This window comes from Coenobita brevimanus, chromosome 38 (assembly GCF_032717465.1).
Source record: "Coenobita brevimanus isolate Jiangsu-jjx chromosome 38, ASM3271746v2, whole genome shotgun sequence".
Taxonomy (NCBI): domain Eukaryota; kingdom Metazoa; phylum Arthropoda; class Malacostraca; order Decapoda; family Coenobitidae; genus Coenobita; species Coenobita brevimanus.
The window spans coordinates 50,177,196-50,248,693 of NC_136991.1; the positions used below are offsets into that span (position 1 = coordinate 50,177,196).

General features: G+C 42.2%; 3 protein-coding genes and 1 non-coding gene across 4 annotated transcripts; all 4 read right to left on the bottom strand.

Moving 5' to 3' along the window:
• Positions 1-19,403: 19,403 nt before the first annotated feature.
• Positions 19,404-26,275, bottom strand: Pdxk (pyridoxal kinase). The gene is made up of 7 exons (XM_080269839.1): positions 26,174-26,275; positions 25,176-25,275; positions 22,993-23,136; positions 22,216-22,336; positions 21,795-21,943; positions 20,084-20,205; positions 19,404-19,598 (listed from the first exon to the last, which is right to left on the bottom strand). The coding sequence occupies exons 1-7, from the start codon at positions 26,264-26,266 to the stop codon at positions 19,404-19,406; spliced, it is 924 nt and encodes a 307-aa protein (XP_080125965.1). The 5' UTR covers positions 26,267-26,275.
• Positions 26,276-27,026: 751 nt separating this feature from the next.
• On the bottom strand, positions 27,027-27,145 carry LOC145396662 (5S ribosomal RNA). Its single transcript, XR_013896821.1, has one exon. It is a non-coding gene; the product is annotated as a 5S ribosomal RNA (ribosomal RNA).
• Positions 27,146-33,079: 5,934 nt separating this feature from the next.
• Mpc1 (mitochondrial pyruvate carrier) lies at positions 33,080-44,935 on the bottom strand. Its single transcript, XM_080269903.1, has 4 exons — positions 44,761-44,935; positions 40,345-40,445; positions 36,814-36,923; positions 33,080-35,199 (listed from the first exon to the last, which is right to left on the bottom strand). Exons 1-4 carry the CDS (start codon positions 44,829-44,831, stop codon positions 35,113-35,115), a joined length of 369 nt encoding a protein of 122 aa, XP_080126029.1. The 5' UTR covers positions 44,832-44,935; the 3' UTR covers positions 33,080-35,112.
• A 10,092-nt stretch (positions 44,936-55,027) lies between these two features.
• Positions 55,028-60,096, bottom strand: LOC145396588 (uncharacterized). The gene is made up of 2 exons (XM_080269961.1): positions 60,036-60,096; positions 55,028-56,104 (listed from the first exon to the last, which is right to left on the bottom strand). Exons 1-2 carry the CDS (start codon positions 60,042-60,044, stop codon positions 55,028-55,030), a joined length of 1,086 nt encoding a protein of 361 aa, XP_080126087.1. The 5' UTR covers positions 60,045-60,096.
• Positions 60,097-71,498: the final 11,402 nt, after the last annotated feature.

Below are 71,498 nucleotides of genomic sequence, written 5' to 3' on the forward strand. Positions count from 1 at the left end.
ACCCACAACTGACTAAGGACTCTAGTAAAATGTTGTTCTCTAAGTATAGCCAGACGTCACAGTCCCGTAAGTGGTGGCCGTTTGTCTTTTAACTGTTTTAGGGGGAGGGGCACTAACCGTCCGCCAACCCACTTGCTGACACACAGGGAGCACGAATGGGTTGGTTAGCGCCAAGCGTTGTAAAATGGTTTCCAGGCTTACAAAAAACCATATGGTTTGACACTCAGTGTAAGGCCACCAGAAAGGGAATGAAGAGTAATAAAGATGACAGGAATGATAGGAGGGCAGTCACAGAAAAAATTAAAGGTGAAGGATGAAGTAGCAGCACTACGGTACTGTACATCGTGAGCAGATGATCGTCGCCACCACCTACCACGTACTGAGGTAATATCCAGCTCTGTATATATATATATATATATATATATATATATATATATATATATATATATATATATATATATATATATATAAATAAATCCATCTTTTACTGATTACTAACGGTATGTCTATTTCCCCACACAAACCATTCTCCCTGCCTATACTTAGTTGACTGAGAATGGGACTGCGACCCAGTACTTTGGAATATGTGGGAAACAACTCTAAAACATTTCTTTATCTGCACCTGCTTCTTATGGCAAGGAGGAAGGAAATATGTGGGGGTTTGGTTCCTGGGTGGGCGATGCAACTGATCAAGCCAGATACAGTGCCATGGCACCATGTATAGGCTTCCCATTACCCCCCTATTTCCTTGGTAAAATGCATGAGGTGTTTGAGTTGGACAAGAGGATGCCTGCCTTATCATCATCCACCACCACCACCAAAACCACAACTACTATCATCACCAAATATAGGGACCATAGCAATGTCGTCACCACCACCACTACTACTAGCATTTATTATCGCCATTATTGCCATCATCATCACTATCAATCAACCAACACTTTGATATCGGTAAGTCTCTACGTTTTTGCTAATTTGAACCTGGATGAAAGAAAACAGTTCCCATATTACAGGGGACTGAGCATGGCAGAGAATACTTTTGTTTTGCAGGAGACCCACTGAGCAAATAAACAGAAAAGATATATCACTTGGCACTTTCATTTTTGCATGGGTTATACATTCAATACATTACCACTATGCCTGTGTAAAGTACAGGTTTCTCTTTTCATGGGTTATACATGTTTGTGTAATATTAATACGGGTAACTTCAGCCTGCAGTCCACAGGGTTTATGCCACTGTGGAGGGATTGGCTGGATAAGTGGCCAATCCGAGTGAAGACACGTCACTCAGAACCTTCACGCTCACAGATGACTTCTATGAGAAGGCCTCTTCTCTAGGCCTGTGGCACCAGTTCTTCACTATTTAACTGGTTCATTTTGACTGTTTGGCTATGTTAAGTTTGAGTTATTCCTAAACATAAAACCAACTTCAGTCCACCGGGTTCTATATTTCCTAGTACCTATGACTTCCAATCTTTCAACTATATTGTGTCCAGGCATCTCAAATTAAACGGCTTATTAATTTGGCTCCCCGCCGGTTCTACTTTTTTCTTGGACCGGACTCTGGCCCATAGTACCTTCTTCCTCAAAAAAATAAAAATAAATAAATGAAAAACATTACCTATGATCCACATCAACAACCTTATACTGTTAGGTCAAGGTCAGGTCCACCAAATGCCAAAGGTTAAGACCAATAAATGTCAAAAGTTAGGACCAACAAATGTTGGGGCAAACAAATGCCTGTTAGGTTTGAATATCAAATTATGATTAAATGTCCAGGGAGTCAGAGCCAAAAATGTCACAGGGCAAGATACAAAAATGCCAGTTTAGCATCCACAAATATCCAGGGTCAAATAGAAATGTGACCTGGGTTTTTGTAGGGGTCCAAAAACGTCAAAATTTTAGTGACCTAGAAGCCAAGAATTTTGGACCCCAATTTGAACAACGACATATGCCAAAGTAAGGACCAAAAGATAATGCCAAAGAAAGATGTTAAAATGACAAAGATCAAAAACTCAAAATGACAAAAAAAAATAAAAAATGCCGAAGATCAATATGAAGGTGTTTTGATCAGTAACGGATGGAAAAGGTTTTGGGAAGAAACGGCAATTTCAGTGCAATAATCTCAGGAAATTCGGCGACCAGACCCATCACGTTCTGAACTACACCAATTTCATCATAGGATTGTGGATCTTCCATGTATGCCTTGCTAATCTCGGGACACCGCCAGCCCACTCTGCTACATATATACATGGCTACATTAAGACTATGGAATAAACAGGTGCCATAGCGGTTACTTTGCAGCTAAATGGCATTATAAACCACCTGATCTGGGGGGCAGGAGTAGTTGGTCTGAAGATACTGTTTGACAGGTTCAGGGACTGGGTTGGCCAAGCTATCGAAGTAGAAGTAACCGTCACACCCGTCCCGGTACAGTACCACGGCGTGACGCATCTTGTTCTGCACATTGACAATCACGATAAACCCTGTACAACGATCCAAAGCCCAATCCTGCAGCTCAGCCACATCAACTATGGAGAACCGGCCATCAAGCTGAGTGGAGTTACTGAGTATCCATGTTACTTCTTCCTGGCGCATATACCGCACTTCATCCAATTCTGGTATATGGCTATTCAAATCCCTCACCACCCCTCCTGGACCCCGTACAGACATTTTGCACACTTAGATTGGCGTAAGATACGAATATACTAATAACACTGGAACTACTAAATACAAAGAAAGTCGAAGAGGATCAGGGAAAACTCACCAGCCAACAACCTCCCTCCCACAATCACGATTCCTCAACGACTGATGACGCTCTCTTCCGCCAGCTCTTTTCATTTCACATGATACGATATTTACAGCCCGTCATACCTAAACGTTTTCTTCATTAAAATTATCCTTGGCTGATTATATTTCATACGCGACTAAAGACAAAAAAAAGTATCTTAATAAAGATGATTTCAAATTTTAAGTAATCACTTGTAACCCACATACTAATTTACCCATAATATATAGTCCAAAGATAACATTAAACTAAATTAGGTACTACTACTGACTACTAAATAATAAAAATAAATAATAATAAATAATAATAATAATAATAATAATATTGTGCACTCGATCTATATAATTGTGCACTCGATCAACACATCTTCACTATTTTCCTCCAATGTTTGATGTGCAGGTCACGACCAAAAAAAAATATTGCAAATGGTTTCCAAGATTACAGCACATCACTTGGCTTAACACTAACTGTATAGTCACAAGAAAAGAACAGCACATCCACTGAGTTTTCTGCCTTTCAAAATTCAAATCCTTCAAGCTAGGCATCATCTCTAACATCGCCTATTTTTTGCACTTTTTCAGTGTTAATATGAGATCGAAACGAGTGCAAAAATATAACTGATGTTGAAATATCTGCTACGTATGTGGGGTATTTGACAGATTCAACATACGAGGAGTATATCACTGTGTTAAGGGATGAATGAGGAAATTTTAGGACTTGGAGATGTGTAAAAACTGCGCAACAGGACTGATAGTGAAGATAGCATGTGATTAAGGACTTTGACTAAATGGAGCTCCCTAACACCTCTTCCTTACCAATTTGTTCTTGGATACGGCTGGTTAATATCTTGTTGTACGTTATTTATGCAGAGTATGGCGATTGCAACGATTTAAGTAACACAGAAGAGGACGGTAAGGTGTAATAAGCAAAATTATTAGCTTAGGTAACATGCAAGAGGTCCTCACTGAAAAAATTAATATTCACACCAAAATCTGCATAGTAACCAATGCATCTCTTCCTATACAAAATGCTACGACCCTATTCATGTTAATGCAAACAGTATGTGAACTACCTAGGGACAATTTTTAATTTTCCTTAATCCCGATCGTTTCCATCTAATGATGGGGTGAGGCAGGGTGCAGAAAGCAGGAATGGACAAAACTCAGTAAGGGGAATACTTATATCTGGATCATCTCAGCCTGTTTACCCACCTACAGATAAGATGAGGCACGGTTCAGAAAAGGAGAATTAGGTAACACTTCATTCGTTCATTTATAAAGGCCCTAAGATGTGTGCCTAGGTCACCTAATGGCAGCTCTAAATGCTGGCAAATCTCCATTTAACCCCTTATCCCTGAGGTCACACTGGCTTCATCCCAGGTCTTCTTCAGTCTGCCTCTCAACTCTACTCTCAACGTTCACACCTCACCCTCTGCACCCTAATCCTCCATCCTTTCCACATTCCCAAATCATCTCAATCTACCACTTCTTCTCAACTCTACCCTCAACATTCACACCTCTCTCTCTCTCCATTATTATCCTCCATTTTCTTCACATGCCCAGTGAAATGGACCGCATTAAATTTCTCTGACTGCACCTACAGATATAATAACTAACTTTGCTCTCACCCACACTGGATACAACTTAGGTCTCAACGTTTAAATCACAATTTTTCTCTAATATTTCTTGAGTGGTCTACTGTATGCTCCAACTTGCTCTAATATCAGTATTCAAATTAGGTTAAAATACTACTAAAAGAAGTTCTGTGGCAGAAGACAGGTAATGTCATTCTGTCATTCAACTACAAAAAGGCAAAAATCTATAAATTAAAGCTAAAAAGCTTTCCTCTAGTTTTCTTAACCGTGAGAAAAATTATCTTACCAGTCTTCCACTTGATATAAGGCTGATCGAGGGCACAAAAGAGCTTTAAAAACAAGTTAAGACATTCTTGTTCTCAGTGTTACGACCTGGAGGACTCAACAATCAGGGAAGGATACGCACTGTGATTTTTGTATTGAGTTTGATCAAAATCATACGTGAAGGTCCTGTAAAGCGCCTTTGGCGGAGTGGGACCAGATTAACAACTTCAACTACCACAGGAAAATTCTAACTGCTCAGCTATAGGCCTACTGTAGTCAGTTCTTCACCTGACTGAACTGGCCCACTTCCAACTTCAGTATGGTACTTGAGTGACTATACAGGACTTCATTAACTTTATGGAGGTATGAACGTGTCTCCTTGGTTACTGTAAGCTTGTTCACTGGGCAGAACTAACAATCTCATATCAATACTGTGTGGCCGCTTAAAATTATGCTACCTAGCTATCTAATCTATCTATTGTCAGAGACCTTAGGGAGTGGCCACAAACTGCCTCCACGCTGCCCTGCCCTGTCATTTGGCTGCCCTACCTCCAACTCACACCTCTCTCTCATTTCTCTCCACTCCATCCCTCCATCCCATCCTTATTTATTACATAGATGTAAGTGTCCTTGGTCAATTCAACCTTCCAAAATTACGTGACTACACTAACAGCTGAAAATGCTTAGGGAAGTTATCAGGGTAAAACAAATGCATTACAATATTGGACTTATCTGAACAGACTTATGCACCTCTCCACCATGCAGACAAAGCCCCTCCGCTATTTTTTATAGCTGAGTTTTCCAGTGAGTCTTCCATCATTCCTTGAACCAGAAACACGCTGCCCTCTCTCAGGAACTACGCTATCTTGATACTTCGTTCACACCCACACGAACCCAAGGCCATCATTGGAACACCACTGCAATGATTGTAGAAATATTGTACAAATTATTTACATTTAGACATTTATACAGTAGATAACACTACTTCTACCTTCTAGCTGCCCTAAATTTTCCCTTACGCAGTCCATTTCACAGTTCAGTGACAGAAAGATATAATGCAATGGTAAGTTACCCTTTGCACAGCGCTTTATCAAGACTAGCAACATTCTAGTGTCCATCTACTGTTAAAACAAAAAACTGGAAATGCTGAGATATTTTAAACTACAAAGCAGAGCACAGCACCCTACTTTAACAGGCATTTGTTATAACTCAATTTTCAAAATGGGGAGTTGGCACTTATATTAAAATGATAGGAGGATAGTTTTCTAGTGTTTATTTTCTTGTACATTTATTAGGCCAAGTTCAAAAGCATGGCTGCTTGGTGTGATAAACTGGCCTAAATTTGTACTTTTGCTGATTATTTCATGTAGCTCAAAGGCAAAAAGACAATACGACAAACCTAAATCCTATTCACAGCAATTCATGACTAGCTTTATATATACGTGTATCTTGTTACACCTCAATAAAAATGGCGCAATTTTAGTTCAGGCTGGGGTGAAGCATATAATGCCAATTAGACTACGCTTCATCATGACCAATAGCTCAGCAAACATTTTAGTCTCTTGATTCTAGGATTCCAGAGGCTTGAATGGTGGGAATGGCAGTGTAGCTCATTCAACTGGACAAATACACTGCTCATTCAACTGGACAAACTGTGGTTATCTCATTCTATCAAGTCCTTTCTGGCTCTCTGGACCCTACCTTGGGGTGAAAAAGGTCTGGATGATGAAATGTTGCGGCTGATTCCATTAACACATTACCTATATTCTCGCTCCTACAGCCCACAACTCAAAATATGAAGGTGTGGTTCATGTCTTTTAACGAACCTTAGTTAGGAGTCTCCATGGTTACTATACTGCTTTTACTCTAACTTGGCCTAAATTTATCTCTCCACCTTGAATGCCTATTGCTGTAATGCTTTATTAATACTAGAATACGAAGCTAGTCATGAAGTGCTATGGGATGAACGTAGAGCCATACCATTGTCTTTCTTCCCATGAGCTATGTGATATAATTAACAAAACTGAAAATCTTGGCCATGTTATTAAGAATGTGTTTCCTTGGTTAATAGTCAAAATTACCCACCCCCATCTGACTACACCTGGCCATAAACGAACCGAAAAATGGCTGTGGATCTTGAATATGTTGCATGGAGTTTGACAAGCCTTTGTTAAGTAATGTCTCCTTGGTTACTAGTCAAAATTACCATCTCAATCTGACTACACTTGGGCATCAACTAACTGAAAACGGCCTAGGGATCTTTATGAGGTTATTGCACTGAATTTCATTGGCCTCAGTTGTCTCCTTGGTTATTAGTCAAATTTACCTTTCTAATCTAACAACACTTGGTCATCAAGTAACCGAAAAAAAGGCTTATTGGAATCTTTGTTGGGCGAGAAACTAGTTGTAACAAAGGATTTTTATAATTACTTGTGCAAATATACCTAACACTTCCAGAAAAAAGCCATGTGGAAGCAGCAATTAAATAAATAAATATAACTGAAATGCCTTTAGCATACTCACCAAATTAGAATCCAATTAAAAGCCCCCTCCAAGTAATGTTTGTGGTTACGGTAGTCCTGAACAGCTAAATGCCTTGAAACCGAAAAGAGCAGCCACTAATTCAAGTCCATGTCATGATGTCCCCTCAGATTCACCCTCCTGAAAAAGAAAATCCTTATAAACAATCACAATACAACCATGAACAAAAAATAAACCATAAGTTATCCATAAACATACTGAAAACCAAAATTCCACACCCATAACCGCAGCTGCACACCAACCCCAAAGTCCACACACACACTACCAGACTCTCCATACACACACACCATCTCCAAAGTCCACACACAGCTGTTATCATTCTATTTTCTGCGATTATGATTCCAATTACTTGTATAAGCCTCAGAAATACTCGAGTGTTTACTGTACAAACCAATATCAATATCATAAAACCAATTATTTAGAGGAAAAGGGGAAAAAATGGCTTACCAGAAGCAGACAACCTTCACCAGCCACAGTTCCAGCAAATCTAAGTAACCAAAAGCCAGCAGGTTCTCCCTCCCCCCACATTCCTTCCTTGCACTTGTTCCCTCCCCTTCCCCCCACTAATTTCCATCCCCTCTACTAACTTTCCTCTTTCCACCACCTCCCTCGTCACACCCCTTCTCTCACTCCTTTCTTACATTTACTTTTCTTTTCCCGTCTTGTCTTTCATTATATCCTTCTTCCCCCCACCTCTTCCCTGAAAAGCACTCTTCCTCCATCCCCCCTCCCTTCTCTCATCCCCTCCATCCCCCCCTCACCTCCTCCTACCCCTCCCCCCTTCCTCTCTTACTTCCATCCACTCCCTCCCGCCTTACCCCCTTACCTACTCTATCCCCCTCCCTCCCCTCTCTCCTTCTGCCTCCCCCATCCCCTCCTCGCTCGTCCATACTCTGAGGCATTATAAAACATTCGATATTTTGCACACACACACACACACACACACAATTTTGTACAGGAAAATGATTATTACACCAATATTAATGGCTGTATGATCTCAAGCAGGATTATCACCCCCGCAATTATTACTACTAACCACCACTATTGACCACCAACTACCACAATTACCTCCACCACCACCAGCTACCACGATTACCATCACCAACAACTATCACCGTTACTTTCACCACCACCAATTACCACCATAACAACCCCATCACCAACAACTACCACCGTTACTTCCAACCACCACCATTAGCACCATCTCCAACTACCAACACCACCATTACCATCACCACCACCAACTACCACCATTACCGCCACCACCACTACCACCATCACAACCAAATATCTCCACCACCACCACCAACAACAACTACCACCGTTACTTCCAACCACCACCATTTACTACCATTACCACAACCACCCCCAACTACCACATTAGCATCACCACCCCCAACTACCACCATTAGCATCACCACTCCCAACTACCACCATCACCACCACCAACTACCACCATCACCATCACCAACTACCACCATCACCATCACCAACTATCACCATTATCACCACCACCAACTGTCATCATTGCCACTCCCACCATTATCACCACCACCACCAACTATCACCATTACCACCAACTAAAATATCAAGAAGAGAGGTAGGACAGAATAGGACTGTAAGGAAAGTCGCCTCTTACAAGCTGGGATACTGGGGAAGTATTCTCCCCCCCACCATGAATATGAAAGAAATGTTTTCCTATTTTCAATGGGCACTAGCCCTCCAGCTACCAGAAATATCACCCAGCCCCGAACCCCAGGGGACCCCACACTCAGCGCGTTCAGTACAGCAGAAGTCTCAACGAACCCTCCTCCCCCCACCCAAGATTTTCCCCTTTCTCCTACGCAGCTCAATCCTTCATCCCTGCTTCCATTGTCCACAACACTACCCCATCTGCTTCCCATGACCATATTTCTCTTACAGTAGCGCCCATTCCATCATCATCTATCTCAGTCTTACCCAACCTACATTCTCATTTTCCCTACCACTTGGTTCTACCGTTGGTCACCACCCCAGTTCAACCATCACCTCACGTAACTACCAGTGGGTCACCACAATATGGACATCTCCACTGCCTAATGCCACATGGCCTGTAACTCTCCCAACTTGAATTATTTTTACAAGTACCCCTTGCTACTAGTATTACCTGAAGATCATTAAGTATTCAGATACCTACTCTCTCACCCCAACTGTCTCCTCAACTGTAAAAGACAATAAACTTTAGGGATTAAAGCTGTCCAATCTTGTCTGATGACCTATTTAAATTTTCAAATAATTCCGTCTCATGGCTCCCTCCCTCTGACTCACAATGCTGCTGGAGACGTCTCCATTACAGTACTCAAAGACATTCACCTCCTCCCAATCTACTGTCAAGGAACAAAATTTAGAATCATTGTATTTCACGCTAGAAACATGATTTCTGAAGCCAAAACTTGAGCAACTTTCCCAAAGTTCTCGATTTTTCAAAGTGTAAATTATGTAAGGCTGTTTCATGTGACTAGAGGAAAAAAGGTAGCAATTAGGCAATTGTTTAAGACAATGACACAGTTAAAAGGAGGTCTCGGGTGTCCTCAGTTCGTGAATCTTATCCATCAAACATATGAGAACTTAAGTCATCATACAAACCTAAGCTTATAAGGTCAAGTAATCAAAGCTTAGATCAACATTTTACTGAAATATAGTTCATGAGCATGTCTACTATTGTAGCTGTACACATATATCAGGCTGGTTGTATGGAATGATAAAACTGACACGTGTATCATGTACTAATGAAACTCACAAACACTTAATGATAAACAACTTGTTGGAAGACGACATAAGGCTCGTACAGTTATATGTCTTATATTTTCTCATGACTGATGCACATTTGAAATCTCATATATATGTACCCATCCATAATGACTTTAAAGTATACCTTTGGAAAATCTTCACAAAACATATTTCAGCATGGGCAACAACTGACATAATAAAGGCTACGTACTGGTTTATAATAGTCACAGTACAGGAATCAGACCTTCTGTCTGGCATCACAAAACCTATGGACCTCAGTACCAGGTAAGTGAAGCTGTTGTCATCACTCATACTTTGACTCTGTATAGCACCTGTTATATTAGTTTGCTAAGCCCCATGTATTATCACATTTTTCAGTGGTGCATCTGCTTTCTAACACCTGATTTTACGACAATGTGAAGTATAAATGTCAGCGGTAGGGTTGCGAGAGGCAGACCAAAAGACCTGGGACGAGGTAGTAATGTGTGACCTCGGGAACAGGGAGTATACAAGGAGGCTGCCAGAGATCAAGCAGCGTGGTGGGCAGCCATTAAGTGACTGAGACCGACGCACGCAAGCATGCTGAAGCCTTTATAAACGATAAGTTACAAATGACTCAGGCCTCAAGCTGGCTGGTTAATAGATCTGGCACCTGCACTGCTTCAGTAACAGGGACAGATCTAGGAATATTTCTCATAGTGTTGCTCACACCTATTTCTAAAGTAATTAGGGTTTGACATTCTCTTTCTTTCAGCCACCTAATTAACATGTAGCAACCAAGGGTGGTTTGTGCAATGTCTGTGCAAAACTTACGGTAACGTCAGTATAAGATGAAATCTATATATGTAAAGTACTGCATACTAAAACTGTACACTAATCTCTATTCTGACAATCTATTCTCCAAATGACAAACTAGGGGTAATGCCTGGGCAGCAAGGGCAACACCAGTGGATCTGCCCAAGTACAGCCAATCAAAAAAGTATTGAGCAGGATGGGTACAAAGATATCCTAACTGATCGAAACAGTTTGTGATGTTCTGAGGTAATTCATATACAGTATTGCCATCTAAATGTGAATATGAAAACAGTACTGACTATGATAAGTCAAGCATGCAATACAGTAATCCCTCAATTATCCAAAGTAACAGAGCCAAAGGCATGTCCAGTTATTGGCTCCGTCGGGATACTGGACTTCTCTCCTGGCCCCCCCTCGTACATAAGCGAACTTTGAAAGCCTGTGTAAAAATCCACTACAGTACATCATACAACACTTGTTCCTGTTGTTTAACACTATTCTATCTGGTCAAGCAGACATACAAAACATAGCCAAGCAATTACGATGGTCAAGCAGACCCATCAACCACAGACAATCACCACTGCCCTGCAGTGACATAAAAACATGAAAAAACTGGCTACACAAGAAAAATGCAGTTGGCACACAAAACATAATGGTAGAATGGAATAAAATCATGGTAAAATAAAATAAAATCATCATACAGTACAGTATGCTAGAATAAAACCAAAGTCAACACTCATGATTTGACCATCCCGCATCAATTTTACCCACAATCTCCCGCTTCTCGAGTGTCATCACTACCCTCTTCCTTTTCCCTGGTGAAGGGGCTATCATCACACACCCTAGGAAAGGCATGCAAGGAATAGCAAAGCCTGAAGCAGGTAGGAAACAACCACAAAAGTCACCAAGTGCTCTGCCATAACAACTGTCCAAGAGATGTTTACAACACTGTCGCTGTGTGGGAAATAAGAATGACTGAGGGGGTCTCTAGCGGCTGCTGGGTGAACTACCCAGCCAGACAGGGTGGCACAACTAGGCTATTCCTGCCCGGCGGTGCGAAAATGTTCATGCGGCCATTATTTCCGCCTGGACACAAGCATTTTATACAGATATTATGAAAAAATGTACATAATGGTTTCGAACAGCCAGACCACAGCATCCGGGCAATGGCCGTCCAGGTAATCAAGAGATTACCATATACAATATATATGGCATTCATATGAAATCAAATTTACTAACATGAGGTTATTTCATCTGAGATATTGTAACTGCCATCATCTGTTGAGTCAGACTGTTTCAAGTGAAGTGTGCACTGATACTTTTTTCACTGACTGTACATAATTCAGAAGTACAGTATCTTTTCCACGTCCCTATTGTCAACAAACTAAGAAGGCATTTGTTCCTATACACATTCATAAGATACCAATGACTGTTACTCTGGCTAAGGTAGACATAATGTGCATACCCTAACACCCTACCTCTCTAGACATAAAAATTACAATAAAAGTACTTCACATCAATGCCACTAGAAATGCTGTCTTTATTATCTGGAAACAATTATGCTGGGCCCTACTCAAAAAGGCCTATGAGATAGTGAAATATTCAAGCAATCAGTGGTAAAGACACGTCTCTATTAAACCTTTCAGTACAAAGGTGTTTTAATATTCTTGCTCCTGCCAAATGATTTTTTTTTTACCTAAGATCCCTCATAGGAAGGGAATAAAAGTCTCCATCAACCCTTCTGTATGATGCCTTGCTTCTTGCTTTGCCAGATGTTAATATTTAGTCATAGTATTCTGGACATACAGTGTTCCCTTGGCTATCATGAACTTGGTTATTGCAGATTTTAATATCACTGCAAGATGAAAATCTGCACTCTTGCCACTGCCGTGCATTTTTTGGCTAACAACATTGTTGTTGCATACCCACACTGGTTTCCGCCAAAAATGATGGTGCAGTATCCGTGGTTTCTGATGGCTTTAAGGGATTTAAAGATGAGGCCCTACTCGAGGAGTTAATCCCAGGTGGTGGAAATCACTATTTCTCCACCTCCTAGCCTCAGAACACCTTACCTCAAGTCTATCTCAGGTCCATATATGGTATGTGTTTCTTCCTTACTGTGCCCTATTCACCACTTCTATTAACATAACCAATCTCATGCATGTTTCTGATATTTAACATAAAAGTACATATTTAGTGAGTATAAACTGCTGTAAATGGAAAATTTGGGTTTACAAGTGGGGTACTCAGTACCAATAAGGATAAATTCCAAAGGTTCTGTGCTTTTGTTATTGCACAGTATCGTTATCATGCACTAGGGTCAGTGCCAATGATGCGCAAAAAGCAAGAGATCACAGTACTGTACTGATAACAGTGCATTTATCAGTATAACAACAATGCATTTATCAGTATAACTTTCGGTCAACACAACATTATTACCCTACCAAGTATTCTGCCACCGCACTTAATATTAGACATCTTGTACAGCACAATGTATTCATCTCTACAATTTTCAGTCTACACAACAACATGGTACCATATCAACTGTTTCATTTATGGTGCTCTATTAACTGCATTGTCACCTCACTTAATACTAATAATACACATCTTGTAAAATAAATGTCTATATGAAATTCAACCAGTACATAAAATACAACAGCCTAAAAGCTACATAAATCCCTCACTATGCCCAAGCAGATATGAGTGTACAATAAAGGGTGCAGCACTAAATTGTTAATGTGTGATTTGTCATTCAAAACATGCTCAGTGAAGTAAGACACAAAATCACTTATACAGTGTTTAAGTTTTTGGAATCTTGACTCCAACTCAAAAACATAACTGTCTGCTTACTTTTAATTTTCCCCAAACTCTAATTATGTGTAAAATGCAGGTGTTAGTCATTCCACTGCCTAACACATTAAAAAAGGAGTGCTAAACCTTTCTCACGTACAGTCAATAAAAATAACATTGCAAAGGAGGGTCTGATGAAATCCTTAATGTGATGTTCCAAGGTGATTAATCTGTTATCACCAGAATATGCATATGATAACAGCACTGTGTAGAAAATGTCAAGCATGTGATAATTATGGCATCCTCATAATGGCAGGTTTATTAACATGGGGTACAGTTAACTCGAGCTTTGCAGAGACCATCGTTCATGGGGTCTGATTGTTTTGCGCCACTGAAAATATTTTGATTGACTATACATACTTTGTCCTTTTATCCCACTCCAATAGCTCCTTCAATTTCCACACCTGTCTTACACACTCATCTACCATAGCCATCCATCATCACCACTGCCTACCACATACATCCTTTTCACAATTCCAGTTACATCAAGTCTCACTAGTATGATTAGCCTATACTATTTAACTGCACTCACCTTTACCCTATATCAATACACCTCTTCATTCCATATCTTTTACAAAGCTTGTGTGTTTCTTATCCCATCCACTTTCTATGCAAAACACACACACACACTGTGTCTGTCTGTCTGTCTGCCTGCCTGCCTGCCTGTCTGTCTGTCTCTCTTTCTCTCTCTTTCTAGCATCAAAAATAAAATAAGAAAGATGTCAATGTGCTGAAGGGTTACAATTATAAAGATATGGTTCACCTACTTGGGTTGCGATTCTGGAAATGACAGCATCTTCCCTATGGACCAAAGGAAAGCTGACTGGTACATAACTGCTTCAAGCACAAAATCAAACATTACCCATTTTACATTTCTTTACATCATCATCATACAACTCCTCCACTATACTATACTATAACCTGAAATACCACACGGCTTACAAATCTAAATTAACACTAAAAATATAGAATACCTGACGACCTATTATGTGAAAAAAAATAATAATAATAATAATAGTAAAATAAAATAAAAGATGTCTAACCAGTGCAACAGCTGGCCAAATTATTCTAATGACATAGGACACTGAGCAGCCGCACCAAAACATATCATTCTACTGACCAGATCTTGAGCATCAAAATACAGTATATACAATTTTATAATGCACTGTGTATGATTATTATTCACAAATGAACTGCATACAAACATAACAATATAACACCTTCATGAACAAATGCATATGCTGTGTAGCAAAGTACTTTAAAGTCTTTATAAAATGATAACAGATGGTTTATTTCTACATCATGAAGAATACACTAACATTTATCATAAAAAATATAAACTAAATAAAATCGTGCAGTGCAGTACCAGGTTTCAAAAATATCCTAAATTACTGGGCTGGTGTGAAGATGGTAATAACATGGTGAATGAGCAGTAACATATTCATCTGGAATGTTAAAATATTGGCTGGAAGTGTAGTCCATTTCAGGGGATACACTGATGAGATATTCACTTTCCCTGTACGCTATATATTTCTCCGTTTCTGGGGTCTACCTCACCACTTTCACTAGGAATTAGGGTTGGGATGATGATTATATTGATAATGAAAAAATTCCCCCCAAATGAGCAGCTCTTTCATTCACAAGAGGTATAATTAACCTCAGATAATTTTATTCTTTACTCCTTAAATGGTTAAATCTATCTTGATTAATCCACTCTGCTGTTGCACTCAAGGTTTATCTAGTTCTTGCCAGATAATTTAGGCAATATATGAAAATTTCTGCTTAATCTTGTCCTCTTAAAACTTTCCTGTATCTATGACACATTCTGTACCAGCACAGCATTATATTCATCCATCCAATCCTACAATGCCCCATGAGCAGCGTAGAAGCCCAGGGCTAGGCAAGTTGGTCCTGATTTTTAAGATGAGAGTGACCAGCCTCACTTATCCCTGAATGGCATAACGTGAGCAATAAACCCCAACCATCCCTTGGATATAAACCTCCACAGGCTCAATGCCTGCCATGTAATTCAACTCATATACAATGCAGTATATAATGGTTTAGCACCAGTAATTAACTTTGGTATACCTCTCTCTCTCTCTCTCTCTCTCTCTACATTTTTCCTTTCCCTTTCACCGACACCTTCCTGCACCAAGTCTTCATTGCACAGTTTACTTCCTTGTCATCAATGTCTAGTACCTCATCATCATCATCACCGAAATCCTGATAACTCTTATGAAACCCCAGATCAGGGCTGGCTGTGACAGAGCCACTATCAAGCAGTTCCTATCCACTACACTCTGCTATCAATCACTCTGCAGTACTGTAAATTTTACTCTCAGTTCATTTACCTATTCCTGGACTAATTTTCTTTCTTCTAAAAATGAATTTTCAATATCACAATTGACAATTTTATCACAGCATTATCATCTCTTTCTCTTTAAGTGTAAAATAACTGATTATCAGTACCAATATATCAAAAATGTTATTATGACAATGAAATGTTTGTAGGTCATAACAAACAAAGCTTTTATATCCACATTATTCTGACATACAAGAGGTGAACAGTCAACCACAAAAGTACCGTCCCTCTTACTGTATATATCATTCTGAAACATGGATAAAGTATTGTCAACTGAGCATTCAGCTCCCAATTCAAGTGACCTGAGACTGAGTATGCTCTGACATACATGCTACTGGTGCTGGGAAGGTGAGCTCTCCTCTGTCGAGTGTGGCTCAGGGCATGCTGTGGTAAAAGATCCACAAGAGTTCAAAACTCATTGGGGTAAAGATTAGGTGGTCTGTCCCCTTGTGCCTACACCCCACACCAGCCTCAATGAGGGTTGATGGCACATTGGCACCCCTTAGGAGCAACTAGGGTCACTCTGTTGACCCCCTTAGGTTAGGATACTAAACTGTGTATATTCAGCCACCGGCTGCAATGACTATATAAACTGAAAATTATTATTATTATTATTACCTTTTTCACTCTCATCTTAAATGTCAGGACCAATTTGCCTAGCCTCAGGCTCCTACGCTCCTCATGGGGCAACATAGGATTGGATGATGGATGGATGGATTATTACTTTTATTATTATTACTGTATCATTATTACTATTACTTAGAGGTAGGTGTGGGTGCTCACCATCTACTCACTCGATGTAGTGCTGCTCTTGGATGAATGCACTTTCCTCTCTTTCTTCCTTCCTCTACTGCTGTTCTTTCTTTCATTCTTTCCTCTTCCTTCTGTCTATGGGTGACTACACTGAGTGACAAGCCGAATGGTTTCCTGTACACCAGGAAACCACTGACCATTGTGGGTGGCAACCACATAAACAAATTATGGGTCCTGGTGGTTTGGTGGGTAATCCAGGTGCTCCAATTGAACTGAGCCCCGGGTTTATATCCAAAGGGTGGTTGGGGTTTATTGCTCACATAATGCCACTCAGGGATGAGTGAGGCTGGTCACTCATCTTAAATGTCAGGACCAACCTGTCCAGCCCTGGACTCCTACACTCCTCATGGAGCAACATAGAATTAGACAATGATGATAATGATGATGATTACTATTACCGTATTAATATATTGGGTGCTATTTTTTTCAGGCACCAGATTATTAGATTCATGTGTGCTTGCAGAAGTGGCTCATTTTCACATCCATCACACCCTAGGGGTACAACACTTTTTAACTGTGTATTAATCATCATCATCATCATCATCCGAACCTCCTTTCCCACCCAGGGGCAGGGTGAGGAACTGTGTATTAAGACACTGATAAATAACAAACTTCAGAATTTGGCCTTTATGGACTATACTCTCTTCACTTTAACCTGGCCTAGATTTTATCCTTTTGCAGGTTATTTCACGCAGATAAATGATGGAAAAAGACAATACTATGGTTCAGCATCTTTTCCACAGTGCTCCTTTGTGAGAGGCAACATATTCTAGTGTTCATCTTTTGTTACAACTCAGCATTCAAAGTAGGGATAGCAATTTTGGGTCATTAGAGTAGAGAGGGTATAGTGTTATTTATTCTTTTGAAAATTAGGGCCGAGCAACCTGGCAGTTCTCATCTTAAATATCTAGACTAAGTAGCCCAGCCTCGGGCCCCTATGCTCATGATGATGTGACAAAGCACTGCATAGTGGATGAATGGGTAATCAGGAACCACACAAAAAAATAAAATCATCATCATCATCTGGACCTCCTTTCCCACCCTAGGGCAGGGTGAGAAGTAGCTACATTCAGACAGCCCAAGTTTGCCCAATCCAATGGGCTATGCTTCCATTCACTCATCATTTAAGCCCCTTGAATCCTGGCTCTATCAAAAATAAAAGTTATTAAAAACAAAATCAAAGTATATACATCTCTACCAAAGCAAACTGCACCATTCTAAAATAAGTATAAAATGTCTATAAAAATTTGTGTAGTTAAAATAGTCTATCTATCTATCTATTGCCAGACACCTCAATCCTGTTTGGGGTGGCCACAAACAAATCGCCTCCAAGTCGCCCTGTCCCCCGCCATTTCACTCCCCTGCTCCCAACTCACACCCCCCTCTCTCATATACCTCTCCACCCCATCTCTCCATCTCATCCTCGGCCTCCCCCTCCCTCTTTCCCCCTCCACCTCACTCACATACACTCTCTTCCTCAGTCTTTGACCCTCCATCCTCTGTGCTTGATCTAAGACACTGCTTACAGAATCTAGTACCAGTATGTTTCCTACACATTAAGCCGTAAACCAACTACAATGACACATTATCAGTATATATTTTACCTGTGGTTGGTAAATAAACAATTGATTTGTGCTTACCAAGTATAACCACCAGTTTCTCATAGAGATGTTTTAAAATTTACAGTACCCAGTCAATACTTTAACAGATTAATCCCCACCTATGTACAGTATATCACGTATTATCAAGTACTGTACCATCTCACAAACATTCACTTCAGCAATGAATACTCCAATCGATACAATCTGCAAATTTCTGAGGAAGAAACACATTATTTAATCAATAATTTAAAAACTGTTGGCAGCGTGATTTCAATACCTGACATCTTAAGCATTTTCTTGTTCTATGATGAACCCTTGTTCAGGTGAGTGCACTCTCCCATTCCCACCTCTTCCTCTCTGCTGATATGGGTATGTATTCTCTCCAATTTATGAGGCTTTCTAACACATCTTTCTTAGCAATTTCATCCTTAATATTACACGTCAATAATCTTTCATGCTACTTGAACTGCTTTAATACTGAAAAGTACTGGTAGCTGTAGCACTAGTGGTAGCCCCAGGTTCATTTTAAATATGAAACCAATGGACTGCAAGCTGAAGCTGACTTTCTCTGGCAGTCCACCATCCTTCCTTTGGGGGACAGGGAGGGAGAGAAGGGATGTCTGTATAAATGGGCACTGAATTCACCCCCGGTTAAATTGGTGCCATCACAGGAAGGTGTTCCCCCAGCAACCACTACTAATAAAGACTGCCTAAATACATTATATGAGAGTATTTAAGTGCAATATGCAGAAAAAAACTGGTATGAAAGAGGTGCTGAGGAGCCTCCTTAACCCGTTGCATCCGAGGATGTAGTATTTTAGTTTGTTCTTTCTACCTTTTGGTAATTTTGTACTTTGGAGAAACCATATGTAGTAATGGGGTTAGAGACAGTCTTCATTAACCGCTTCATGACTTGATTTCTCTATGTTAACTGAACAAAACCGTCTTAAGGTAAAAACAAGCTAGATAATACATCATCAGAATTATGTGGTTAACTGATGAGAATACTGGACAGGGTGTGGAGACTCATTCTATCAGAGTGGCCTGGATACGAGGTTTGGGGGAGCGTATATCATCAAGGCTTTGGACCAGCTTCAGCTCCAGCTGGTGTCGGGTCAGAGCCAATTCACCACCTTCCTCAACGCCTGCATCAGCTCGGGCCTGGTCCAAGGTGCGGTGGAGGATGGCCTGCATCGTATCCACAGTGTTCTCCACTGCCTTCTGCCATCCAGAGATAATACAACACTGTCAGCTGCACAGTAATTAAAGCTGTTATGGCAGTGACTCCCAAACTTTGACATCCACTGGAGCTTATGACTTTCACCTTTGTTTTGCAGAACCCTTTGCTCATCAAATAAAATATAGGAGCAGCACTGTGAAGTAATAATTAACTCAGTGTAAGCCTTTTTACCACTTCAATAACTCCACGTTTCAGTCCAACTGTCCTTCTTTCATATTGTTTTGTATCGTTCGTATCACATCTATTCCAAAATATTCATATCAGTCATGTGTGAGATGCCACATGGATGCTGCCTAGAAAGAATTTCCAGCCTCACTTTCTGATCAACTCTGATGGGCTATACACCATGCCTTTTGACTGTACAATTGCAAAATTACTTAATACAAAGGCAATCATTTAGTAGATGCAAGTGTAAACATGTTATAGTGAAAAATAGTCATTCAAAATTATAAAACACAACACCAACCTTTAGGTCACTGTTGGTGTGGTGTGACCACGCCAGGAGGAGGGCAGCAAACAGATCACCCGTTCCTGTGAAGTTCACAGGTAGCTGGGGGATGTGCACATTTAGTCTTGTCCTTCTCCCATCTGATGAGTGAAAGGAAGCTAAATCATCATCATCTGGACCTCCCTTCCCACCCAACGGCAGGGTGAGGAGTAGCAATGTCCAGACAGCACAAACTTGCCCAATCCAAATAGGCCACACTTCCATTCACTCATCATCCAAGCCCCCGGAATCTTGGCTCTACCGGACACGCCAAAAAACATTCACCACATTCTGCAGCTTCACACAAACGTATCCGGATGAGTCAATCCGGACACTGTCATGCTCACAAGGGGTGCCAAAAATCCCTGATCATGCATTGGTCCTCACAACATTCAACCAGCCAGCTCGATCTCTTGTCAGTTCCCTAGCCTCACTGACTTCCAAACCTCTCTTCCTCAAACACTCATCCACCATATCTCTCCACCTTCCCTCAAACACTCATCCACCATATCTCTCCACCTTCTCCTTGACCTACCTCGTCTCCTCCCTCCTTCAAATTCGCTCAGTTAAACCTTTTTCACCACTCTATTGTTATCCATTCTTTCCACATGACCATACCATCTCAGGACACTCTCTTTGATTCTGGCGTCCACCAACTTCCTCACTCCACACCTTTCACGAATCACACTATTTTGTATCCTATCCACCCTCTGTACTCCACATACATTCCTCAACAGTTCCATCTCCACTGCTCTTACTCTTGACTTTTCATTTTCATGCCACACCATAGTCTCACACCCATAAGTTAGAGTTGGCACTAACACTCCCTCAAGTAAGCCTCGTGCAGCTGCAACACTCAAGCCTCTGTTTCTTATATACCGTAATGAAGCAAACAACTAGGTTTGCAGTTTGAATGGCAGTGTTTAATGGTTGTGCATTATTAACCTGATGGCTATTTTCTATGCTAAGCTGTCTCTTACATCATTCCAGTAGAGTCCCTCACCTGCTGGCAGAAGCTCTCCTTTTTACTGTCCGTTCTTTATAGCACTTCGCCCGGTTATGCACACACACATTCTCTACACATGCCAAAAGGCACTTAAGCCTATCTGTATGCATCAACTCACTACCACTCACAATGCCTTAAAGTTGTCTTAATTCTGTTTACAGTTGTTCTGTTCCTCAGTGTGGCATAACACAACCACCTCTTCGTTCAAATTTCAAAGCATCCTTCTACCGCTCAGCTTTCACAATCACAGAGCATCACACTTAACAAAAACCAATTTGCACAGTATTTTCAATTTTAACTATAAAGAAATCAAATCCCCTCAATGTTAATTGGGGTAGTAGCTCTCAACTTCAAGCTTCTGCAGCATCTTTTGAGCTTATCATAACCACCCCCAGTTGCGCAAGCTACTAATACATGCTAAAGCCACATACCCTACATTAAGCTCCTCCATCCTTGACTAGACCACATAATTTTTCTTATACATGGAACAGTCATCACTTGTTAAGTGACATCTTCCTCAGTGTTTACTCTCAAGCTCTGAACGTGCATACTGTCCTTCCTTTTCCTAAACTGCCATTGTAATCTCCTTGCCATTTGCATTAAAACCATATCATCTGCATACAACTCCCATGCCAACCCACACCTGATGCCTCATTACAGTTTGGATCCAGTTTAGCTACTCACTGACAACCGATGACGCCATAGCAACAAGGACTCCCTGTGGGCCAAGATCAGTGGAGGATAGTACCACTGTCTTCACACCCCGGCCATGGAACCACTCCATCACCTTCCCTGCATCTTCTTCATTGCTGATCTTCTGTCCACTCAGCAGCCTATGATTTCAAAGTTGAAAAATGGAAAACTTAATGCAATTAATTGACAGATTTATCAGTAATTCGCAATCATTGAGAAGTTTAGGTACCACTCTCCTAAAATTTTATGGCTGGTTAAGACAGTTCCATTGTTATCATAGTGTTTGTGTGTGTGACCAAGAGACATAAACTACACTTCCATAATCAATAAAACAACCAACTACAGGAGTGAAATTATGAACTGAACAGAATAAACTGAATGCAACACTGCATGAAGTGAAACAATCACATACTCTGCCTCAAACTGATTGGGAGTAATGATGTCTGCGAGGGGTACTATGTGCTCTCGGTACACTGGCAGCAACTCCTCTGGTACATACATCTTCCCATTGTCTCCCATCACAGGGTCACACACTGCAAACAAAGAAAGCAGATACTATAAACCTTTAAAAATATAGTGCATATTCTAAAACAGGATCACACTAAATACACAGAGAGAAGAAATAAAAGATAAATTAAGATTTTAAAGATCTAAAGCATTTTCAACCGGTGGTGGTTACTGTACTTTTCATAATACAGTATCTATTAAATCCTCCCAGTACATTGGGTTGGCTTCTCTGTGCCTAAGTGGTTTCAAACGTACATCACGGATAATTTTTGTGTAGATACAATAAGTGATCATCATCAGCGATGTTCTCATCATCTCAACCTTAATTCCCACCTAAGAGATGGGGTGAGGTAGGATGTAACAACAAGGAAAAGGAAAGATAAAAAGTAGAACCATCAGACAGCACACTCAGTGAAATAGGCCACAAATTCTTTCACATACCTGAGAACTTACATCTGCAGCTTCCTCACAGAACTAGAATGACAATGTCTCCCCCTTCTCATCATTATTTGTGACCTAGTAAACAATTCACCATACTATGCTGTACTCAGTATCTCTCCTACTTCCTATATCTTTTATCTCTGTGAGCTACATCTTACTTTCATTACCTACAGTTCTGGGCCTAGGTCTAAACCTATGACTGTCATATATATTGCTAACTGGAACTTAAGATGTGACTAACCATATATTAGGCCAGGGTTGACAGACTTGAGGTGTTTTACAACAGTCTGGATTTTGTGAAGGAAGGAGCGTGAGCCTATGTAGCCAGTCAGGAGGTGAGAGTAACAGTCTAAACCATTGGCATGCAGTCCATCAATCAGGTCACCTGGTGGTTAGTAAAATTCATTATGAATACAGGCTCCAAATTTTTTAAATACAAAAAACTCAATTATTTGGCATAATTCTGCCAGGCCCTACGCTGGTTAAAGCAAAATGCCGGATATTGCACAGTACCCCCATCGGCTCAATATTTGGCGTCGAGCCAGATATTGCATTACTATCCATCTTGAACCTCCATCCCAAAAACTTTCCCATGAATAAAAGAATTAAGCATAAAATACAATAAAATAATGATACAGCAGAGTAGTACAGTAATACAGCGCCAGTTGGCTACCGTTTATGAGCCGGTTGACGCATCTCAACCCTGGATACTCTATAGAACCGTTGGGTAAGTCCCATTTCGGCGCCAGATATTGCATTATTTTGCAGGTTATTGCTTTAACAGAGCCAGGTCAGTAGCACCGAATATTGTGACGACAGATAATCAAGAGTTTACTGAAATAAATTTTTCTTTTGAAGATACTATACTGTACTACTATAACTCCCAGGCCCATCTGTTGACAAAATTACTGAAAACCTGAACCCAGCCTCGTCAGCTGACAAACCAGGTCTATCACATCTCGGTGGTAATAAATAGGCAGTTCACAAAGTCCTCATTTTATGATGCCTTTTTGCTGTACTTGAAGATGTGGAGAAAAAAAGAAAAAAAATGGATTGATTCTGAGACTTTAAAAAGTTGTACAGAAGTGCATTTTCAAGTATGAAGAATTATATCAATAAGCAATGAAATATGACATATGGAATACAGGGGCTGCCCTCCCACACTGCCTTTTGATGATAACACAATTTTATAAATGCCAAAACCAACAGCTTTGTCAGATTCAGTACTCTAGTTACAGGGATTTGAATCTACAACCTTAATACATTTTCATTTTCAATTTTCTTGACCTCTGTGCACATGCTATTCATCTCATCCTGACATGGGTGTGAAGGAGGTAATTTTCAACTGTAAAAATGGCACTCACCCAGCTTCCTGCACCATTTTAATAAAGGTTAGTGCTCATGGGGTTAGATTACTAAGTTAGTTTTGGGTAAATTAGGTAAGGGTAAAATGCGTTATGTAAGGTTAGGCTAGGATAAATTAGGTTAGATCATGTTTGGTTTGGATATATTATGAAAATTTAGGTAAGGATAAATTACATTAGGTACAGGCAGCCTAGGATAAATTTGGTTATGTTAGGACAATCTGAGTTAAGTATTGATGAATCAAAACATATGAGGTTACATTAGTGCTCAAATGGCATTCCATGATGGAAGAAGTCTGCCCTCAATGTCCAAGATGGCAACTGACTGTCTTTGGCACTACAACAAATTTTGTAAACAAGTGCACTGCTTAAATTCATCACTTATAAATGAAACAATAAAAAACACCAAAACTTGAAAATGCACAAAAAAAAAAAATATCACATGGGCTCTGGTAAAGAAGAAAAATAAATAAATAAATAAAAACTGCAAAATAAGGTAGACCCATGTCTCCTTGAAGATAACAGACTTTTTTCTTTTAATATTCTTTTTTGCCATCAAGTGTACAGTAATTTTCAGCCTAACTGCCCATCAGAGCTACATTACTATCTATAAAACTGACTGCTAGTTCCCCTAATTTACAGGATGAGCCAAAGATATATTATTTCTGATGGAGGAACATACCACCAACATATAATGGAAACTCATGGTAGCATTAGCACTGAAGACGGATGCTTTCACATGGTGGTATCAATATGACCAGGGAACTCCACTGCTCAGTTATACAATGTCCCTCAACGCCCTCTCCATCTCCTAAAAGGATGATAGTGAACTGCACGAGGATAACTTGACCTGCAATCTACTGGATGACAGTCAGATGGACCTGAGGCTACTACATACATACTACAGTACTACACCAGCAGCTTGGCCTGTCAACTGAAGAACCTGGGTTGAAATCCTGATTTCTGAAGAACAGTTTTGTGTGCAGTCTCAACTGATACCAGTGTACACTTGTAATCATATTTCTAAACTAAAACTTACTGAATAATGTAGTTATCTCACCCAGTTGAGTGTCATCCAGGACCTGTCCCTTGAAACACTTGTACCCAGTGTGGTTGGAAAACTGGACAGAGTTGATGGTGTCCACTTCAAACCCAAGCACCTAATAATGGACACCAGGCACCACATTAGCAAAATATACACAGGTGATTTGGCTTCATAACAGTCATGGTATGCAGCATGTATGTATCAAGAAGCAAGTTTTCATAACACAATGGAATTAACTCTTTCAATCTGATGATGTTACTTTCATTTTAGGCTCACTAGTGCTAGATTACTGTACCAATATTTTCTTCACCCTTAAGACGAGGTCTTTAGTTGTGAAGATGTTACTGAAGGCTATATCATATTCTCCCACCTCAACTATATCTCCAGGCTGAATACTGTAGTTGTGTTGTTACTGATGGCTATATCATTCTCCCACCTCAACTATATTTCCAAGTTGAATAAAATCATCAGCAAATATCATATAAAAGTTTTTGTTGGTATTGCTCTACCCTGGTCTGTCTGGCCGAGAAAACTCATAACACAAGTACACAGCTGCCCTCCTGTGGCAGAAAGAGTCCTGCCAGGGTCAGAACAGGGTCCTTCAACAGGGTGAGGTGCAGGGAAACTGGAGGACGCACAGCTCCCAAGAGGATGAGCTGTGTATAGATGATATGTATGAGAAGGAGTCTCAGCTCGAACTCTGAACATTGTACCTGGTAATGTGGTCGAGTTCCCCGCCAGGGTGTAATGTGGAAGGCCAGCTACCAGGCCTTAGCCCTACATCATTCTCATGGTAGTACTTCTGGGGATGTGGGTAACTATCCTACCTACTACCTTTTTGGTTGGCTAACAGGTGCTACACCCTTCCAAAAGGTGATTCAGGACTATGAAGGGTTGGAGCGTCCAGTTTCCTAAGCTGGCACATACTCCAGCTGCATATCCCCAAAAGAGTAAACTACATCTTCTGAGTGAATAGGAATTTACAGCAAGTATAAGCTGGTGTCCAAGCTTACCTGGAGGGGGAAGCAAGCACTCTTGTTACCCACGTATCCTGAAACAACATGGCTCTGTATGGACAAAACTCGCACGCTTGGGCTGGCCATCATTCACACTCTGAGGATGGGTCATAGAATGCCATTATATTACACTACTGTACTACACTATGAACAGGTGAAATACACGGTTATATACAAAAATACCAATGCTACTATATTTGTTTTATAATGACGTAGAAGATAAACTGAATAAAAACATTACCTAATATTTTATTACCCCACCTGAAACTGGTAAACAATTTTATACACAAATTCACTTTATCAACAACACTCTAAACTACCTTAGTTAAAGTTTATCTTGGGGATTTTCAACCTCTTGCAGCCTATTCCCCACTGCCAAATGTCACAATAAATTAATACTCTGTGCTACAACCCCTGCATCCTTTCCACAGCATTTCTTCATGACTAACGCTACAATACACAGTACTGTACTGTTAAATTTTTGTTTTGGCTCAGTATATGGGGTAGAAATACTGTTTGGTTTAAGCAGCAAAAATACTCCACCGATTCACCTTTCTCCCTGGTTGTCTTCTATATTTTACTAATCGTTTTATAGAGGTAAATGATTGTTCATTGGCGAGTTTGTTTTACTGTTGTTTTCAATCACTGTTCATTTCAAATGACATGTGTTTGATGCTAAACCATAATACCAGACCTTCTAAAACGTACTCAAATCCACCAAAATTTATTATTCCATCCATCCATCCATTGCCAGACGCCATGTATCCCAAATGGGGTGGCCAAGGGCTTAGAGTTAATTGTTTTACAGGGAGGGGCACTAATCCTCCACCAACCCCACTTGACGTAGGGATGCCAACAGCATCTGGTGTTCCCAGGCGGTCACCCATCCAAGTACAAACCAGACCCAACGTTGCTTAACTTCGCTGATCGGATGGGAAGCGGTGTACTCAACGTGGCATGGCCGTTCATAACCTTGTCTTACCTACTTAAATTATCTAATGTAACAAAACAATATAAACCAACCTAATCTAAACTAACACTTTATCATAACCTAAACCAATCAACTTAATCAGACACAAAAAAATAGAAAAACAAATGAATGCGGTACAGTCGAATAACTTTTCCTAAGTGTCCTCAATTACACTCAAGAAGCAACATGAATCAAGAAAACAAAATATTTATAAAACAACAGGGAAACACAACCACCATATAGCAATCATTTACCACCAATGTAAAATAACAAATGAACAGGTAAGGTCTTCTGCTGCTTAAACTAAACCGTAAACTTACCACATATGGTTAAAATAGTGAAAAAGACATCTCCAGGCTCAGTGGATTGTCTGTCAACCTAACATTGAATTTTTTTAAGAACATGATCCTTTTTTTCTTCTTTGATTTCCCTTTCTTTCAATGAGTTTTTGTGTTTTTTGCATGTTTTCATGCTCATTTTGATTGGAAATGCCCTGTTTTGCAGTGGTGTCAGAGAGATGGCCAAACATACAATGGGGTTGTTTTATGATAAACAAATACTGGTACCTTTAAATCAACACCAACACTCAACCTTAGTCTTTTGACCGTGTAAATTTAACTTAGTACCTACTCTGTGTTTCATACTCTACCAGCTACTGGCACACACACTGCTGTCAAAACTTGGGCTAAAGAGAGAGAGAAAAAAAAAGTTTCTGACAGACAACTGTAATCAGCTCAAAGAGCATTCACTGCAAAAAAGTTACAAATTCTAAATTTTGACGAACTGCAAAGGGCTCGTCTCTAAACATTGCTACAACTGACCCATATGCCTGGATATTCACTGCAGTCGAATGGTTAAAAACCCCTACAAATTGACGACCTGCAGAGGACTCTTAACAGGTCTCAGAAAAAAAAAAAATCATATTTTTCCACTGACACTACGCCTGACTAATGCCAATACCTATACCACGGGTAGTGGACTGAGTTGCAGAGTTAGGTCCACTTAGTAACTTCCAGAATCAACTATATACATTGCTGCTTTGTTACAAAGCTTTACACTGAGAATGACAAACCACTAAACTTCAGGGCATCAGTGATAAAGTCGTACACCAAAATCAACAAAATCAAATTGACAAATAATTGAATTGTTATTGTTTATGTACATTGCGAGTACACACACCTCACCATCAGCTGACGGCCAGGGTGTCCGAATGCAAGGCCAATGAGGCGGCCGGGGCTGATTTTCTCTCTCTCTCTTAGATAACGATATTATCAGCCAATAAGAGGCACTAGATTAAAATGGGGTTAAGACTAACAGACTAAAGTCTACAAACGCGCTTATCCTTATTACCTAACACCACATTATTTTTTTTATTGTAATATTACTGAATCAGCATGATCCGCCTCCCATGTCCCTGAGAGATGATGACTTGTTAGATCTTAACTCATTTGTATTCTGGGCACCTCACACGCCACGTGTATGAGGAAAACAAGTTGAAAATGGGAGCTATTCTTTCTATAGTATACGGTAGAAGGGGGGTGCTTGCCATCCATTCACCCTATGTAATGCCGCCTTTGTTTAACTACTGACGATGCGTTGATTTCGTATTCAGGGCACTCTGACCAGACTGAACACTAACCCCTGACCGCTTATTGTTTGCAAAATGCCAATCATGGAAGACTGGTCACAGGATCTTCGTAATATGTCTAGTGCAGAACGCCGCCCATGCAGAGGGTTTAGAATCCACACATGGATCACATTAAAAAAAACACGGTCCAAATATTCCTGGAGGTTATCGAAAGTGAATACTATACCTGTCATGGAGGATAGCAAAAATTTCCCTTTAAAAAGTTTTCTTGTAGTAGTATATTTCATCCAGTGTCAAATGACCACTTGGGATTTTTTTTCTGTTTACCCAATCACCCAAGCCAAGAATCAACACCATTACTAACGAGAAGTGGCAATCACCGATTATAACATTTATGTGCCCTACGATCAAACAAAGGGCCTAACAAATGACCTCAGCTTTTCATTGACTTTTTCAATACTGAGGTCATTTCATTCTTGCGTGGCCTTCAACCCTTCCACCAAGCCTGGTCCAAACTGGATGAAAATGGAGTTATAGTTACACACACACACGCACACTGATAAAAAACAAGGCACCCTTGTGCTACTGCATGCATGTAAAAAAAATTTATTGCAATACCATACTTAAGGTAGGCAAGAAATCAGCTCCATTAGTGTGAGGTTGCCTGTAAGAGCAACACCGCACCAAGGTCATGAAATATCAAGAACTGAAACACCATACTGCTGAACAATGATTCATATGCTGAGAGCCATATTAGTCTTAAGTTTGCATAGACTTAGTGCTCGGTGTTACCTATCATAATACTTGTATAGCTAACACGCTCAGTGGTATCTGGGTGGCTATGTTTAGGGTGATGGAGCAGCTACAATGTAACTCGGTTAGGCAGAAGTGCATGAGATCTCGACGGGATATAAAAGTTCACTCAACAACACTAATCAGTTATACAAGGTTGTTATGCTGTTACGAACTCAAGATTTTTGTTCCTTATGGCTGCAGACTGCCACATAATTCCTGACTGCACTGATGGTGATGGGATATGCACACATCTTCCATTTGTTGTCAGTAAAGTTGGGGAAAGCCATTGCAGGCCAGACAGTTAAGGTGTGCAGTATTGGAATTCAGTCCATTTGGCTGTGTGTGTGTAGGTTCACAGAGGTGCCCCTCCTTGGCTTTGACCACCTACTGTCTTATTGCATACAAAGATCCAAGATGGGAGGGAGTGCGATGCCACCTTCACTGTACTCCCAGCACAAACAGGTAGCATTTTCTTTCTGTGATGCTCTCTGGTAGGGCTGTCCCTGCTTGACTCTGACCATCTGCTGCCACACTGCTTTTCAGGAACCTACATGGGGGAAGGATGGGAGTTCAAGCTCTGCTGTGCTCTCCAGCACGTTTTTTTTTTTAATGACTTTAAGGCTACTCATCTGCTTTCACAGGTCATTGAGCCAGATGGGTACATGATAGTATACAAGGCTGTCATGTAGTTTGTGCTGGACAACAAAGGTGGTGGTCATAATAAGGGGGATGGGCCCTAGATGGGATGGCCTAAGACAAGAGAGGAAAGATGTATGAGGGAAGAGGCAAAGGGCCTGCCCAACAGTTAATGGCCTCACTAAGATCTCACCCTCTCCCCTCCACTTCCCAGCTCTCTTTTGGTGGTGATAGGAATGAGCTTCCAGATGGTGAATTATGGTGTTGGTGGGCAATATAATGAGTGCTCCAGGACTGATGGTGGCACCTAGTTCAATCTGGAAGGTTATGGTGGATATATGTGGTTCATTATGATGCTATTCCCTTTACACTCCGACCTGGTCTAAAATTGCCCTCTCTCCTTCCTGAAGGCTGAGCTGGGACAACAGATTGACACTACTATCCATTTCAGAGGCGGAGTTGCGCTGTTTTTCGCAAATATCTCCTAAGCGAATCGTTGGATCAGTATGATATTTCAACACAGTACTTTTGACATCCGGGCCTAATTTATGACCCTTAAACCATACTGCTACATATGTTACATTAGGAGTTTACTGAAGGATATTAAGCCTAATCCAGTCATCAAATCTAAGGTGTTATACAAAATCGGACGAGTGCGACTGTGTGGGGTAGCTCCTCCACTAACACCCTGAACAACCCTCTGACCATTCCTTCCCTACCCCCCAATATCGCGTTCACCCCCTCCCCGTTTCCCTCTTCACTCCCAGTCACACCATCCCTCTCCCATCTTTGCACTTCTGTTTTCTTTTCTCATTCTAATTGCATACATAATATGTATGTAATAGTATTTACAATAAAATGACGATGTATGTATGTATATATTAATGAATATTACGCATCATATACAATATAGCATTGGAGTTTATAATTTTGTAATGATATAAATAGAGACAGGTAAAACAATATATATCAACTGGACCATGTTGACATTTTAGGATGAATACACAGAATTGTAATAATAGTAATAACTTCTCCGAGAACGTTCAGGCAACAAGTGATACAATTTGTAGTTCGTTAATTTCAATGGTTGACCATAAACACTGCAAACATATAGGCATAGCTTCTATTACATGTACGTAATCATCCTGATGTACAGTACTTTCTACGCAAAATACGACTTGCATCCATTGCAAATAATCATATCAATACGTCTACAACTACATAACATTCTTACATTATAATACAGTGCTGGGATAATGAGGGAGGGACACAAGAGTGATGAAGGAGGCGAGGAGCTCGGGGAGAATAGGAGGGATAACGAGGACGAGAAGGGGGAGAAGTAGGGGTAGTTAAGGAATAGTTTGGGAGGGTGTTGGGGGGGCAACACTTTCCTTCGAATGCGTCAACATGACTAGTCGACTTTCTGTTATTTTTCACGAGTAAACTCCTCACATAACATAAATAGCAATATGGTTTAAGGGTCATAAATTAGGCCCGGATGTCAAAAGTAGTGTGTTGAAATACCATACTGATCCAACGATTCGTTTAGGAGATATTTGCGATAAACAGCGCAACTCCGCCTCTGAAATGGATAGTAGGATATGAGTCATGAAGAAGTGTTATGGAAAGAATGTAGAGCCTTAGCGGTCTTATTCTGCAAGTGAACTCCATGAAATCAGTTGCAAAAGGAAGAAAATCTGGGCCACGCTGAGGTAACTGGGTGAGTCAGTGTAATGAGTATATAAAATGAAAGGACAATAAAACTGATAATTTAAGGATACAGCCATAACTTCTCCAGGTATGTATTGAGCTGCATTATACAAAATTTCCTCTCAACAACTGACTTGCCCTAACAAATGTCCACCCACCCAAACAGTTACAGTATTCTGGATTTTGATACTGTGGACTTTACAAAACTACTGAATGCCTTATGCTGAATACTGTGAGAAGAAATTACGTAAATAATTGCCGTTAAGAATTCCCCCCCCCCCCAAACTGAATGTTAAATATTATTACAAAAATATTTTCTTCGTAGGAGACTCTGAAGGAACTTAAGGAATTATTCATGGGTATTGTCATTATAATAAACTGTACGATATACACAGTAAGAATACAAGTAATACAAGATCCCAGTTAATTAAAAAAATATATAAATAATAAAATTTGGTAACGGTAACAAGCACTCTGATATTACTTCTCACGAGGTATTGGGGGCCGAGACTGGGCTACCCTCGTCCAGAGCATTTATTGACAGATGACACACCTACAGTAAACCTCCATACTTCTGGGAGGTTCAAATCAATGTGCTTCACAAACAAGAATCACTCTGACTTGTTCTTTAAATTATTAGACTACCAAGTGCTGTTAAAATTTAAGGCTGATTAAAAAGAATTTAAACATTCTATTTTCACCCATTTTGTCCGTTGATCTAGTGATTGAATTCACCAGTCACTGATGCCTGTGCCTTCCATATAAGGATGTGAATTTCCCACAGCTGACCAATTTGGCTGGCTGATTGACAATGAGCATTCTAGCACCTGGCAACAAAGGCTATATGGCACTAAGGTAGTAGCTGAGCAACCCTGGTCTGTCAGGCTGAGCAGACCCATCATCGAGAACGGTAATGGTGAGAGAGAGCGAGAGAGAGAGAGAGAGAGAGACAAGAAAAATTTAACATATGCCCCTGGAGAACTTTCTGACATGAATATGCCAACCAGGCAAACACTTGGCTTCTACCTATATACTGTCTGAAGAACAATAGCCCAGCCTTGATCCCCTACGCCCTCAAGAGAATTCAGTACAGTAATATGGAATTGGTTATTACTGTTTCAAATGCTATGGGTTTCCCTTGTTGAAAAACTCATCTGGAAATAGTTACAACAAAATTATAAATCAGTCCATTGCCTGGATATCTTAAAAAAAAAAAAAAAAAAAAAAAAATCATGATCTGCACAGAGCTATAACATGAAAGTTAATATACTGTATTAGGATGATGGTCTTAGTCTCTCTAAAGGAACAAACATACATCTTTATTACTGTATATTGTTATACTGTACATATTTTCTTTATTTAGTATCATTAACTAGCTACCTACTGTCATGATTAAATTACCGGTATAACATTGCAAATGATATCACAATCAACTTACAGCAAACATTCAAAGATATGCACTTCATATTTGACAGTCATCTCCAAATAAAAATACTGTATGGTTAGTCAGCAAGTACTTGTGCCACAGAATTTCATTAAGTCAATAAGCAGGGAAGTTCCATGGATATATATCTTTAAATTATACCGTACACTCAAATCTCATTAACTCCTTCAATACAATGACATTGTATTCTAATCCAGCTACATCCTGAATATTTTACTCAATTCAGGACAGACTTTTCAAACTGGAAAAGGTTAGATACAGCATTTATTACTCCCTTTATTATCAGGAGGTGATACAAAAATTGAGCACCAAAAAAAGAATACAACAACAATGCCACTGAAGGAGTTACCATTCAATTATCACAACTGTTGCCTTTCTACCCTAAAAATGACATGGACTACTGTAGCTTACCCAAAGATGCCCCATGCATAAAATGGGTCAATATGGGACTGCCTGTTATTCAGCTTTGTCAATGGGTGTACATAATTAGCATGTGATTTCTAGTGCCTACCAAAGGCTCTACAACAGACAACACATTATAGACAATAAGTCTTTCATTCAGAGTGAGGAACTTATAAAAAAATAAAAATAAATAAATAAAGTCCATGTGGAGGGGTGTCTCCCTTGAGAAATATTCCTGATAAAATTCTGAACATTAACTGCCAACTCAGGGGCAACATGGCACACTAGGCAGGTCTCCTTGGATAACTTGGAAAGTGATGTGATGATTCAAGTAAACCAATGTACAGTATTTGTTTTATCCAATACTCTCAGTTTATCTGCAGCTGTGCTCTTAGCAATTCACCTATTCAATTACTGTATTTGTAATGCGATCATATTTAATATGTCTTTAATGATGAACAATATCCTGGAAAAACTCAGGTTCATACGAAAAGCAAAAAAACTTAAGATACTATTGTTAAGTGTTAAGCTGAAGTACAGATTATTGTTAAGTGTAATGTTAAGCCAGCAAATTCTAACCCCTTCGGTTCGAAGACATTTTTTTTGAAGAAGGGGGGAGGGGCTAATGCCAGGCAGTTTTATTCAACCCGGATGACACATCACTGGGCTGTAGGGGTTAGAAAATTCTTAATAACCCATCAGCCAGGAGACACAGATTCTTGTGATAATCTGGCAATTTTATTTAGCGTGAGTGAGATGTCCTCTGGCTGTAAGGGTTAATATACTGATGTGTGAAAGACTATATTCTGTAAGCGTCACCTGCCCTACACCAAAGCACTGCCAGCATATTCAAATAACATCAAACAAGATCAGAGTTCAGTGTATGAATATGAGACACTGAAAACTTATGATCTAACGGTATCAAAAAGTCCCACAGCAAAAATTATATAACTCCAAAACCACTAACACAGGATGCTGACAAGTCTCGTATTTTCTTTACATTAGTAGCAGCTCTTTCTTTCTTTAGAAATATCAAGAGGCTTCCACAGTGGTACTGTATAACTGTAAACACCATCATCTAAAAAAATTATATAGTTTACACCATAAACTTTCATGAAAAAACAAAAAAATCAACCATTTTAATCAGAATAAAAACCTAACAACTTGTTCTTTCAAAACGGCATCACAGCACACATTCATTATAAAAACAGGAAAGTGTTAAAACTCCCAAAACAAAATGCAGTACCTAATATTTGTTTAAAGATCTGAGTTCAGTTTTACATCCGTCACATTCAAAATCTTCAATTAACAATCTACTGTACACCTTACTGCCTGCAATGACAACAACACCTGAAGGCAAACAAGTACACACAGACCAATCATATTACTATTTACGTGGTTACTTCAGGTGCAGCGGCAGCCGCTTTTTCCGCTGCTTTTTTGCCTCCTAAGTATTCATAGTTGATCAACCGACAGCCCTGTGGAGGAATAAAATATGTTACAATGGATAGTTCACATAGAGATCATATAAAAAGGTTCTGATGAGATATAATGACTTACAAACATGGCAACAGTTTATGACATACCTCTTATACTCTGATCACCAGCTGAAAAAATTCATCAAAACTAATGCACAGAACCAGACCTTTAAGCACCACTATGAATCATCGCTAGCAAGCTCTCTCTCTCTCTCTATAACTGTGTGGTACATGGCGGCACCCATCATCCACTCACTAAATGTAGTGCTGCCTCATGGTCTCTACACTGAGTGACAAGCCAAATGTTTCCTGAAACCCAGAAAACCATTTACTAAGCTGGGTGGTAACCATATAACCAAATTATGGTGACTAGTGGTTTAGTGGGTAATTAAAGCACTCCAATCAGACTGAGCTGGTGCAGGTTTATATCCAAGGGGTGGGTGGGGTTTACTGCTCACGTAATACCACTCAGGGATGAGTGAAGCCAGTCACTCTCATCTTAAATGTCAGGACCAACTTGCCTAGCCCCGGGTTCCTATGCTCCACATGGGGCAACACATGATTAGATGATGAATGAATGATGAATATATATATACTGTATATATGTATATTGCCAGACGCCATAATCCCATACGGGGTATATATATATATATATATATATAAGTAACTTAACAAGAGCAAAAGTGCATAACTATACTGCTGTTTCCAAACTGTTCACTATCAAAAGTAGGTATTCACACTGAAATGTTTCCCTTTGCTTTGCTTTGTTTATAAAGGCTTTGTACATTATCATCCTCTTTCCCATGCTTACAAGGGGTAGATGTATGATGCTTGGTACCAGGAAGCTCCACATACAAAGTGGACTCTATCCTAAATGAAGGAAGTAACAGGCTGCTTGCAACCCAAGTGCAGAGCACTGGGCTCACTATTCCTACAACAATGTACAGAGGGGGATGAGGGGTTCCAGCCCTTGTAGTCTTTGCATGTGCACAAAAAACATAAGTTGAATGCATTTCCCCTACCTGTCTATATCACAAGAATAGGAGTCCAACCCTGCCAATATCAATAAATACGGTACTTCAAACTGAATGGCTCTGATAAGGTGGCTTGTTCTGGTACATACTGCCTCATATTCTGGTTTAGATTTTTACCAAACAACTGTGCTTCAACATTCATGTGAGTGAATTTTGTTTTATCCATCCATCCATCATCCAATCCTACACTGCCCCACAAGGAGCGTAGTAGCCCGGGGCTATGCAAGTTGGTCCTGACGCTTGAGTGAAATTTTGTTTTAAATCATGAATTTTAAATCATGAATTAATCAAGGTATACTACTGTATGTGTTGTTTCTTTGTCTGTGCTGCTAATAGCAGAAACAAGATCTTGTTGGCAGTTTTGGTTTAACAAACAGGGTATAAAATATGTCCTGTGCGATGACTGTCTTGGAAGGAAGACATCAATTCTTTTCTGAAGTTTGTTAACGGTAATGTACAGTACATCAATACGACTAGCCAATATGCCTACTGAAATAAACCACCATGTAGAGCTGAGGGAAGCTGTAGGTTATAAAATTATGCTCTGAAGTAACAACTAACAATGAGACCCACTTCCTACCTGGATGATCTGAGCAGTCTCATTAGTGATGTGGCAGGCAAAGAGGAGGAGGTTACGAGGCTGAACCTTGATTGCAAACCTCATAAAAATGGCTGAGTAAAGGCACAGGGCTGTAAGAGAGATTAAGTAATTAAGCAGTAATAGTTGTGGCCTCCTGCAGTCGTCCATCCTCCTTTTGGGGGACAGGGAGGGAACTGAGGGATATGTGTGTGCCTGGACATGAAACTACCCATTTATATCAGTGCTACTATGTGGAAGTGTCCCCCTCCAGATGGTATTATGCAGCAAGGCATTAAAACAGCTACTTCATAATGGTCAATACATACAATACTACATGTCAACATCATCTCCCTCTTGCAAACCCCCTGAAAGGAGAGGCTGTAAGGCTGTGACAGATCCACCTCCTGCTTACATTCTCCTTACATACCCCTCACTCACCCTGTCACTCTTCTTCCTCCCTTCTTACTAATACAAGATGGAAGAGGTGGTAGAAGAAAAGAGAACAAGAGAAAGGGACAGAGAAAAGAGAATGAGAGAAGAAGAGAGGAGAGACGGAAGAAAGGAATGGGAGAGAAAGCCACAGAGAGGATGAAGAAAAAAACAGGAAACATGGGAGTAAAGGCAGTGAGGAGAAGAGAGGGGACAGAAGGGGAGTGGGAGCAGAGGAGAGGTGGAGGAAGGCAAAGGAAAGGACAGGAGTTGGAAGGGGAAATGGAAAAGAGAATGGAAGAAGGAAGATACGAGAGGGATGCAGAGAAATGTAGTGTTCCAATCCCTTCCAATTCACATATATTCTTCTTTCAACAGTACCACAGCATCTTTCTTAAGGAATTTCTCTGGAAACTTATTTATGTTCTCTGAATATGTCCTCCCTTTCCATGGGAGAAGCAGCCTAGGTATATAGATAGAAAACGTCCATACTATATAAACATAATTCTCTTTCTTCATTTAATTCTGTGATTACACATCCCACTCTGACAGTCAATCCTTCCATCACAAAAGGAACTTTTCTCTCTCTCTCTCTCTTACAGCAATTATACCATTCATCATGTTTATGGCCGCTATTTTTCTGATAAAGGTTAAGTTCCAATGCTCAAGTTTCGATTCCATTCAAGTTGGAAGTACAGTAACACATTTCAATTACTCTTAACCTTACATAGCAATTTTGCTTTACTCTGTTTCATATATAAAGACACCAACATGTTTGCATGCATCAGGCTTGGTGACCTAATGGAAGCCCTCCACACTGCTCATTCTCTTGCAGGCTCTCTATTCAGTCCCTTAACCCGAGGTGACACTCTATAACCTTGTCCTGAGTCTTTTTCAGTCTAATTCTTGTAACCCTGCCCTCAATGTTCACACCTCTCACCCTCCACACCCAGCTGTCATCCTCAATCCTGTGCACATGTCCAAACCATCACATCACTAATACATTCAAGTCCCATCCTTTCCCTCAGCTCTTCATGTTTAAAAGCTGCAGCTCCCAAATATTTAAAATGATCAATCTCCTGAAGTATTTCATCCTCTATTCATACCCTGCAGCACATCCTGCATCATATCATACACTGCCTTCCTTAATATACTACCATATTCTTATTCTTTCATACCCTTTCATATATAATTTTACTATACCGTACTGGCAGTCACTATCATTTTTTCTTGTATAAATTCTTTTGAACTTTTTACCACCTTCTGCCAATTAGCTTCGGTTGGGGCCTCTGGTTTGTGGCAGGCCAAACACAGTATACGGTATTCCCTGGAGGTTTTGAGATCCACTCATCCTGAGTCAAGGCACTGAATTTATCCATCTATCTATCTATTGCCAGATGCCTTAATCCTGTAAGGGCTGGCTACAAACTGCCTCCATGTACTGAATTACTGACAGGGGGGGGGGGAATCTAAGGCTGACAACGGTCAGTATCAAAAGATGAAACACAAATGATTTCATAAACAGGAAGTCTTGATAAAAAATAAAGTGCATTAAAAGTTTTACATCCTACTCTGTTTTAGCAACATCTTCAGAAAAAGCAAGAAAAACTGTACTGTTGCATTTATAAAGGCTCCAACCTGCTTGAATGGACTGCCCTTCGTCACCTAAAGGAATGGTGCTCAATCTCTGGCAGCCTCCCTATTCAGTCCCTTATCCCTGTGATCACGCACTATGACCTCATCCCACGTCTTTTCCGGTCTGCCTTTCGCAACCCTACCCCCAACATTCACACTTCTCACTTTCCGCACCCAACTGTCATCCCACATCCTCTCTCCACATGCCCAAACCATCTCAATCTCCTCATCACAGCACCAACACACTCCAGTCCCATCCTTCCTCTCAACTCTAAAATTGTAAACCTAGCCCCCCACCCCCCACAGGCTTCACATTCAAGGACACATTGCACATCCACCTAATCATCTTCATTTCTGTGCATTTGAGCCTACAAATATCCTCTTTCTTTACAGCCCAGGTCTTACTACCATACAGCATTACACTCCTAACAAATGCTACATACAAAGATCCCTTAGCACGGAGGGAGAGCCCTCTCAATGTCAGGAGAGGCAACAGCTCCCTGAACTTCTTCCAACCACTCCTAATTCTAACCACAGAGCTAGCTCCAGCCCCACCTCCTGCACATAATGTCTCCCAAGTAACAAAACTCTTCCACACACTCATGAGACTCACCAACAAGATCAATCCCTTCATGCATGATAATCTCACGCTCTCCCCGATATATTGCACACACGAAATCAGCATTATCTGCCAGTCTACTCCTAATACCACTACACCTCTTATGCATCCACATATCACAAATACTGCACAAGACGGAATTACTTCCCACACCCTTGCAGCAAACTGGACATGGCCCAACTCCCTTTTCCTTGACAGTACCACTACCAGCCCTAGATACCACCACCTTTGTTTTATCTGCATTTACACTCAAGCCCCTGTGCCCCAAACCATCTCTCCATTTCCTAAATCTTTCCTCCACCTCCCTCTCATTCTCCGTAATCGACATCAACTCATCAGCACAGAACATCTCCCATGGGAGTCCATTTCTAAGGTCAAGTGAGATGGCTTCAAGCACTGTGTTAAACAATAAACGGCTCAAGACTGACTCCAATGCATGCCAACATTCTCAGAAAACTCATCACTCAAATCTCCATTCACGCTCACCTGTACGGGGGGGGGGGGGGGGATGTTTACTGAGAGGTTTTGAATAATGTGATAAAAGTTTAACATTGATATCAAACACCATAAATGGTTAACAAAGAGTACCATTACAGAGGCTGCACGAGCAACAGATGAGTGTCAATGTCCCCACACTGACATACTGTATGTGTGTGACATTTGTTTTCCATACAACCACTTCCAATCTATTGGGAAAACACAATAAAATCAGTTCCCACTGATAACCATACTGTGAAAGTTACTCTCAATTACTTCACCACTTATTGTTATAGACTGCTGATGGCAAGGAACCCCCAGATATTTCATTCCATACATGCCTCTCAACCTCATGGATCCCTCATACTTACCGATTGTCATTTTTCCACTGATAATCTCTGGAGGTTTTTGAGTATCGGCAATGGCAGCAATTGGTATACCCCAGTTAGCTACAGGACCCCAGAAATGAGTACTGCAAAACAAAACACTGTCATGTACTGACATGAAATATGGCAACTCACAGCTAATGCATTTCATGGTAAGTAATTATTATCACACATTTCACAATAACAACAAAAGCACATCTATTTTATGTTAACCACTTCTTATATCTTGATGACTTGAATTTATACACTACATATTATGTGATACTGCCAGATAATAAAGGAGACTCTTATATTGAAGGGGTTAATGAAGACTATACCTAACTCCTCAGCTCAAATTCTCATTTGCTGAATAAAACTGCTTGTTGGCAGCAGGTAAGAATACAAAAGGCATGACTGTAATGAATGGGTTAAGAAAAATTTTAAGTGTACTCTATCTATCTATCTATAGCCCGACGCCCTAATCCCGCAAAGGGTGGCCACAGACAAAACGCCTCCAAGTCACTCTGTCACCCACCATTTGACTCCCCTCCTCCCAACTCACCCCCCCCTCCCTCATATACCTCTCAACTCCATCCCTCCACCTCATCCTCGGCCTACCCCTCCCTCTCCCTCCCTCCACCTCACCTACATACACCCTCTTAGTCAGTCTTTCATCCTCCATTCTCTCCACATGTCCAAACCACCTCAGTGTATTTCTCCTAATCTTTTCAATCACATCCACATCTACCCCACAACGTTCCTTCACTTCTTCATTCGTCAACCTGTCCCTCCACGTCACTCCACATGCTCCTCTCAAGTAACTCATTTCCACTGCTCTCACTCTTGACTTGTTCCCCTCTTGCAAGGTCCACACCTCGCTTCCATACATCAGGGTAGGGATCACAATACCATCAAGCAGTGACTTCTTAACTTCCATACTCACCTCCCTATTTCTCATCACTGCTTTCAGTGTACCAACAACCTTTCTTCCCTGCTGTACCCTTTCACGTACTTCATCCCCCAGAGTTCCATCCTTACTCATCACACTACCCAAGTACTTGAATGCACTCACATTCTCCATATCCTCAACATCCAACCTCACTCCACACTCTGTGACTTCATTCCTCTCAAACACCATAACTTTACTTTTGTTTACATTAACTTTCAGATTCCTTCTCCTACACACTGTCCCAAATTCATTCACCAAACCTTGCAACTCCCATTCATCTTCACTCAACAATACTGTATCATCAGCAAACAGCAACACCGGAAGCTTCCAAATCTCACCCTCATTCATTAGGGCCACCCCCACATCCACTGCCCTACCTTGCACCTCCTTTACAACCCCATCCATATATATATTAAACAGCCATGGAGACATCACACACCCCTGTTTCAGTCCCACATTGAGATCAAAGAACTCACTCAGCTCACCATCCACTCGCACCGTAGCCCTAGCTCCCTCGTACATACTCTTCACAGCACTCAACAATTTCCCCTCCACTCCATATATTCTTAATACCTTCCACATACCTTGCCTATCTATTCTGTCATAAGCTTTCTCCAAGTCCATGAAGGCAGCATACACTTTCCTTAAGTGTACTCAATTCATACAAATAAAAAGCTAAGTAATAAGGATAAAAGTCAGTTTTTGATTGGCTGTCTGTGTACGCGTAAAGCCACCAAAATCATATCCTTTGTCATTTACATTACAAGAACACGGTATACAACCTGCCACAGCCACATGACTAGGATGTGCTGCTTTAAACCAGAGTACAGTAATTCCTCACTTGAACAATGTAGATGTGTTCCCCTTGGTGACCTTGAAAATCACTCTAAGTGAGGCTTATGTTCCAGTATGAAAAATTATACTCACAGATATCTTACAAAATCACACTGAAAAAAAAAAAAAAAAAAAAAAAGGATGTGACTGCGTGTATACTGTATGTATGCATTACAGTCCATGGAAACTTAAAGAAGTGAGTGCTATATTGATCAGTGTTAGTGAGAGTTGTTTTAATTCTGACCCTTCACTGCACACCCTGATCGGTAAATAATAAACATTGGCATGGTATGTGAATGGTGTTTGTATGCTGATTAGCAGCTTTACTGTAAAACTGCACTGAGTGAAAGAATGTTATATGAAGAATTATTGTAATAAGTACTGGTCATAAAATGAACAGAAAACAACAGGATTTTATTGTAGATAACTTGGGGTAATCAGAAATGTTCATGAAAAGAGTATTTTTTTACATTTACAATTTCAACTATCAACTCACTTCATCTTTACAGGTAAATTACTGATACAATGTCGTACTGTACACCTAACTTTGAATATAAAATGTTAAAACAGTAAGGAAATAATATTCTCTGTACCCAGCCATATCAAAGTTATCAGTCTAGTGTGTGCAGAAAAATAATGAATAAACTCGCAAAAAAACATCAGGTTTCCCATAAAATATGACGTGGAGGCCCCTTAGGAAGAAAAGGGCATGACATCGTGCACCTGACTGGACTGGTGTGAAGTGGGTGTGTTGGAGTCATCTTGTCACAGCCAGAATCAAGGAGAGAGGTACCGTAACTCAACTGTGCTTCTCAACTAATTTCAAAACTATTACTAAGGTTTAGAAATGTTCACTCAGAGGCATAAGGCTGGGGAGATGAGTTAGAATTCACTATGTCTAGCACTCAGTCTCAATCCCCACAAGTGCCAGATGATGTCATTATTGAATGCTAATATAACAATGTCAAGAGTGTGAATGGCTAACACAAATCACAAAATATTTCCTTAGAAAGTGTCACTGTACATCCCCTTATGGTTGTTAGGAAAGAAAAATTATACAATACATCTTAATGGGGTGATAAATGTAAAACAACTTAAAATCAAATGACCTGGTGATATTCTTGTTTCATACCGTACTCAGTATGATAAATCTATGGGTTTTCCTCATTTTTTAAAGTGATTTGTTCAAATTTTGTTCATTTCCACTGGTAATAACCAACTTTAAAGCTATGCCCCCCCATGAGTAACTCAGAAACCATTTTAGGTACCGTTCTAGCCTACCCTGACTCCACTTACCCTAACCTAGACCCCACACAGTTCAATGTTAGCCAAAACCAATTCTAACCTTACCTTAGCTATCACCCTAATATTCCCGCAAAACAAGAACAGGCATGGGAGAGTGCTTGTTGCTTGACATAGGCCATGGCAAAACTGAGTTGTCTGCCTCTAGCAACTCAACTAGCAACTGGCCAGAATACATCATGTGACTCGCCCTGGCTGACAACTAACTAATATTGTTATTACTTTCATAAGGAGGTGTCATAGAAGAAAAGGTGTTTACACAGATAAGATCCAAATACAGAACATGCTCAAACCTGAGCAATTATGGGCTGAAATGAGAATCATGCCAAAGCCCTTTTTGCGCATCAGTTAGGCTTTCTGAGTAAACTGAGTGAAGAACTAACTCATAAAGTGTTATTCTTTTGATTATCCTTTGTTACACTCAAAGAACATAAAACATGGGCTGTTTCATACAAAAATACAGAGATAAGCACAACAATGTGGACCTATTGTCAAGATTTACTAAGGCCTCCATCATCCTGTCCTTCACACCACTAAGCCATCGGGTGTCAACTCATGCTTAGTGCTTTAAAAAATTAACTGACCTATCACAACACACTGTCCCACCAGCAGCTTACTGATCATACTATGCTACAAACAGAAAAATACAAAATGTACAAAACTTCAATATTACTGATAACTTATTTTCACTGTTTTAATGCATGGAGTCTATAGAAGAGTCACTAACAGGCCTATCAGCAAATAAACATGCAATGAGTCTTCTTTGCAAACTGGTGAAAGATTAACAGGCTATAGTGTTTCATCGCCGGTGTCCTTAAAATAGGTCATAACCATTCATTTTTAAATGATGCAATATAGCCTAATCTCTGGGGAACTGTGAAATAAGACTTTCTAACAGTAAATTGGTTATCACAATCCATCTAGTTATGTAATACCAAACTGATTACTGATGCAGGATTGTCTACTGAACAGGTGCTCTCAAAACAGTGACTCAATCTTGCTTTAGTCATGGCAAAACCTGTTATATGTCAACATGAACATAACAAGGCTTGCCAATACCCTTAATTACACTATAAGGAGCATCATAATTGCAACAAGCTTAGGGTCTCCCTCCTTACTGCTATTGTTAGCATGTTAAAATTATCGTCTGGAATGTATAACCGGTGGGAATTTTTTACGTTAACTCATCCCTCCACTTTTGCTTTGACCTCCGCTTTTCCTCGCAAATTTGAAAAGAAGATGTCAGAGAACAGAACTAAAACCATGGGGCCTCTATCGGCCAAACTTAAAAAAATACGCACCGGTGCACCTTTCACTTGTGCTACTTCTTCACTCACCTCATCAAATAATCCCTGAACTCTTTACTTTTCAGGTGGTCAATGCCTTTCTTTATCAGTGCTCCCGCCATCGTGTCTGTTTTCACCCCTACTGATGGTAAATAGCGACACAGGGAATGATTAGCCCTTCCTCCCAGACGTTTTGTTTACCAATTGACCATCAGCTGACGGCACCTTGGCTCCTCCTGCCGTGTTGCCATGTCTCAGCCTACGAACATAACATTTTTCCTACAAGCTAAGATAATTTTGTCTGACGACTTTTTTGGTATACATGAAACACCGTACTAATTTTCGCAGAAGCAAAAACATTCGTATTTTTCTGTGCTGTTTTAAGTGACAAAGTGCGCCCCATGCATATGAGTACGCCCAACAGAAAGCACATTCAAGTTCTGCTTTCACCTTGTGAGCATACCTTACACCAAGAAGTAGTTGAACTCAATATAAGACTTTTATCTCATTCGGCCTTTTTACAACACTGTTTCATTATTTAAAAAAAAAAAAAAAAAAATGGTTACCCTCAGTACACGGGAAAGATGATGATGAAAGGCTTCAGCTAAATCGTTTACTGTGATGGTTGGGACTTACTAGAAAACTTGTCAACTTCATTATAACAATCTTAAGCCTCATTATATTGCTTGAAGGAAAAATTCGTCAGGCTTTTTGAATGAAATTCCATCTCCTCTACCGGTATTTGGGGGAAATGTACAGGACCTCTTACACTTTGGCCTCAAAAGCTGCAAAAAAAATCCTGTGGTGAAAATAAGATATTCTACTACATACTACTCTGTACCATGGGTGCAGCCAAAGGAAGGGGGGGAGGGGTAAACATCCACCTCGCTTTCTATAAGATGAACGGGAACGTACTCATTTAGTCAATTATTTATATTTGTATTTACTCACAGTGAATGCAGAGAGACTGGAATTGGTGAGAGAGTTCAAATACCTGGTACAGTGATGGAAAAGAGAGGAAAACATGCAAAAGAAGTGGAAAGTAGGGGGACACAAGGAAGGAAAGTAGCTGGTGCTATGAGGGATTTGATATGAAACAGAGGCTTGAGTGTTGCGGGCTGCACGAGGCCTACATGAAGGAGTGTTAGTGCCAACTTTAACATATGGATGTGAGACTTATAGTGTGGCATGAAAATGAAAAGTCGAGTGAAAGCAGTGGAGATGGGACTGCTGAGGAATGTATGTGGAATACAGAGCGTGGATAGGATACGAAATGTGATTCGTGAAAGATGGGGAATGAGGTAGACTATGGACACCAGAATCGAAGACAGTGCACTGAGATGGTATGGTCATGTGGAGAGAATGGATAACAATAGTGGTGAAAAAGGTATACCTGTGCGAATTTGAAGGAGGGAGGAGGCAAGGTAGGCCAAGGAGAAGGTGGAAGGATATGGTGGATAAGTGTGTGAGGAAGAGCTCTAGGTATGGAAGTCGGTGGCTAGGGAACTGACAAAGAGATCAAGCCAGCTGGATGAATGTTGTGAAAAGTGAATGATTAGGGATTTGAAACCCCTTTTTAACGTGACAGCGTCTGGACTGAATCTATCGGATACGTTTATGTGGAGCTACAGAACGTGATGAAAGTTTTTGAAGTATCTGATTGAGCCAGGGTTCCGGGGGGGCTTGAATGATGAGTGAACGGAAGCGTGGCCCATTGGAGTGGGCAAACTTGGGCTGTCTGGACACTGCTACTCCTCACCCTGCCCAAGGGTGTGAAAAGAGGTCCACATGATGATGATGATGATGATGATGATGTATTTACTAATTCAGCTCTTAACCACTGATTCCTGGGCTGCTTCCTCTACTATTTATCAGTAGATGTACTTCATATTTATCTACATACTATAATAATACTTTCCAAGAAATTGTGTCTCAAGAATTATGACGACCAAATTTAAGACACCCTCTCTCAGCAAAATTGTGGCTGCTTCCCTGACTTGTACGGTTAAGAATATGTGGCCAATTTTACGTGGCCAAATTACACTTATAGCCTAGAACATGTTGCCGTATGTACCGAAGTGCCATAACTTGGTGTTGGAGTAAGGACACCTTCATGTGGTGGCATTGATACAACTGCAGCTCCACTATCCGGTTATACAGACGTCCCTCATCTCCCTCCCTATCCCTCGAAAGGACGATGGTGGACTGCAGGAGGAGGAAAACTTCAGCCTGCAGTCCACTGGGTTCACCAATCACATGAACCTGGGGCTACAACAACTACTACTAATATAATAACACGTTAGAAAAAAAAAAAGTTATGTGAACACTATACTCATTTACGCTAACTTGGCTTAAAACTGACATCTCATCATCTAATACCGAGTTGTAATAGATTAACACTCGAGAATGGTGCTAGTCACGAAGAAGTGCTCCGGAGAGGGTGCAGAGCCGTAGTACTGCCTCTGCCAAAAAAGCTGCGAGAAATTAGCTACAAAAAGAAGAAAATCTGGTTCATATCAGTGTAAAATATCTATAGTTAAATTGGCCCTCTCTCTCACTCTCTCTCTCTCTCTCTCTCTCTCTCTCTCACTTCACTTTCACTCGCCGTTCAGTTTGTCGTTTTTTTTTTTTTCGTCATACCCAAGGATTTCCACTTTCTCTGTTCATCACATTAATTCCTTGTTATTTTTTTCGCCTCTTTTCAGTAGTCGCGGCATTAATTTCAGTTTTCCCTGCTTCTTTTGCGTCGTCTTTCAGCTTTATCATTATTATTATTATTATTATTATTATTATTATTACTATCGCCATCATCATCATAATCATAACCATCATCCTCTTCATCATCATCATAATCGTCACCACCACCATTATCATATCATCATCATCACCCCCATCACCACCACCATTATCATATCATAATCACCCCCACCATCACCATCACCATCACCATCATCATCATCATCATTACCACCACCACCATTATCATATCATCATAATCATCACCCCCACCATCACCATCACCATCATCATCATCATCACCACCACCACCACCATTATCATATCATAATCATCACCCCCACCATCACCATCATCATCATCATCATCACCACCACCACCACCACCATTATATCACCATCATAATCATCACCCCCCCCCACCACCACCACCACAATCACCACCACCATCATCATCATCACCATCACCATCCTTCACTCTAGCAACATACTCAATTTTTTTTTCTTTCTGCAACTAGGCGACTTTTTCTAACTCTGGGTACATGGAATTAAATAAACCTTAGGACAGTGGTTAGAATCTCCTTGGTTACTAGACTGTTCTCCCTCTAATTTGGCCTAAAATTTCCAGCTCTCCATCTTGAAGGTGGAGTCGGAACAAAAGATTAACACTAGGATATGATGCTAGTCACGAAGAAGTGCCGTGGGATGGATGCAGAGCTGTGGTACTGTCTTTTTCTGCGACTGAATTACGTGAAATAAGCTTCAAAAGGACGAAAATCTGGGCCAAGTTATGGTAAAAGGAGTAGAGTTGAATTTAGGGATCTTTGTTAGGCTAAAGAAATGTAGCATCTCTCTCTCTCTCTCTCTCTCTCTCTCTCTCTCTCTCTCTCTCTCTCTCTCTCTCTCTCTCTCTCTCACACACACACACACAACAAAGACCAAAAACTGAAAGCATAATGGAGATAAATGTGCGGCGAGAAAACAGAAAATGTAAACAAATGGGAAATGAGAAGGAGCGTTAAGAAACAGAAATATAAATAAATAATGAACAATGGAAAGAAAACTGAAAAGTGAGGAAATTGTAGGCGAAGAAAGAAGGGAAATGTAAGTGGAGATTGAGGAGTCCCAACACGCACGACAGGCGAAAGTCACCGTCCACAACGCAAACAGGAATTAACCAAGACATCTCCACAGCACGACCAAGCATGATGCGAAGAGGCGAGGCGGCACTGAGGACATGAAGGCGGTCACTAAGTGGTCATGAAGGGGAGGAATTTATGCACACACACACACACACACACACACACACACACACACACACACACACACACACACACACACATTGGGATTGAGGAGACGATGAAGGTCACTCACTAAGACGGTCATAGAAGAGAGGAATTCACACACACACACACACACACACACACACACATCGGGATTGAGGAGACGATGAAGGTCACTCACTAAGGCGGTCATAGAAGAGAGGAATTCACACACACACACACACACACACACACACACACACACCTCACCTCGTCCCTTTCTAGCAAAAACATCTTAACTACTAGACAAATTATCCTTAAGTTACTATGATTCTGCTGCTAATATTGCAAAAAATAATCCTATACTCCTTTCACTCATACTTGGTCTAAAATTGCCATCCTTCTATCCTGACGGCTGAGGTGTGGCAGTGAATTAACGCTAGAATATGGCGCTAGTCACGAAGAAGTGCTGTGGAAAGGGTGTGGGGACAAAGTACTGTTTTTTCCGCCACAGAGCTTCGTGAAATAAGCTGCAAAAAGATGAAATAAAAGGAGTACAGTTGCAAAAGGGTGTAAGTCTTGCAGATCATTTCATAATTAATTTGTCTATCTATCTATCTACAGCCAAACGCCTTAATCCTGTAAGGGGTGGCAATTAACAAATCGCCTCCATGTCGCCCTGTCCCCTGCCACTTCTCTGCCCCACCCCCAACTTACACCTCCTCTTTCATGTACCTCTCGACTCCAAAACTATGCCTTATCGAACTTTCTTAAGTGGTTTAGTTCCGTCATATGTAAACAAATTTATTACACCTCCCTCTCTAAGTTACATAATCTCAGTGCTAACCTACTCTGTCGTGTCTTTTTTCCCCCCCTTTCTCCTTCCGTGTCGCCCCCATCACCACCACTTTCCCGCCAAATCTCTGCAACCAAATCTCTATAATCTTCTTCATCCCTTTCTTTCCATGTTTTCCTTCCTCCCCTCTATTATTTTCCCTTTAAATTTCAGCAACTTCTCTCTCTCTCTCTCTCTCTCTCTCTCTCTCTCTCTCTCTCTCTCTCTCTCTCTCTCTCTCTCTCCATCACCTTCCCGCCAAGACTCAACCTTCTTTTCATATTTCTTCATCCTTTCTCTCCTTCCATTTTCCGTCTCCCTTTCTCCTTCAATTTATTTCTGTTTTCACCTCTTTCCTTCCACATTTTTCTTTCCCAACATTTGTATTTCGTTCCCCTCTCTCCCATTTTTTTTTTTCTTTTGTTCTTCCATATTTTTCTTCCCCTCTCTCCTTTCACGTCTTCTCTCCTCTCCCCTCCATCACTTTCCCGCCAAATCTCTGACGCCATGATTTATTTTAGTCACACTCGAATGACACAATCTTGAATAATTTCCCTCTCACCATGACTCAGTATTTACACTCCCGTCGCCTGTGATTCTGCCCTTTCTCTCCCTCCATCTCATTTCCTTCTTATTCACTTATCATTCTGCTCATTTATGTTTATTTTTACGTCTGTACCGTCATGGTGGCTTTCTACTCCTACTGCCTCTCGCTGTCTCGTCTCTTTTGTTGATTTTTTTATTGTCCTCCACATTTCTGCTTCTCACTCTTCATTAGCATATTTACTACCTCAAAAAATCGCATCATCAGCCTATTTTTTGCAACCTCTCTCTCTCTCTCACGCAAGCCGAATATCGCAGAATGAACGTTACCTCTGTTATCCACTGTTTTCTCTGGAGCTTGGTGCTGGTGAGAGCGGACTGTCATAATGGTCTATCTATCTATTTATCTATCTACCTATTGCCAGACGCCATAATCCCGTTAAGCGGTGGCAGTTTGTCTCTGAATTAGTTGTTTTAAGGGGGAGGGCACTAACTCTCCGCCAACCCACCTGCTGACATGTAGGGAACACGTATGAGTTGGTTACATGGTTACCACCCACCACAATAAATGGTTTCCTAGCTTACAGGAAACCATTTGGCTTGTCATTCAATGTAAAATCACCAGAAAAGGAAAGAAGAGTGAAAAAAAAGTGACAGGAAAGATGGGGGAAACAGAGACGCAGGCAGACAGAGAAACAGAATGAGAACGGTGAAGAAGTGGGCAGCCCTAAATCAAATGAGTACTAAATGGTATATAACGTAAATACAAACAAAATAGGACCCCTTGGAGAACGATTAATTGTTTATCTTAGTGTCAAAATGAAATTGATATCCGAAATAACTTACACTGCTCCCGGGGCGACATGAAAAATGATGTTCCTAGTAAACATCGTCGCAGGCAAGTCAACGCACTGGGCTGCACTGTGGATTGCGTAGGACACTGTAGCACTTCTTTTAAAAAGTTCATTGTGTATGTTTCTCCTCATTTATTGGTTATTTTGTTATGATATCACCACAGTTTGCAGCAGTGTATGGATTATTTTTTTACTTAATTTGTTTTTACTTCCTCTGTCCACCTCGTTAAAAAAAAAAAAAAAAGTTACATACATGGTTATCATGGCGTAAAAGACAAAATAAGTTGCTCAGGAAAATGCACCACGAAGTCTCAGTGACATGGAGAATAAGACAAGCTAAGAAGGATTGCAGCTGGGTGTTTGGTTTGCCGCGTACAGGGGTGACGGCATTCGATCTGACAAGAAGAAGAAGAGATCCCTAGTCTCATGGGGCAGGCGGCAGTAGTTCGTCTTTTACTCATTTTTTTCCAAGCTCGATTTCACTAACTCTTTCTGCCCTTCCCGTGCCGGAAGTTTTTATTTATTTATTTTTTTTTTTATAGATGAACAGAAGGAAAAATAAACTAATAAATCAACTGGTTCTTTCACACACAAATCCCACGGTGTCTTGGTCAAGTTCGGTTCACTATATTAAATCGAGGCATAATTAATATAATGTATCCGAAGAGTTACTCGTTACTCCCAGTCCTTCACGCATGCAACGGGTCAACTCTGGTACTGCCTTCCTCTGTCTGTATTTCCTACTGCCTAGGACCTCCTGTCTTTTAAACGCAGTGTGTCCGGGCATCTCGAAATGAACGGATCTTGAATTTGTCTTTTATTTATTTTTTTCTTGAAGGGAACAATATTGCACATTTCTAGCCTTCGGTCCTCCTAGCATAAAAAATACCTATTCTGTTTTCCTCTTTCCACGTCCTCTTCCTGTACAGAATATCACGTCTAAACCCACGACCAATCAAGCCACATATTCCAAACGCAGGGGGTCCCATCTCTATCTGTGGCTGACTGAAACCGCTTACTGATTCAGACGGGATGCCTTTCAACTGTTTTATCTTTTGGCGACTCAATGGAAAACAGGTTCTCAGGCAGGACTTTTCATTGGGGGTGAGGTGCGTGACGGACTGGAGTTAAAATAATGACTAGGGAACCACTGCCAAGGATGGGGTATGAGTCCTGTCCTATCCCAACTCCCTCCCTCCCTCTCTCTCTCTCTCTCTCTCTCTCTCCCTCAACAAGATGATGCGTTTTCTTATACTTGAACACATGGACTGTAGGTAGCGAACTTTTTTTTTCTAATTAGGCTCTGGGTACTTCAAGTCGACCTAAAAATAATGGCGACAGTTCTTCTCATACTTCTCATATAATTGCTCTCAAATTTCCACCCAGGCAGGATCTACACGTCAGCTGGTACATGAGGGTGGCTGGATGTCCCTACCTAAGCTTGGTTAGGTGATCAACTCTATTTAACGATATCTATGACGGGTATATGTCGGGAGAAGAAAGGGATGGTGGTACAGTGTCCTGATTAGGTCGTATTGCCCTGCGCGTGAAAGCCTGCGCCAACACACAACACCCCCGCCATTACAGAAGGGCGACACACCACCACACACATAACACAATCGCCACACAAACATTACCAATCCCTCTTCTACAACATCCCACCTCCAGGCAATCCAACACTCGCAAGGAAGAAGGGGGTTGAAGTAGACTGGGGAAATAGGGAGTCTCGATTCCCTAGAGTTACTGGGGAAATAGGGAGTTTGGATTCCCTAGAGTTACTGGGGAAATAAGGAGTCTGGATTCCCTAGACTTTCTTATTCCTTTCAGCTCGAGTACGCCATTCGCTGGTACCAGACGATTTTATTCAGTTTAGGAAGGCACGATGGCAGTGAAGGGGTTGATGAAGGCTGTATGCAACCCGTCCAAATCATTTCTTTTTCCTTTGGCTGAAGAGAACTGTGGGGAGTTAGCAAGAAGAAATAAGTCACTGGATGAAGACTAAGGGATGGACCACAGGGATGGGATACGCGAATATTTACGATTGATTCTCTGCCGTAGCTTGGAAATGTTCTTGCAGGAGGGACAAGGATGGAGAAGGGCCAAGTCTTCCCGTATCCCTTGTTCATCCTATAGAAAAAAGCAAAATCTCAGCTTCTAAGGTACCAACAGTCGGCTCTCTGGCAACTACACTCCTTTCACCTTAACTTGGCCCAGGTATTCGTCCTTTTGTAGCTCATTTCACGTAGCTCAGTGGCAGAATAGGACAATACCACGGCCCTACATCCTTTCCATAGCACTTCTTCGTGACTCGTATCATATTCTGGCGTTAATATATGTTGTAAATCAGTATACTACATGAAGAGTGGACAATTTTAGGCCACGTTAAAGTAAAATGAGTGTAGGACTATTGTTTCTAGCTGACCTACAAGTCTCTGATTAAACAATATATAAAGATGCTATTTAGTTTTTATCATACTATTTCAAACGTGGCTTACAATCTCTCTCTCTCTCTCTCTCTCTCTCTCTCTCTCTCTCTCTCTCTCTCTCTCTCTCTCTCTCTCCGATGGCTTTAAAACACATCAATAACACCTTTATCAGCTGCTCTCCTAAGTGCCACATCTCTTCACACGTCACCCCTTCGGCGCTAATACCCACCGTCCATCGTAAATAGATGCTAGGGCGGGTAGGATGTCAACTAAAGCTTTATTAATATCATCATCAAGTTATTTTCCTGCATCATATATGGGGTGCTTCTGGTGAGGACCCCTTTCGCGCATGCCACTGATATAACGTATTTGTGGTTTAGGTTGCGGCCACACAGCAAGCGTGCAGGTGTGGGTGGCTGTAGGTGACAAGTTTTGTATCAATTATTATTATTATTATTATTATTATTATTATTATTATGAGTAGTAGTAATAGTAGTAGCGGTAGTAGTAGTCGCAGTAGTCGTTGTTGTTATTGTTGTTGATGCTCATCTGAACGTGAACCCCTGCCCTTCTTCCATAGTCCACCAACCTCCTTTCGAGAGAGAGAGAGAGAGAGAGAGGGGGAGGGGAGCTAAAGGACATTTGTATAACCTGACAGCTTTACCTCTCAGCCATATCGGTGCCACCATTGCATCACGGTAATCCAGACAGGTGGCCACACCGGCAGCGAGCGGGTGCGGGGGAGAATGCAAGCCCACACAGGTCCAGGCAAGAAGAGTTGACAGTTCACTTTTCTCGCAACAAATCCCTGGACAGTGGCATGGCATGCGTACTACGCAGCTCATACCTAATGCTCTCCTCACACCCTCTGTTTGGTATGCATCCCACACCAAACACAGTGACAGATCCTTATTATACTGTACATGAAGACGACTGGTGAAAAGTAAGTAAATAAAATAAGATAAAACACTCCAACCGCAGCTTTTACTCAGACAAGCCTTCCCGCACCCGCTATCTGCCTGTGAGGACGCGGACAGACTCAGGCGGCTGTTGTAGTTGGGACATAAGTAAGGGGAAAACAAACTCATAACTTTATTATAAACTATGATCAACAAGTTGTACAAATACACACCCACATGCACTCCCATTCTCAAACACAGACACACGTACCACGAACGCTGACACACATTTACAAATACACTCACACAGACATTATACATAGGGTCAAACACACTGGTACGCACACAGGCCTACATGGATAATATCATGTTAATTTCGTGAAGTGATGATCCTGAGAGATTGTCGCCCCCAGTGCACCAGCCTTCACCCCCATCCTTCCCGGACTGGGGGACAGAGGGTGGGGCGGTGGACGGGGAGGGGAGACATGGAGGATATTAAAAGTAGTGATAACAACCCAATAACAAGATGACGGTGCTGGAGAGGGGATAGATGGAGAACATAAGAGGTCAGTGATAATAAGCCACTAACAACATGAGGGTGCTGGAGAAGGAGAGAGAAGGGGAGGGGTGTGGGACCAGTATGTACACTGAGACATGCTGCTTCAGACAATAACTTATAATGGCGACTCCCACACACAGACTCCTGCGTCAGGAGGGGAGAGCCGCCTGGGAAGACTAGAAACAGGGGGAGGCGATGAGCTGACTCAGGTGAGGGGCAGCGGCACACCCCCCGCTGGTTTCCGCCCGGTGCGGATGGGCAGTGGTAGATTCTCCAAGCTAAAGTCATCTGCCAACCGTGACCCGAACCGTATGTCATCATCATCATCATCAGCCACAAACTGCAGTCCTCTCAGTCCTGTCCCTGATCCTGTCCCTCCCCTTTGGGATGACACCAAGCCTGGAAGCGGTACCCCAAACCCACCTCCTGTGCCGCCAAAACCAGAGCCCTGACTGGTGCCAGAGGACAGTGTGCCTGGTGCGGCACCCTGGATGCTGCCGCTGATGGCTGATGGCGCTCCAGCCTGTTGGATGACGGCAGACAATGGCACACCAGCCGAAGAAGCGGCCAGCGGTACAGCAGTCACCAGCGGTTCACTGGCAACGCCGGATAGAGCACCGCCCTTCACAGAAGGTACAGAGACAGGGCCCAGTGTCAGGTCACCAGCAGCAGCATCCAGTATCTCACCGCTGCCAACATGGCCGGTACGATGGGCCGACACGGTGTAGCCATCCAGGTTGCCGGTGGACAGCTGCTGCAGTTCCTCAGCAGACGGTGGCTTGTCATATTGCACGAAGTACACCTCTGGGTCGTGCTGTACATGTGGCACGTTAATCACCTTTTGCTCCTGTGGCTGTGGTTTCTGTACCAGGACATAGATTCGTGTGCTTTGTTCCGTGCGTGGTGGCAGGATGGGCTGTATCTGTGGTGGCGGCGCCGGTGCTCTGATGAACACTATCTTGTAGTGTTTCCTTGGCGGCCCACCGGCCACTGGCGGCAGGTGACCCTTTGGGTGATTGACGGGCGGCACGTTGACGTAGATGGTCTTGGTGGGGTTGCCCAAGTGCCCACCACCACCAACGCCACCGCCACCGCCACCGTGGTGGGAGGGGCCGGTGTAGATTGGTGGGGAGGGTGGTGGAGGCCGGTACCCAAAAGCGGGTCCGGCGCCCCTGGCTCCTGACACTGGCTGGAACCCACCGAAGTGCGGCTGAGGCCCAGGTTTCTCTGGCAGTGGGGAACACACCACGGTGGCAACGGCCGCCACCAGCACCACCGCCGGCTGTCGAAGCAGTTGCTACATCAGCATCAACATTTATAGTATTCTATTTCCTATTATTACACTGGGTAAGCAGGGTTAGACATATAAAAAGGAAATCATCAACATTGAACTATCAGGAGTGTCTTCCTCAAAATAAATAAATAAATAAATCATTATTTAGTACACCTAGCATGCAGTCACTCGTCACTCAAGTTGCTCATTTTAAATTCTCTGTTCACCCTCCTAAGCAGTACTTTATACAAACATCTGCTTCACGTGGACACAACTGAGGGAAGTACAAAGTGTGGGATGCGGGGGTTCCTGCAGGTATTTATTAATCTACTTAACACCAGGCATGGACCTCAGTACCAACCATGTCTTCCTATTTCAGTACCAACATATGTCTTCCTATTTCAGTACCAACCACGTCTTCCTATTTCAGTACCAATCAGTGTCTTCCTATTTCAGTACCAACCATGTCTTCCTATTTCAGTGCCAACCATGTCTTCCTATTTCAGTACCAACGCATGTCTTCCTATTTCAGTACCAACCATGTCTTCCTATTTCAGTACCAACCAATTCCAGTATTCTTGGGGACTGGAATGTACAATCGACTGGAATGTACAACTGACTGGAATGTACAACTGACTGGAATGTACAACTGACTGGAATGTACAACTGACTGGACTGTACAACTGACTGGAATGTACAATCAACTGGAATGTACAATCGGGGGGAAAAATCGCCTACTATTTCCCCTTCTATTCTTGTCACTTCCCTCTGCCTATCCTTGTCACTTTCCTCTGCCTATCCTTGTCACTTTCCTCTGCCTATCCTTGTCACTTTCCTCTGCCTATCCTTGTCACTTCCCTCTGCCTATCCTTGTCACTTTCCTCTGCCTATCCTTGTCACTTCCCTCTGCCTATCCTTGTCACTTTCCTCTGCCTATCCTTGTCACTCTCCTCTGCTGGCTAATACGGCTGATATGAGTGTCACCTGGTACCTTCCTCTTCTCCAAAATTATGCTCTCTGAGATCATTATTTTTTATTTAAATTGATTTTCCTTTTGTTTATCTGCTACAAAATAATACTAATACTAATAATGATAATGATAATAATAATAATGATAATGATAATAATAATAATAATAATAATAATAATAATAATAATAATAATCCATCCATCCATCATCTAATCTTACGTTGACCCATGAGGAGCGTAGGAGCCCGGGGGTAGGCAAGTTGGTCCTGGCATTTAAGATGAGTGAATAATAATAATAATAATAATAATAATAATAATAGTAGTAGTAGTAGTAGTAGTAGTAGCAATAGCAGTAGTAGTAGTAGTAGTAGTAGTAGTAATAGTAGTAGTAATAATAATAATAATAATAATAATAATAATAATAATAATAGTAGTAGTAGTAGTAGTAGTAGTAGTAGTAGTAGTAATAATAATAATAATAATAATAATAATAATAATAGTAGTAGTAGTAGTAGTAGTAGTAGTAGTAGTAGTAGCAGTAATAATAATAATAATAATAATAATACCCCAGGGGAGAAAGTAACTGACATGTCCGAAGTGTAAAGCGAACGTAACGGAACAATATTCAAACTCTTCTCCTATTTTAAAATAATAGTATCAATGGTGAAGACGTGAATGAAATACTAGGCGCCTATAATGATAACTATAATAAAAAAAAAATAAAAAAAGATGCAGGTCAAAGTCTATGTTCGTATTCTCGCCGACGCTCCCTAACGCCTCTTCCTCAGCGATTTATTTTTGGGTATGTCTGGTTAATATCCTCATGTACGTTATTTATGCGGAGTATGGCGATATTAGAAGGACTTTTGTAATAGAGAAAAGGAAAGTAAGGTGTAATAAGCAAAATAAATCGCTTAGAAAAATGTGTTACGGAGCTTCCTTAACCGACGAGTAAAGCTGTATACTCGTGTTGTAATATTTTTTTTTTAAGGCAATGAAGAAGGAACCAAAGGCCTATATCTATACACAGCCATTAATTTTTGGTAAGTGATGAGGGATGGAAGGGTAAATGGTGAAGTTACAGGGAGTTACAGAAGTTAGGGAAGTTACAGGAAGGACTGATAGCAGGGGAAGGATACTTAAACGAACACGGTGAAACAGATTACAGTGGAATGGTGTGAGTTTTTGACAATGGTATGGTGTAGATTAGTAGGCAGGACAGACACAAGACATATGAGTGAAACAGATGGTAGTAGTAGTAGTAGTAATAGTAGTAGAGTAGTAGTAGTAGTAGTAGTAGTAGTAGTAGTAGACACTGGTATGGGGTAGTTTTGGATATCTGAGTGCTGTGAACAAGGGCCCGGGCAACACCGGCTATCCCAGCTAGATTAACCTATAGGGAAGAATTCTTAAACTGAAAGGGTCAATGAAGGTTACATCCACCTCCTTCAACCTTAAAATGTCTCCCTCAAGCTGAATAAAAGCCTCGGAAAGTAGCGCGCCAAGTTGGGTGTGGGAATAAGTAGCAGTATTAGCAGGGAAGCAGGATAAGGCAGGAACAGCAGGGAGAAGCAGGGAAAAGCAGCAACTAGACATTAAACGATGGATGCTGAACGTGCCCTATACACTGTTCCCAAATCATCATCATCATCATCAACCACCATCATCCCAATCCATGCTCCCAACTAAAAAGACAGAGTTGTGTAGGATTAAGGAACAAAGAGAAGGCATTGAAGTGTTAGAATTATCAACAGCATGCCAAGTGAAAAGGGCCACACACTCATTCACACATCAATCAAGCTTTAGGAATCCTGACTCCACCTCACAAGCAAAACCACATGCATTATTTTTCTTTACAGACGCGCTTGCGGTACACCAGTGAGACAGTCATTACGAGTTATATAAGTAGCCAGTCATTCACGAGTATGATGATAACCAGATCCAGTTTCAGTGATGGTCAGAACTCCATGTAAATCCCTCTATGGTTCATGCGGTGCTAAAGGAGAAATATGTGTGTGGTGTCAATCAAGGGATATAAATGAGGTGGATTTAATGGGCAAACTCTGGAAAACCAAAACTATCAGAAGTAAACCGAATGATCTAACTATAACGCGAACCAATACAAGAGTCCTCTGAACACAACTATCTTATATAAATGAGCAAAATGTACGAGTGACATCAATCCGGCACCAGCAGCGATGCAACCCAGCGCACCAGAAACATACAAGAGAGCAATGAGGCTGCCGAGAAGCGTTAGGAGTTATCGAATATTATGACCACAGTGGAACACAGGCGTAGTGTGTATAGTGAATCAGGTAATTAAACTTTTATCGTATTAAAGAAAGTGAGCTGCTGGATTCTTTGATTCACTGACTTCTGAATAATGAGGAATTTGGTAATTATGAGGAGAAAACGAGGTTTGTTTCAGTACGATGTAATGTTTCTCACTGGGACTTATTGCGGAGTTCGTGTGACTCCACCCTCGCTAACAAACGCCAGTGCTTGACTGCTGTTAAGAAATGTACAAAAAACTCTAGCTAAAATTCGTCCCCACGAAGTTGCAAGATGAATATGACGTACATTACAGAAGCTAGTTATAGCACATCGTTTCGTATACCTACATGTATACTAACTGTATACTGTCAACCATGTTCTACAAGTGTTTACTCTCAGCAACCCAACACTGAGTCATTATTTATAAAAGTGAGGATAACGACCACTGTTAAGGCAGCCATGTGGAGTGGTTCCGAGTAATGGCAACGTGGGTTTGGCGTGTTCCACTGTGCTAACATTTCACTGGTTAGTCCGGCTCACTTGCACTGTCATCGTGTGGTGGGTTGGTCGCCGAGCCTTAGTCACTAGTGCCTCGGCTTCGCCCACATGCTCGGGTTCCTTCAGACAACAGACCACTTATCTAACCACTATACTGTACTGCAGGTATTATTTTCTGTGTGTCAGGGTCGGCACTAACCAGCAACATGACGGGGCAGTGCAGCAGGAGACGCAGAAGTGGCAGATCCGTCGGGCAGAGTGGTGGCCTCTCTCCTATTGAGGCGGCGCACGGCACACCGGCCTTATATACCAACTCTCACTTACCCACACCACCTCGGCCACCCTTTCCCCTCCCTCACCGCTTCCACCCCCCTCCCCTTCACTCCTCCCTTCCTCTCCCTTTCCCCGTACACCCTCTGGCCTGGTACATATGCAGGTAGGAACCCCTTTGCCTTACCCACAACACAATACAGTTACGTCCAATAGCTGTGTTAGATGCAGGTACAATTGCTGCTGTTGATGTTTAGCCCAGGTCTGTCTTGGCGAGCAGACCCGTCGACCACAGCACATCTGAAATGGCAGTGGATCCCTAAACCTACCATCAATCACGGATGTGTTGATGAAAAACGAAGTAAATCAATTCTTGTATGGAAAGCCGGCCATCCTGCTCGCCCCTGTGTTTGTTGCTACGACCTGACCCGCCCCGCCCAGGACAGCCACAAGATGACCCGACTACCATAAGGAGGTCATTAAATCCCTACACACACACACACACACACACACACACACACACACACACACACACACACACACACACACGAGAAGAAAGTGGACGGAGGAACACAGGCAAAAAAGTCCAATCCAGTTCTTATGGTGAGGCGAACCGGTGTCTCTCCCCTACCAAGTCCTGCCCTGCCCTTCCCTACCTTGCCCTGCCCTACCGTACCTTGCCCTGCCCTTCCCTACCTTGCCCTGCCCTTCCCTACCTTGCCTCGCCCTACCGTACCTTGCCCTGCCCTTCCCTACCTTGCCCTGCCCTACCGTACCTTGCCCTGCCCTCCCCTACCTTGCCCTGCCCTACCCTACCCAACTCTTACCTTTCCCTACCCTGTCTTGCATTCTCTACACTACTTTCTTTTTTCCATTTTCCTTTCTCATCCATACCCTTCCCTACCTTACCTCATTTTCGCAGTCCCCGCCCTTACCCAACCCTACCCTACCCTACCCTGCCCTACCCTACCCTACCCTGCCCTACCCTACCCTACCCTGCCCTGCCCTGCCCTGCCCTACCCTACCCTACCCTGCCCTGCCCTACCCTACCCTACCCTACCCTATCTTACCTACCATTAATCAACCCCATTCAACCAAGCTTTAATCTGACCTTCTCTTTCTCTCTCCTGCCCTAGTCTACCCTGCCACACCCTACCCTATTCAGCTCTCCCTTACCTCCACCCACCCTGCCACACCCTACCCTATTCAGCTCTCCCTTACCTCCACCTACCCTGCCACACCCTACCCTATTCAGCTCTCCCTTACCTAAACCTACCCTGCCACACCATACCCTATTCAGCTCTCCCTTACCTAAACCCACCCTGCCACACCCTACCCTATTCAGCTCTCCCTTACCTAAACCCACCCTGCCACACCCTACCCTATTCAGTTCTCCCTTACCTAAACCCACCCTGCCACGCCCTTCAGGACTCGATTCTTCCCTGTTCTGTCACTCTTCCTTGTCTTATATTACCCTACCCGACCCTACCCTTCCGTACCCTACATTACCCTAGCCTATTCTACTCTGCCGCACCCTACCTTTCCCTACCCTACCCTGCCTCACCCTACCATGCCGTACCCTACCCTTGCCCAACACTACCCAACGCCCCCTACTCTGTCATACCCTGTTTTACCTCAACTCTATTGCATAACACACTCTTGCTTTCTTTCCCTGGCTCACCTTCTCTCACACACACCGTCATTTTCTCTACCTTTCTCTCTCTCACATTCCTGTTCTCACCCTCCTCCCACTCACTCGCTCACTTTCACACACTCTCCTTTCCCTCCCATACTCTCTCTCTCTCTCTCTCTCTCTCCAACCACAACGGCCTTTCTGCTCCCGTAAAGAAAGTGACGATCTCTTTTAAAAGTTTATTTACTCTCCATGCTCACTTTCCTCCCATCGCTCCTCCTAACTTTCTAAACCAACCATCCTTCCTTCCTTATTTCCTTCCTTCCTTTCTTATTTCCTTCCTTCCTTATTTCTTTCCTTTCTTCCTTCCTTCCTTATTTCTTCCTTCCTGCCGTCTGTCCTTCCTTCCTTCCTTCCTTCCCTTCTTCTTTCTTTTCCTTCTGCATTCCTATATTTCTTTCTGTCTGTTTGCCTTCCTTCCTTCTTTCTTTCTTTTTCCCTAAGTTTCTTTCCTTCTTGCTTGCTTGTTTGCTTGCTTGCTTCCTTCCTTTCTTCCATCCATTCTTTCTTCCTTCCTCCCTTCCATTCTTCCAGCCATTCATCCTTTCTTCCTTCCTTCCCACCTTCCTTTCTTCCTTCCTCGCCCCTCCCTCCCTCCATTCCTTCTTTCCTTCCTTATTTCCTTCCCTCACTTCCTTATTTCGATTCCTTTACTTCTTCTTCCGTACTCCTTTCTTCCTTCGTTAATACCTTCTCTCTATACTTCATTCTGTCCTTAGCTTTTCTTCCTTCTTCATGAATTTCCTTCGTTTTCCTTCCTTCCTTCACCTAGTACACGCAGAAGAAACTGGCTGAAGGAAAGCTTAAGCAAGAATAAGTAGCTGAGAGTAAAGGGGGGAGAGAGAAAGAGAGAGAGAGAGAGAGAGAGAGAGAGAGAGAACAGGATGCAACAAAAGTAAGAATATATATGTGAACTTAATCTATGAATTAGGAATGCGTCTCCTTGGTTACTAGTCAAATCTACCCTCCATTCTGACTACAACTGACCATCAACTGAATAGAAAGAGGCTGCATGAAATCTGCTGAACCTTAGCTATGAGTAAAAATGCGTCTCCTTGGTTACTAGTCCAATTTACCCTCCAATCTGACTACACCTGACCACCAACAGGACAGAAAGGGGTTAGGGATCTTTGTAAAAAAAAATTAAAATAAATAAATAAATATGTAAATAGTGATATGGCTGGCTGGAGGAACCTTAGATGTGAGTTAAAAATGAGTCTCCTTGGTTACTAGTCAAATTTACCCTTCAATCTGACTACACCTGGCCATCAGCTGCACAGAAAGGAGTTAAGGTTCTCTGTACAAAATAATAATTAGAAATAAATAAGACAAAACTAGTGAGGTGATTGGCTGGAGGAACATACTGCACATGCACAGTTGCACGCTAATATAATGATGATCTGATAATACCGCTTTACGCCAGCACTGCAGACCAGGGAAGAAACGTGCGTGTGTGCGTGGTAAGTGTGGTGGTTTAATTGGCGTGGTAATGAGGCAGCGTGCAGTGTTACAGTTTAAGATAAGAGGCGGCCCGGGTGCGAGTACGGCAAAAGAGAGTGGGAGTCTAACCACTCTCGTATTTTTACCTCAAGGTGGACTGAAGTTATGTATTCACTCGCGTCTGCTTGCTCGTTTGTGTACAAGATAACTCAAAAAGCGGTTACCAGACTGCAATGAAATCTGGAAGAGAGGTGGGAAACGGGTCAAGGAAGCAGCGATTAGATTTTTAAGTGAATCCGGATGACGATACAGGAATAAATCATAAATTTTATTATCGCTGACGGAGGCGTGCGCTCCTGACGTCGTGTAGCAGGGCAGAATATGACCGCAGAATTCAGTGACAACGTGCGACCGTAAAGGTGTTCGTCTGGCAGGAAAGAGATATTACAGCATTAAATTATAAATACTGGCGTTGGTGGGGGTATGCACTCCGTGTGTGCTTTCTAGTTTCCATTATATTTCTGCTGTTCACAGACGATTTTACGCAGAAGAGAATACCAGATACATCGGGGTTAACAGGGGGTTTGTCTGACTCCTCCAGTTCCAAGTCTGGTCACAGCTTAATTAATACAATGGTCAATACACAGTGACGAGAGAGAGAGAGAGAGAGAGAGAAAGAGAGAGAGCATAATCTTCCTAATATTCCCCTGCTTCTCGTTCGTCCTGCAGAAACAAATCTTACTTATATGAGAGAGAAATGATGGTAAGTTTTTCGTCAATGTAGTTCCTGGTTGCAAACTGTGAACCCCCACACAGGACCCCCCACCCCCCCGGGCGTGAAAAACCGTATTAAGCTATTCCTGGTAGTCCTCTCTCTCTCTCTCTCTCTCTCTCTATCTATCTCTGTAATAGACACTTGGTATTTACTTCCTATTGTTTCGAGTGGTTGGAGTGTAGTCTCTCTCTCTCTCTCTCTCTCTCTCTCTCTCTCTCTCTCTCCGCATATTTCAAGAGAACACTAGAGTTACTCAAATAATGCAAGTGTTAAGAGAAAGTTTTTACCGTCTCCGTGTGGCTCTGATCACCTGACCTTAAAGACAATGATTTTACCGTTTTTAAATAGACTGCTTCCCCAAACTTTCCCACTAGGAGAAAGCACAACCACCTAAAGACCTACCTAGAGAGTAATATAGAAGCTCAATATTATAGTATTCATGGTTACCCCCAGTGGATGGTGTGGTGTTGATGTGGATGTGATCTGGATGTGTAATAAGAAATGGTTTGGTCATGTGCAGAGGATGGTGATTGAGAGACTGACTAGAAGGGTGAATGTGAGAGAGGTAGAGAAATACTTTGAGGTGGTTTGGTCACGTGCAGAGGAGGGAGAGTGAGAGACTGACGAGAAGGGTGTATGTGAGTGAGGTAAAGGAGAGAAATAGTTTGAGGTGGTTTGGTCATGTGCAGAGGATGGAGAGTGAGAGACTGACGAGAAGAGTGCATGTGAGAGAGGTAGAGAAATACTTTGAGGTGGTTTGGTCATGTGCAGAGGATGGAGAGTGAGAGACTGACCAGAAGGGTGTATGTGAGTGAGGTTGAGGAGAGAAATAGTTTGAGATGGTTTGGTCATGTGCAGAGGATGGACACTGAGAGACTGACGAGAAGGGTGTATGTCAGTAAGGTGGAGGGGGAAAGGAGGGCATGGATGAGATGGAGAGATGAAGTGAAGAGATATTAGAGGGAAGTGTGTGAGCTGGAGAAAGGGAAGTGGAGGGGGAGAGGAGGGGGGAGACCAAGGATGAGATGGAACGATGGACTGGAGAGATATATTCGAGAGGAGGATGTGAGTTGGAGAGAGGGAGGTGGAGGAGGAAAACATGGATGAGACAGAGGGATGAAGAGGAGAGTTTTATTTGAGAGGAAGGTGTGAGCTGGAGAGAGGGAGGTGGAGGGGGAGACCGAGGATGAGACAAAGGGATGGGGTGGAGAGATATGCGAGTATGAGAGAAGAGGGTGTGAGCTGGAGAGAAGGCAGCAAAATGGCAGAGACGGGGAGACGTGGAGCCGAAGTTGATGGCCACTGAAAGATATGCTCAATATTATTTTGGCTGAAGGTATGCTTTCCCCCCCCCCTGGAGTGAGTGAGTATGTGAGTGAGTGAGTTCATTATGACTATCTATCTATTTATCCATCTACCTCTGAATCTATCTCTTACCTGACTGCCATTTCTTTATCGTATTTCCTGTGATCCCTAACTTTTAAAACCCTATAATGTAGTGCCAGTAATATTCACCAATAGTCCAGAAGGCAATGAGTAATCAGATGTGCAATCACCCGTACACAAGGAGATGAGTCAGCGTAATTAACCATGTAGAGAGAAGCGCTGACTTTTTCACGCTTCACGCCGCCTCGAGCACGTGACATTGTTTACATTGTGACGTCACGCGCTCAGCTGATCCAACACAACACTTTCCCCGCCGCGTTTCTTTTCCCATCCTGCATGGCTTTAGTTCAATCCCGCAACACCTATTCCTCGGCGATTTTTTCTGCCGTATCCTGCTTGCATGAGACCCGTGTATTCCTTGGCAAATTTCGCAACGCTCATTCACCGGCGACTTATATTCTCATCTAGGGTGCTAATACAAACTGTGTGGATATTATGCATATGAGTTCTAAGGTGTAATGTGTAAAATAAATCGCTCAGGAGGAAATGTTAAGTCTCTTCAACAAAAGAGAAAAGTTAAGAAAAGATTGTTAGAGAGAGAGAGAGAGAGAGAGAGAGAGAGAATCCTACATTCCAGCCATTCGAGACAATGGAGAAAATAAATTCCATGTGTCAAACATATTCATTAGAATAAATAGCTTAGGAAAAGGTGTTACGAAGAGAGAGAGAGAGAGAGAGAGAGAGAGAGAAAACCTGAACTCCAACCATACCAGTACAGTAAAACACACACACACACACACACACACACACACACACACACACACACACACACAGCCTAAGTATCAATCACATTTAGCATATATAAACCAGACGCCAAATTTAGCATATAAGTCGCCAAATTCCACATAAGGCGCCAAATTCCCCATCTTTCTACACGTGCTTGCCTCAACTTTGCAAAATCCTTTCACATATCAGTGCTTTGAGGGGATTACAGATTGATGTAATCCACCAATGGCTACCTGATTCATAATGCCTACCTTACCGGCTTCTCTCTCTCTCTCTCTCTCTCTCTCTCTCCCTCCTTCCCATCCGTCTTTCCTTCCATCTATCCCACCCTCCCCTCCCTTCTTTCCTCCCTCCCGCCCTTCCTTCCCTCTTTACCTCCACACAGTCTACATTCCTCCCTTCCTTCCCTCCTTTCCTCCCTCCCTCCATCGGACCCTTTTCCTCCACCCCTCCCTCCGTTCCTCCACCCCTCCAGCACTTCGCTTTTTTTCCTTCCTCCTCAACTACATTCTTGGGTCAGTCGCCTCGCAACTTCACTTTCTCCTCGCTCGACCTGGTTTGCCCCCCCACATGGCTCTCTCTCTCTCTCTCTCTCTCTCTCTCTCTCTCTCTCTCTCTCTCTCTCACACACACACACACACACACACACACACACACACACACACACACGTATTCAAACAAGGGTCACTGAAATCCCTTGCCCTGTTTACCACTGCACCACATCATCAACATCATCACCACCACCACCACCACCATCATCATCATCATCGCCACCACCACCATCATCATCATCACCACCACCATCCACACCACTCCCACATAAGGATGGGGTGAGGTAGGGTCCAGGGAGCAAGAAAAAAACTGATACAAGGAGAAACTCAGACAAAATCAATCAATATAAGTGGGCCACACACTCATCCACTCACTATTTCAGCCCGTGGAATCCTGACTCAACCCCATACACATTTGATGTATTTTTATTTTCTTTCTCTGGCCTTAGTTTCTCTTTCCCTCCTCTCTATTTCTTTTTTTTTTTTTCTTTACTCTTTCATGCTTGAAGTTTCTTCTCTCTCTCTTTTCTTTCGCCATTCTCTTTTCTGGTCAGTGAATGGTTTGCCTTCCCTTCTTCCATTCCCTCCCTCTCTCTCTCTCTCTCTCTCTCTCTCTCTCTCTCTCTCGGGAAAGTACAAGTCAGCTCAACAAGTGATAAAGATAGAGGAAAACTTGTGATAAAATCTGAGAGAGAGAGAGAATGTGTGTGTGTGTGTGTGTGTGTGTGTGTGTGTGTGTGTGTGTGTGTGTGTGTGTGTGTGTGTGTGTGTGTGTGTGTGTTTATTATCAACCCTCATGTAGTTATAGAAAATGGACTGTGTAATGTCTTGAATCTACCTACCTACCTACCTACCTACTTACCAACCTACCTACCTACCTACCTACTTACCAACCTACCTACCTACCTACCTACTTACCAACCTACCTACCTACCTACCTACTTACCAACCTACCTACCTACCTACCTACCTACTTTCTAACGCCACACCCTTTGTACCTATCTTTAGCCAGACCTATTAATCCTGGAGGGGGGGCCACCAGACAAAGAGCCTCCACGTCGTCCTGTCCTTTGCCATTAAGCTGCCCTTTCTCTAACACACACACACACACACACACACACACAAACACACACACCTCTCACTCATTTATCTCCTCATACTCGGTGCCTCTGATCAAAGTAGTGAGGAGACAGGCATGGCATCACACCAGCCCTTCTCGTCATGTCTCCAGCCTCCTCCAAGCCCATCCACTCATCACCACAGCCTCATCACCTCAGCGCTCATCACCTCAGCGCTCATCACCACAGCCTCATCACCATAGCGTCAGGGAACATATAGCTACACTTCACACCTGCCTGTCTGTCTCTGTGCACGCGATAATGTAAAAATAAATGGTGATAAAATGATCTTATTTGTAGGGGATTCCCGTTGATCCATGAATGAAGGGGCTGTAATGTAACACGTCAGGGAGTAAGAACCCAGGGCCATGCTATTCAGTCCAGACCTTTCCGGCAAGAGTGGCCTGACGAGGAGCCTACACGTGGTGGCCTGTGTAGGGAATGACCCCGGCCCAACGCTGGCAGGGGACGCTGTTTACCACTAGAGTGTGCTGGTTCACAACACGGTATGTACCTTTAGGACGGCCCCACTGAAGCAGCTGCTTACCTGTGGCGGACAGGTCTGCTCGGCCATACAGACTGGAGTTAAGCAACAACAAAAACAACAATGACCTGTTGCTCTTCCTTGAGTGGCATAATACAAGCAAAAACTATGCCGTTGATGTTTCGCCTACATTGCTGCTTCTTCTCTCTGTGGATCTTTTTGGGGGGGTGTGATGGTGTTGGTGTCTGTCTAATAGGCTGTGGGGGTTTGTGATGAGAGAGAGAGAGAGAGAGAGAGAGAGAGAGAGAGAGAGAGAGAGACAGACAGACAGACAGACAGACAGACAGACAGACGGACAGACAGAGTAATGGCAAGAGACGGAACTGCCAGAGCACCTTTCATTTTCCCACTCCTCTCACCTGATTACCTATATATCCACTGGGGAGGGAGGGAGGGTGGGGGGGAGGGAGGGAGGCAGCGGGAGAGATGGAGGGAGGGAGGGAGAGAGGGAGAGAAAGGAGGAGGGAGGGAGAGGGAGAGAAGGAGGGAGACAGGAAGGGGGGGAAGGATGTAGGAAAGAAAGAAGGAAATAAGGGAAGAGAGCAGAGGGAGAGGAGAGGGAAGGAGGGAGAAGGAAAGAGGAAGAGGAGGGGGAAGGAGGGAGGGGGAAGGAAGAATGAAGGAGGAAAGAGGAAGAGGAGGGAGGGAGAGGGAAGGATGGAGGAGGAAAAATAAAGAGGGTAGGATGGACAGAGGAGGAGAGAAGGAGAGAGGGAGGGAGGGAGGGAGAGAAATGGGAGGGAGGGAAAGAGAAGGAAAGCTGTGAATTAGGTGGGAAGGAAACAAACGAAATGAAATGAAACAATAAAATGGAAATGAACGAATAGACGGACGAGAAACAGAAGGAGATGAAAGACCAGAAGAAATGAAAATGAAGATGTGGTAGATGGGAGATGACTGTGGTGGATGGGAGATGACTGTGGTGGATGGGAGATGACTGTGGTGGATGGGAGATGACTGTGGTGGATGGGAGATGACTGTGGTGGATGGGAGATGACTGTGGTGGATGGGAGATGACTGTGGTAGATGGGAGATGACTGTGGTGGATGGGAGATGACTGTGGTGGATGGGAGATGACTGTGGTGGATGGGAGATGACTGTGGTGGATGGGAGATGACTGTGGTAGATGGGAGATGACTGTGGTAGATGGGAGATGACTGTGGTGGATGGGAGATGACTGTGGTGGATGGGAGATGACTGTGGTGGATGGGAGATGACTGTGGTAGATGGGAGATGACTGTGGTAGATGGGAGATGACTGTGGTAGATGGGAGATAACTGTGGTGGATGGGAGATGACTGTGGTGGATGGGAGATGACTGTGGTGGATGGGAGATGACTGTGGTGGATGGGAGATGACTGTGGTGTTTATGAGCATCAGAGGAGAATAACAATGGGAGGGAGGGAGGGAGGGAGGAAAGGGAGGAGAGAGGGAGGGAAAGAGGAAAAGTAGGACAGAGTGGAGAGAGAGAGAGAGAGAGGAGATTGGTGGGAGGGAGGGAAGGGAGGAAGGAGGGAAAGTGGAGGGATCTAAGAAAAGGAGGAAGGAAAGAAAGGAAGTGAAAGGGGAGGGAGAGAGGGAAAACTGGAAGGAAGGGAGAGAGAAACGGTGAAAGAAAGGAGGGAAGAGAGGGAGGAAAGGAAGAAAAGGCAAAGAGAGAGAGAGAGAGAGAGAGAGAGAGAGTAAAGCTGACTCACGGCCAGTACTTTCACTACCGCTGGTCTGGGTTTACAAGCAGCCTCACTGGAATATCAGCTGTTTTTATTTCGGTGGTGGTGGTGGTGGTGGTGGTGGTGGTGGTGATGATGATAATGATTGTAGTAGTGATGGTGATGATGATGATGATTGTAGTAGTGATGATGATGATGATAATGATTGTAGCAGTGATGATGATGATGATAATGATTGTAGTAGTGATGATGATGATGATGATGATGATGATGCACTTTAGCTATCCTGTTCATCAGTGGGATGGAAGATTAAGATGACATTATGACTTGCCATCTCTCTCTCTCTCTCTCTCTCTCTCTCTCTCTCTCTCTCTCTCTCTCTCTCTCTCTCACACCACCATGACAAACAAATTAAGAAACAAACTGGAATTCCAAGCTTTCTATATATTTTTACTACTCTCTCTCTCTCTCTCTCTCTCTCTCTCTCTCTCTCTCTCTCACACTTGCCGCCTTTCCTTCACCACCATGACGAAGGTAATTTCATGCCCCTCTTTTCCTTTCCATCTCAGGACGCATTTTTCTCATCTGACACAGTGCGCGAAACACGATATTATTCCAGGAGGAGGAGGAGGAGGTAAAAGAAAAAGTGTGAAGAGAAGACAAAGGAAGAAATGGTAGTGACGGAGGCAAAAGAGGGCAAAGAAGAAGGAGGAGGAGGAGGAGGAGGAGGAGTCTTTTTCTGGCAACTAGGAGAGTTCGTGACGCCTAGGGAAGCGAAATATTGCACAGTGGTAGACGCCCAGCAGGACAATGTTTTAGGCAGAGTGGTGAGGCCCCGGGCTGTCTCGCGCGGTGGGGTGAGGCTACACACTTTTGCAGTCCTCGTTTTCTATGCTTGCTGCCTCCAGACGACCTTATACTTTCAAAACTAGACGAGACAGACCTAGCCTTCAATACCTCCTTTAATAAGAGTCACTTCCTATCTATCTATCTATATACCTAGGCTGCTTCCCCCAAGGAAAGGGAGGTAGCCGAGACAGGACGACACACTCCCAATTTACTCATCCATTCAAACACATTCATTCGCATCTTAGCCCCAAAGGGGAGAACGGACAGATCCTCACCGCACCACACCGCACAAGGGTCAACTGCGCAATGCAATCAGTGACATCCGCAGCAGGGCCCGACAGCAGAACTGGTTTACCCCTGCCACATCACTTCCTAAATTAAATAAAACCGTACGGGGATAGTGAGATACAGAAAAACGTCGTGGGATGGCAGAAAGTAAAACGTTCAGAAATGCAAATCGCGTTGAAAGAAAGAGTACAGAGAGGAAAGATGCAAGAACTGGCTGGAGAGAAAGGTATAAAAAAAAACAGCATGACTTGACCGACACTGTAAATACTCGCGAAAAAAAAGACAAACTAGAA

Bases quoted from the DNA above. Each gene is read 5' to 3' on its own strand.
- Pdxk (XM_080269839.1), bottom strand. From the start codon at position 26,266: ATGATGGCCAGCCCAAGCGTGCGAGTTTTGTCCATACAGAGCCATGTT. The intron at 23,137-25,175 runs GTGAGATAACTA...ACTAACCACCAG, and splicing joins CCTGGATGACACTCAACTGG to GTGACCTGATTGATGGACTG. The intron at 21,944-22,215 runs GTATGTGATTGT...TTGAAATCATAG, and splicing joins CCCAATCAGTTTGAGGCAGA to GCTGCTGAGTGGACAGAAGA.
- Mpc1 (XM_080269903.1), bottom strand. From the start codon at position 44,831: ATGGCGGGAGCACTGATAAAGAAAGGCATTGACCACCTGAAAAGTAAA. The intron at 40,446-44,760 runs GTGAGTGAAGAA...TTTGTTTTGCAG, and splicing joins TTCAGGGATTATTTGATGAG to TACTCATTTCTGGGGTCCTG. The intron at 36,924-40,344 runs GTAAGTATGAGG...TCTCTCTTACAG, and splicing joins CAGTGGAAAAATGACAATCG to CCCTGTGCCTTTACTCAGCC.